The sequence below is a fragment of the Cupressus sempervirens genome, chromosome 11 (assembly GCF_028749045.1).
Source record: "Cupressus sempervirens isolate cs-2001-9-10 chromosome 11, ASM2874904v1, whole genome shotgun sequence".
NCBI lineage: Eukaryota > Viridiplantae > Streptophyta > Pinopsida > Cupressales > Cupressaceae > Cupressus > Cupressus sempervirens.
Genome location: NC_143128.1, coordinates 99,335,615 through 99,407,703, shown reverse-complemented (window position 1 = coordinate 99,407,703; position 72,089 = coordinate 99,335,615).

The following is a 72,089-nucleotide window of genomic DNA, read 5'->3' as shown; positions in this document are numbered from 1 at the left end:
CTTAACTCAATGGGTACTAAAAAATTGGGTTATTATCAAGTTTTCTTCAAATTATAATCCACAAGGGAATGATGTAGCTAAATCTATGAATAAGAATCTGATCACGGTAATAAGACATTTGTTGAAGGAGAATCCTAGAGATTAGCATACACAACTCAAATATGCTCTATGGACAAACCAAGTAAGGGTTAAAAATGCTTTGGGGACATCGTCATATTTTCTTGTCTACGAACAAGAGCCAGTATTTCCACTTTACCTCAGGATTCTTATTTTGAAATTCATGAGTGGGTATGTTGAAGATGCTAATAGAGTACAAATCAGGTTGATGAATCTTTTAGAGATGGATGAAAAATAGACAATTGCTTTGGAACATATGGAAAAACATCAAGCTAGGTGGTTTAACAAGAGGGTCATGATAAAATATTTTAGAATATTCAACCTTGTTCTACTTTGGGACAAGCTGAAAGAAAAGTCAAGAAGCCACACAAAGTTTCAATGCTTTTAGATTGGTCATTACCAAATCATAAAAATTATGGGAGAAAACACTTTTAGGTTGAGTTCCTTACAGGGGAATTAGTTTTGTTGCCAATCAATGGGAAATTTATGAAACATTCCTTTGAGGCCTAAAAGATCTCAAAAAAAAAAAAAAGAGATGGGTGTTTTCTTTTCTACAAGTGTGTTTCTTTTAAGTTGTGTGTTTGCTTTTAGTCATGTGTTTGTTTTCAAAGTTGTGTCAGTCTAGGGGATAAGTGCATTTAAGATTTTTATCTTGACGTATCTCACTAACCATTCTTTTGGTTCCAATTTTTGGGAAGAGGTATTTCTTGGTCAGAACATTTTTATGATTTTGTTTCTTATACCAACTGAGGAATGGATGTTACTTGTAGTAATAGAGGACTTTCAATCTTGAATTTAGAATTGCAAATCAACAAGTTCTCAACACTTTGAAAATTTAAAGATCGATTATCTTAGGTGTTTTCAAACCAAGGTTGAAGGTAGTGTTGTGGTTCCACAACACACGCCCCATTCCCTACTAGGAATGTGAACCCCCTACTTCTTTTTCGAGTCCTCAAAATCATAGTTTGAGATCTAGAAAATGTTAGAGAGTCAAAAAGTAAAAATCATAAAAATTAAAAAAAATTTAAAAAATTAGAAAATTGAAAAAAATCAAAAGATTCATAAAAATATAAAAATTACAAAAAGAGTCAAAAAAAAAAATATATATATATATATATATATATATAATAATGCTCCTGCATAGCACACATATGTGCGGGGCACGCACCACCCACGGTGGTGCATCGCGCTCACTTGTGCACTTGCACAGAGGCACATCTAGCTAGAAAGCCCGCCCACCTACCAAAATTTTCATTTTTTTCAACACTTTGCAAAATACAAGCATTCTCTAAACTAAGGTACAAGACCAAATGACATCTACGCATTTGTTTCGCACCGCGTTCACTTGCGCTTATGGACGCCCATTGTGTCACTCATGCCCATGCAACATGCATGCTTCATACCCATCACTCCTCATGCCAAAACCTTGCTCTGCATGCCATTGTGCACACTTAGCACTACACATTTCTTCAAACCCCACCCCCCCTGTGGGCACACTATCATCATCGCATTGTTGCGCGCATTTGGCATTGCGCGCCTTAGGACCACACACACGCTACCAAGCCTTGCCACACATAAACTTTATATATATTTAATAAATAAAATTATATATATATATATATATATATATATATATATATAAATATATAAAAAATCAAAAATCAAAAAATAAAATAAAATATATATATTAATAAAATGAAAAAATAATAGATTTAAAAATAAATAAAAGAACCCAAATTGAGCGTCTCATTTTTATTTTTAATGTTTATTTTTCATTAATAAAATTTGAGTGCTTTTGTGTTATTTTAATTTTTAGGTTCTTAGTATTTTTGAATGAATAAATGTCATTCCCCTATCATGTAGATATTATGGCATCCACATCTAGAGAGAAGATGGCTCCTAAACCTATTGTGTTCAAATTCCAAAGCATACCATCAAAGTCAAGGTTCCATGATGATCATGTGAAATCAAAGATACTGATTTAGGAAATATAGATTTGGGAGAGTTCCTCAAAATCTATAACAAACCTATGGAGAGATCTACTCTAGTATCTACCTTGATCCATTCTAAGTTGGTAAGCACAACTTCACATCTAGTATTAGTGCAATCAGTAGAGTTGATTATGACACTAGCACAACACTTTGTCCCTAATGAGAGGGTGGTTAAGAGCATGACAGGAGAAGTGGTCCTTGACCTCTGACCTAACAATATTGAGAGGGTCTTCCACCTCTCAAGGGAATTCATCAGACTTTCCTATGAAGTAGCAAAGAGATGGTACAGGGAGCACCTGAAAGAAACATATGAAATCATCCAATTATTATATCTCATTGAGAATACTCCTTTGGGTAAGGTCACAGGAAAATTGGACATGACTAGGGATACATGAAGGAAGATATTGGCTATTCCATCATCCTTTTGAACAAAGTCAGGGGTTTACCGGCAGCTGGCCACCTCAGCACTTTCATGGTTAATTTCATTAAAGCAATCAAGATGGCAAGGATGCTATCGGACTGGGCGACCACCCTGATTGAGAACTTGTGTGAGCAATTAGGGGTAGTTAAGGACAAGAAGAAGTTCTATATGACTTCTTACATAGTTTATCTTCTTGCAGCAAGGGTGAAAAACTACCCTAGTTTGTACAAAAGAGGCAGTATGCAAGATCCTAATGCCTAGCCCTATATTGTCTACCCTTAGTTGGTGAGGAAGAAGCTCTCAGTGTAAAGCAAGGAATACAAAATCATGCATGATGCATTCATTTTTGTGATCATTAGATTCATAGAGGGTGATTACACAAAGAGGTTATCCAATGAGGAAAAAGTATAGATAATAGCACTTAGGGCCTACTTCATCCAATTTAAGACATTCACATATCTATGGGTAGCTAGTGCATATGTCAACCCTAAGAAGCTCCGTAGATATCCAAGAGATAAACTAGTGTTATTGGAGATTGCTCGGTAGATTGAATCTGTGTATGAGAGGGTGAAGAGACAAAGGAGACCCTGTTGGACATGACCCCTAGTCATTGGACCATACCAAGTCAAAATAAAGCAAGATATTCTATCTTTTGAATGGGAATGGGAGAATTATCCCCTCAAAGAGTACAATTCCCCTATGCTCTATTTTGATAATATCGGGAGAGTGGAGAGTCTGGCTGGTAAGGAGTTTCAACATGAAAATGCTATTGAAGATCATTGGATGAATGCAATAAATGACTACAATGTCTGCATAAGGGAATATTGTAGGATGACTTTATATCTAGTAGAGAACGCTCTCAAGCTGAATGTCCCAGAGGAAATAAGGCAATAGGATTCATGGGAGCTACTGGACCCCCTGTTTAACTTGGACAAAATAGGAGAGATGCCCATCATGAATGTCGAGGTTGACAAGGAGGAGGGTGATGATATTAATCATTGGGCAAGAAAAGTAGTCAAAATGACTAATGTTTGGATCAAGAAGCCTTTTCAACTTGATCCAATACTTGATACTATGGTCTTCCATGCTCAAGCCTGCCCCGAGGAAGGTAGAGGGAAGAAAGTTACAATTCCTACCTTTGTGGTCTAGTCTCCCATCAGACCAGAGATAGTATACCAACTTGACCACCCATTTGGATACTATCATCCTCTAAAGAGGAAGGGAAAGAACAAATGGAAGAGGACCTCCCCTCAAAGGATTCAAACCAAATAAGGTGGAGCAAAAACACCTTTCCAGCAATGGGAAGATAGTGTACAAGGGTCTGAGGATACTAGTGCTTCCCAAGTCTAAGATTACCCTCAATTGCATCCTTTTGTGCCTAGCCAATTAGAAGAGTGAAAGAGTTGATAGGTTTCTATTCCTCCTTCACAAGAAGAGCCAGCATCCCCTTCTGCCTCCACAAAAAAAAAGAGGATTAAAATCTAAATGAAGAAAAGGAAAAGGGTGACCAAGAAAATGGTACCTTTTTCATCTATTACTGAGACTATTCCAGAAGAAGAAGAGGAAAAACAAGAGGAGATAGATGAAGAAGAGTAGCTACCCCTATAGAGAAGAACTAGGCTAGCTAGAGCCATAGAGAAAGAAAGGAGAAGAAGTGCCATGGGTGTGTCCCCATCCACCCTAGTAGAACCCTTGGAAGTCTCTTCTTCAAAAGATGAAGTATAGTAGTGGGTGGATGAGTAGAGTTAAGAAGGTGATGACATTTTCAAAATGTTAGATTTTTATTTTATGCCTATGGGAATGGAGTTTGTTGGGGATAAGATTAGGGATACCCCTACAAGTGAACCTCAATAAAAATATTGGACGCAGATGCCACTAGATTCACAAGGTCCCAATCTTATTCCCCCATCCCCACCACAAATCATAGTGGTAGATAAAGGCTCTGTCACTCCTCTACCTTAGAGTTTAGAAGAGGAATAGGTCCATAAGGAACTAGCACAAGGGGAGGAACCAGAATAGATGGAAACTAATGAAATGTCAAAGGAAGGAAAAATGGTGGAATATTCTCAACCACCTTCCCAAGACACTGAGGTGCAAGTTGCGAGGTCCACTAAAATAGAGACTATAGAAGAAGAGCCTACATAAAGGGGAAGTACTTAAAGGAGGAGTGATAAGGGGAAGGAGGTAGTAGAACATACTCCTTTGTCCTCAAGGGGCAAGTCTTCAACTGAGCACATTCCAAGATGGCTTTGAAAGGAAATAATGAGGAGTATCAAACCTCAATTTTGCATCGATGAGGAGGAAATTTTTGAAATTGTGGAGATTTTGAATAAACTTGAGTCCCCATTGCATGAGGCAAGACTATTGGCATTTGTCACCAATACATGGGACTAGGAATTATTTTCACAAGTGGTTGTCTCCCTTGAAGACATAGATATAGAAATCCTTGGTCCCCAAGATCATCAACTCAAAGAGGTGATGCTAGGAAGACCCACATGGTATACAACCTAGTTGATAGTGACCATGGGACTCAAAGAGGTCTTTAGGAGTATGGAACGGGAAGAGGTTGAACTCTGAACATTTTGAAGGTAGAACAAGATCCTAATGGGATATTTAGCTAAAGTGATTGGTCCTTTTGATCCTAAGCAGCCCAAGGACACATTGAATACCATTCGTAGAGAAGGGGTAGTTGAACATGTAGATCCATTTTTGAGAGCCTGTCAACAATGGTGGGAAAGTTTTGAGAATAAAGGAATTTTGATAATTCAGGGGAACTTAAAGTTGTTATAAGCTACATAGGAGAACGTGAATAAAATGGTAGTGATTTTGAAGCAGGACTTTAGTATCATGGATGAAGTAAGGGCCTGGAGCAAGGACTTACAAATTTTGTAGACAATAAAGGGACAGAGGTATAGGATTTTGGTAGATGTTTATACTGCTAAAGAATTAGACTTGACCGATGATTGGATAGAGAAAATTGTGGATAGTAATAAAGTAATGGAGAAATTATACGTGGAGATTCATAGGCTCAAGGATCAAGCCCAAGAGAAAATTTTGGAAGCAAAGAAGCATTACAACAATGTTGGTTTAAGGATTTTTGAGGATGAAGAATGGGAGAAGTTATTACCTGTAGAGGCGGTGGTGGAAAGCTTTAAGAAGATTTTTGTGGAAGCTATTAATGATGAGGATATCCGACAAGCCTTCAGGACTAAAGAAGCTTTATTAGAATTTGATACCATACTTGGGGATTTTGCTAATACCTAAATTGAGGTAGACAATTATAGGAAAAAGGTCAAGGTCAAGTATAAGGCTTTGGATTTATCAGATGTGGCAAGAATTACTGAGATTATAGAGAAATTCAAGGGCAAACATCCAAACATAACTTTGGGATGCAGAAGAACAAAACCAAATGCCAAAATTTCAATTTTGACACTCAATAAAATATTGAGATTTTGGACCATTTTGAGGTGTGCAACTCCACAAGTTCATAGGTGTGCAAGTTTGCAACTCTACAAGTTTGTAGGTGCACATTTTTAGAAGTTTCGTTGATAGTTAATTGCCAGTTCCAAGAATAGAGCTTTCCATACATTGGAAGCATATTTTGACGATAGTTTAACTCTGACAAATGCTTAGTAAAGGATTAGCTTCTAGTTTTGGCACTTCCAAACACTTCCACTTCAACTCAGAGCTTTATCATTCTATCTTCTCTCATAATTCTTTGTTTTCTTAACATATAATGACTTATTCATCCAATTAAAGAATAAAATATGTATGGAGTCCTACTTAACACCAATTAGATTGTAGTTTGTATATAATTAGTTTATTTTGTTAATTAAAAGATTTTTTATTGCATGAAGAATATATCTCACTCTCAACACAGATTGAGGAGATGATTTCTTATAAATACCCCATTCTAATATGTAATGAGGGTCACCATTATTTTGCAATAAAATTATGCTTTTGGTGCTTGCATTTGGAGTGTAGTAATTCTTGTGTGAATATGTCATTATTTTGTGGATTTATTTTCATGGAATTGTGGTTGAGCCAAAGGTTTATTGCTTTGTTTTTGGTTGTGCAGTTCATTAGTTCTAGTGTTTTTTTACGGTATTGATGAATTCCACTGTGTAACAAGCTTGAGAAGAAAACATCTAATTGTGCTTACATAACTTTTCATCTCGCATGAGCACACTTTCTGTGGCCTCACAATTTGATGAAGGGTGAAATATCATATTCTCATTAAGTTTCTCACCAACAATTGCATCAATGGAATCAAGGAAGCGTTGCTCTTTCTTTCATTTGTTATTCATCAATTTCTTTGAAAGCTTAATTTTGGAAGTGTCATTTTCCATAACTTATGTCCATTAGGAATTTTCAATTTCATGTTATTTTCTTTCAAGTTTCATTATTTGCTTTGCTAACACCCTCTTTAGAGTAGGAATTCATACTAGTTACATTGTTAGATTGCATTCATCAAAAAACATAAAAAAATACAAAAACATAGTTCTTTTTTGTGTGTTATTTTGAAGCAACATGCAAATTTTTCATCTCATCTGAAATCAAAATGAACTATCAAAGGCCTCCTTTTGAACAATCACATTTATCTTCAACTAAATAGATTCTAGTAGGTCACAAGAACAACTCAAAACCTTGGAGTTGATTTACAAAATCAGATTTTCAAGAGAGGATTTCGCAAGAATTCCTACCATTTAACATCATGCATAACAACAACTCAATAGGTAGCAAGGGATAGTCAAACCCCACTGGTTCAAATAGAAGGGTCTTCTCAAAAGAATTGCTAAGATCATTGTTTGGTGTGAGAGTTTCTAAGTTCTCAAAATAGGAATGCAAGGGATGTTTGCAAGAGATCGAATCCAAGAAATGACACTAGTGTCCTTTTGACACAGTCTAAGCATGGTCAAGGTATAGAAAGAAAATAAAAAAGAAAGAAGGTGTTAAGTATGAAGGATTCTACAAAGTCTAAGAATGGTAATCTGATTAAAGGGATACACACTCCAAATAAGCTATCTAGTATCAAAACCATTACTTTATTAGAGAGTCAAATGGCAAAATTATGAGCTATGTGAAGCAAGTATTCAAAAGGTTACCTAGGACTTCAAATGAAAAGTGACAACCTACTAAGGGCCCTCAAAACTGATTCTCTTATATGGTTAGATAAAAGATTGATAAACAACTTTCATGAAGATTCCCAATAGATGGATCAAATAGGGTGGAAGAATGTTTCCAAGTTGTTGGAAATTTTTGATAGACTACATTTTGAGATGTCGAAGGAAATGAATATACTAAACATGCAGTAAACTTGGAGTTTGAGATTTTAAGGTTTTGACTGCAAAGTGACCAAAAATACACTTGGAATGTTCGGGATTTAGTTGATGTTTGATACATATCAGAGGAATGTTTGCTGATGAAGAAATTCCTTTATCATTTCTTCCCTTTTGTCAGGGTTATTTGTTGTGGTTTCATAATGCACACCCCATTTCCTCTAGAAATGGGAGCCCCCTACTTTTTTTTTGGCTTTTTAGAACCCTAGTCTAGTGTCTAAGCCTTTTTAGGGTTTCATTTAGTGTTTCTGGTCAAATCCAAGTTCTGGTTCAAAAACCCAAAGTTTGGATTTCATTAATTAGAGGGTATAAGTCCTTTTTTGCAAAGAAAAAAGGCACACCAGTACACCTAATGAGGTGCGCTAGTGCACCAAAGAACTTAAAAGAGGTAGCACCCCCCTTTTGGTGATGTGCAGTAGTGTAGTTGCGCACTTGTAGAACACCAACGGTGCATGGGGGTCCATGTTTCTATAAAACTTGGGGGGCACCCTCCCCTTCTCACTTTATTTTTTCCTTCTAAAGATTTCAAGGTGCAGCTCCACACCTAAATTGGTGTGCTCTTCCTTTGGTCCTCACTCCGCCTTTACCTACCATCACACTCAAACAAACAAAATAACCTCAAACAAAAAGATGCACAATAGCACACCTAATTAGGTGCACTACTATGCACCTTGTTTGCAAAGAATCTAAGAAAATTTTAAAAACTTAATGCAAAACATGTATTTGGGGTGCATAATAGCACACCTAATTAGGTGTGTTGTTGTGCACCCTTAAAGGTATAAACCTTTTTTTGCAAAGTGAATATAGGGTGTGCATCAATGCACCCCATGAGGTGCGCTACTACACACCCATATATTATAGGCTTTTCAAAGTTAAAAGGCACACCAGACACACCTATCAGGTGCACCAAGTGTGCCTTTTTTTTGTAAATAAGAGTCATAAAGCTAATTTTATGATTTTTTCAAACAAATTAAGGTTTAGGGTTTTGTTTGTGTCAGTCTGTGGGTTTGAATTTGTCAATTTTTCTTTGAATCTAGACTAATAGGCATCATTTTTGTGCAAATTCAATGGCTTCTTCATCATCCTCCCTTGTAGCAAAGATGGTTCTAAATCTAGTAGTATTCAAGTTTCAAGGTGTTCTAACCAAGTCATGTTTTCAAGATGACTACTCAAAGATCTGGGACACTGAGCTAGGCCACAAGATTTGGGTGCATTCCTAACACTATGTAACAAACTAGCATAAAGATCTCCAATGATTTTTGCATTGATCTGATCAGGGCTTGTTAGTGCAACATCACATTCGGTGTCAGTGTAGTCCTTAGAGCTAATTATGACACTCATAGAGAATTATGTTCCTGAAGAAAGAGTTGTCAAGAGCATTACTAGAGAGATCATCTTGGATCTTCAACCCAAGAACATTGAGAAGGTGTTCCATATCTTTTAGGTGGATCAATTCATTAGATTAACCTATCAACAAGCAAAGATATGGTACAGGGAACATATTGATGAAGCTATCGAGATCATCTAGTCTTCATACCTCATTGAGAAAACTCCTCTAGGGTGAAAACTAGGAAAAGTGGATGTGACAAGAGGCTATATTAAGGAGGATATTGGATATTCAATCATACTCTTGAGTAGAGTTCTGGGTTTTCCAGCAGTTAGACACCTGAAAATTTTTATGGTGCATTTTATTTAGATAATCAAAATAGCAGAGATGCCAATTGATTAGTCTTCTATTCTCAGCAAGAACTTGGGTGAGTAGCTGGTGGTAGCCAAGAATAACAAAAAAATTTACATGACATCATACTTGGTGTACTTATTAGCCACAAGGGAGATGGACTATCCAGGGCTCTATAAGAAGGGTAGCATGCAGGTTGCAAATGCATGGCCCTACATTATATATCCTCAGCTAGTAAAGAAGAGGCTTTCAAAGAAAGGAATATAGGATTGTAAATGATGCTTTCATATTCACAATAATCTAGTTCATCAAAAATATTATGTGAATAGGATATCACAAGAGGTAGCTGCAAAGATTTCAGGGGTTGGAGTCTATTACATCCAATATCGAACATTCACATATTTGATGGTAGTAGGCACAACTATCAATCCTAAGAAGCTCCCAAGATATCCAAGTGACAGGCTTATACTCTTGGAGATCACTTGAAAACTCTTGTATACATATGACAAAGTAAGGAGACAACACAAAGTAACATGGGTATGGCCTATTGCAATAGGACCATTTAGTGTGGATCAAAGACAAAATATTTTGTCTTTTGAGTGTGAATGGGATCAATGTCCCTTAGTAGAATATAATTCTCCATGGCCCTATTTTGATAACATTGGAAATATGCAACATATAGCTGGTAAGACATTTCAACATGAGGATGTGATTGATGATCACTAGATGAATGTAGTGGATGACTATGATATTTGCATAAGGGATTATTGTCAGATGACTCTATATTTGGTAGAAAGGGCTTTAAAGATGAAGATCCTATTAAAGATTTTGCAACAAGATACAGATGATCTATTTGATCCATTGTTCAACAAGGACAAGATTGGTGATAGACTTATTATGAATGTTGAGATTGACAAAGAAGAGAACTCAGACATTAATCATAGGACGAGGCATGTCATCAAATTGACAATGGATTGGACCAAGACACCTTTCAAACTTGATCTAATTCCTCAAATAGTATTCTTTCATGCTCAAGTCCACCTAGCTAAAGGCTGAGGAGCTAAGGTCACAATGCCTACATTTATAGCCCAATTGCTAGTGAGACCCAAGACAATACACCAACTTGATAGACTAGTTGGGTATTAAAGGGCTCAAAAAGGTAAAGGTAAAAGAAAGAAGAAGAAGACTTCTCTTCAACAAACTAAGCCAAAAGAAGAAGTGAGTCATGCACCTCCATAGCAAGGAGAAGAAAATGGACAAGGGTCAGAGAATGTGGAAGTCACACAAGCTCATGATGATCCTCAAGTGTTGCCAATTGAACAAGGCAAAGGAGAAGCTAAGATTGAAATACAAGAAGTGCCTTCATAAGAAGTACAAGCTTCCCCCTCTGTGCTTAAGAAGAGAAAAATCAAGACTAGGATAAAGAGGAGACAAAGGGTCATTAGGAAAGTGATTCCTTTCCCATCAATCCCTAACCCTATTTTGAAAGAAGTGGAAGAATAAGATGATTAGGATGAAGAGGACAATATACCTTTGAACTAGAGGACGTGTCTTGCAAGAGCTACAAAGTCAAAAAGGAGAAAAAGATCCATAATTAGACCACCATCTATCCCTAAACAACCCATTCAAACTACAATTTTAGAAAATGAAATGCAACAATGGATAGATGAGTAGGATGTGGAGGGCATTGATGTCTTTTACATGTTAGATTTTGATTTCATGCCCATAGGTATTGAATTAATCAAGGATAAGATAAGAGATACTCCAACCAATCAACCTCAATAGGAGGAATGGAGTTAATTGCCACCTAAGCCACAAGGACCTAAGGTAGCTCCATCATCCCTAAGGTAAGTCACATTTTGTGTAGACAAGGGATTAGCTACCCCTCTACCTGAAAGTACCAAAAAAGAATAGGTTTGAGTAGGACAAGAGGAAGAGCCATAACAAGCATCTACTGAGGAAGTGTCAGAAGAAGGGTAGATAAGTGAACAACCTCAACAAACTTCTAAAGATACCAAGTTAAGGACTGTGGACTATGGACTATATGGACATAGAGACTCTTAGTACAGATCTCATACAAAAGGAGAGGACTCTAGAAAGGAGATATAAGGGAAAGGGCATAGCAGAGTAGAATCCTTTGTCCTCAAAAGTCAAATCTCTATTGGAGCATATCTCAAGGTGGCTAAGGAAGGAAGTAATAAGAAACAAGAAGCAAAAATTCACCACAGAGGAGGAGGATAGGATGGAATTCATCGAAGTCCTAAGGAAGCCTGAATCACCTCCAAAGGATGCACGGGCATAAGCCTTTTTCATGAGTGATTAGAACCAAGACCTATTTGCTCATGTAACTACCCTTCCTCTACATTCAAATGTTGAAGAATTGACTTTATGGGATTATCAAATCAGGGAGGTTATGCTTGGGAAACCTACCTTGGATACTGCTAAACTTATGGTTACAATAGGAATAAAAGAGGTATTTAGGAGCTTAGAATAGGATGGGGTGGAGTTGATGACACTTCAACAAAAAAATGAAATCCTAAAAGGATATCTAAGTGAATTTTTTGGTCCCCTAGATCCTACAAACCTCGAGTAAACCTTGAATGCAACACTCAAGAGAAGAGATAGGGATACAAGCCAATTGGATTCATTTTTGAGTGTTTGTCAGTAGTGGAGAGAAAGTTTCAAAGAAAAAGGTGTACATATCATTCAGGGAAATTTGAACATGTCACATGGCATGCAAGAGAATGTGGATAGGCTAGTAGCCATTTTGAATCAAGATTTTAGTCTAATGGATGAGATACACACCTAGGGGAAGGATTTGTAGGAATTACGAGCAATTAAAGGCCAAAGGTATCAGATACTAATGGATGTATATATAGATAAGGAATTAGAAAATATTGATGATTGGATTAAAAAGATTGTAGATGGCAATAAAGTAATGGAGGCATTACATGCTAAGATTCATAGGCTCAAGGATCAAACCAAAGAGAAAATTTTAGAAGCTGAGAAGCATGATAGTGATGCATGTTTAGACATTTTTGAGGTCGATGCATGAGAGAAGTTAATACCAGTAGAGGTAGTAGTTGAGAAATTTTGGAAAACTATTGAGGAAGCTATTAGTGATGATGACATTAGGCAAGCATTTAGAACAGAGGAGGCATTGTTAGATCTAGATGTGAAATTAGGAGATTTTGTGAAGACTCGTATTGAGGTTGGCAACTACAAGTAGAAGGTGAAAGATAAATATGAAGCCTTAGATTTTCTAGATGCAGCTCAAGTCACTTAGATCATTGAGAAATTCAAGGGAAAATACCCAAACATAGCTCTAGTATAAAGGGGAACAAAACTTAGAAGCTAGAATTTCAATTTTGACACTTAATGAAATTTTTCAATTTTTAGAAGTTTCTTCTGAGGTGTGTTGTTGCACTACTACGTCAAGTGTGCAAGTGCACCATTTCCAGTAGTGTCCCAAAATATTTTGAGGAATTTAGAAGTGCATCGACAATTAATGGTCAATTCTAAAATTAGAGCTTTACATGCATCAAAAACACATTTTGATAGTAGGTTAACTCCTACAGACACCTAGTGAAGAAGGAGCTCCTATTTTTGGCACTTCCAGACACTTCTACATCAACTAAAGTCTTTCTCTTTCATATTTTCTCATGCTTTTTTTTTTATGACATGTGAAGGCTCATGCATCCAAATAATGATATAAATATGGATGAAGTCCTACTTAGCACTAGTTAGATAGTTAGTTTGTACATGAATATATTTGTTTTATTAGTTTAGAAGCATATGATTGCATAAAGATATCTCTCATTCTCAACACAAATTGAGGAGAACATTTCTTATAAATTCTAGAATGTAATATGTATTCATGGCTGTCATTATTTTGATGCAATAATCAATGTTGTTGGTGCTCATATTTGGAGTGTAGTGATTCTTGCTTGAACGTGTTATATTTTTGTGAATGTGTGTTCATGTGATGTAATTGAGCCAATAGTTTTATTGCATTGTTTGATTGTGCAATCTTTTAATTCTTGTGTTTGCTATGGGTCTACAAATTCTATTGATGTACTTAGTTCAAGAAGAGATCATCACATTGTTCCTACGTAGCTTTTCATTTGACATGAGTGCACTTTCCATGGCCTTTTGATTTGATGAAAAGTGAAACATCTTATGGTTACTGAATTCCCATCGATGATTTTATCAATGGAATTAAGGAAGTGCTACTCCTATTTTCATTGGTTACCTACTGATCTTTTCAAAAGCTCAACTCACAGACGCATTATTTGTGTAGCTTATGTTTGTTAGGAGTTACTTTTCATGTTATTTGCTTAAAATTCTTGTTTCCCTACCTTTTTTATTTGCTTTACTAACCCCTTGGTTAATTTAGGAATTCATATAGTTGCATTGTTAGATTGCATTCATCATAAAAATAGAAAAATACAAAAAATATATTTCCTTTTTGTGTGGTTATTCTTTTGAGATAGAAAGCATATTCAAATATTATTCAAATTGTTTAGAACCAACAAAGGCCTCCTTAGGAAAATTCACATTTATCTTCACCTAAGTGAATTCCAGTAGGTCACAAGATCACCTGGAACCTTGGAGTTGATCCTCAAATAAGATTTTCAAGAGAGGAGTTTGAAATGATTCCTATTATTAAGCATCATGCAAAATGATAGCTCAACAAGACTTTGTGATAACGGTGTATATAAGGAAGAATATAGAATTGCACAAAAGAATGGGCTAAAAGGAGCCCTAAATTTCCCAAATGTGTTCAAAAGAGAATGGATTTGGATAGTACTAAGCAGATTTCATGACAACTCACTTTGGTTAGATAAAGGCCCCATCAAGATAACCAAAAGGATAATACATAGGGTTACAAGGTATCCAACCCTAGATCAGCCTAAGACTCTAAGGAATGACTCAAAAGAAGTTATTGAGAAAAAAATTAGAGTTGTATAGAACAAGAGATGAATGACCATTGATACCATTACAGATCCTTTGATAGAGTTTGCAAAAAGTGTTATTTCACATAAATTTTATCAATCCAATAGATTGAATAGCGTGTCATGTATTGCAGTAGATGTTGGATACAAAATTGTCAAGAAAGATCACACATATGATCTAGCAAAGCTATAACTACAACAATTGGCTAAAAACCTAAGAGAAATAAGGAAGACAAAGAGTGCACAATGTAAATTTGGTTCTATTCTGATATGAATTTTCTTTTATGTACAAAACACTTTTTCTACATTTAGTACAATTACATGGAAAACCAACAAGTTAGTGGCAGCAAAAAAGGGTGAATTAATTGAACAAATGGGAGAGAACTTTGAATTAGTTATGATCAACTATTTTGAGGATTTCAAGAAATCAATTAAAAAGAGATTGAGAATTTTAGTGTCACTAGTAGAAAAGCATTATGATGATATACATTTTCTAGTGGACACTAACTATACATTTGTCCAAGTAGCAACACCAAGGGTGAGATGGCTAAGGCCACTTGGATATGAGATCAATGTAGATAAAGCCTCTATAACTATAATAGCTTTACTAGTAGAAAATGTTGACAAAAGTGCAAAAAGCATTTGGTAACTATGAAATAGCCAAATCCAAAATCACCATGGAACTAAAGATTACTTTTGTTATCAAGAAGAAAGAGAAGTTGGTGAAGAAATTAAAGCTAAATTTGGAGAAGGTGACGATCAAGAAGAAGATGAAGAAGAAGAGGGTGAAGAGGAAGAAGACAACCAAGCACAAACATCTCTAGTGAACCGCCTCACAATAGGTGTTCCATAGTCATGCGCTAGGCTTGGCTTAGGAATAATCTATTCAAGCTAAGGACTACTTTTCCCCTATCATGAGGTGCATTTAGATTGTCAACCCAAGGACGTATACTTGAAATGGTCAGCACAGTATGTGCACTAGGTACCTTGATGAGTCATTATGCTTGTGCTGCAAGAAAGTAAAGATGCAAAGGAAGGAAACTACACTACTGTTGTGGAAAGGAAACTACTGAATCTATGAATGTTGAAAACACAATGACAAGATAACAAAGATTCCATCTTGACTCATCCACTAGACTGTTCTCACAGATGCTACAAGAACATTCATGAAGTGTGATGCTACAGGAAGGAATTAACTAGCTATGTCTTACTTAAAATACTGCTAATGCTAGTAAAATGAATCTATTCTATCCTAATCTAATTCACCTTCCAAGTGGGCCCCCTGGGTTGGCTTCTCTAATCTACCAACATAGGATAGAAGTTAAAGAGAACTAATTCATTTTATTAATCAGTCATTACATGATTCAGAATTGTAAAACACAACTGTAACAAACTTTGAATCAGTGTTCTCTCTTACTCGATAAAACTTATCAAAAACCAAAAACTAAAACTTAAAACACAAGAGTCAATCCTGACATATATAGGGAATCTACTCTTTATTACATAACAGAAAAGTAACTATCCTAAGTTAAGTCCACAGGAGAGAATATAGGAGAACAACTGAAAGCGAAAAGGAAGGATAATGGAATTGAGGAGGGAGCAATGAAGTCTCAGCATCCGCTTGTTACAATGTAAATGCAGAGAAGGTAATGGCTTGTAAAAGCTCCTCCTTATTTTCTTTCATGTTTCCTGGAGTGGTTGTAACTTCCTTTTCGTGGTTGTTCCTTGATGCTTGTTTCTCCTTGAATGTTGTTGGCAACCAATTTTTGGATTCTTCCGCTCATCCTTTAATCCTTATCATCAGGTTAGTTATTATATAAGACATATTTGCAAATACACATCCATCAAACTAAATTCAAGCATGAGAACGCACATTTGGATATTTATATGAAATATTGCATATTAGATATAATTTAGGCAAAAGATGACATAGTTTTTCTACCCCATAAATCATCAAAGGTTTATCAAACATAGGCTTATAAGTGTTAAAACAAGGATAAAAGGAGTATCACAAAGTATCTTAAACATAAAAAAATAAAGGCATTTTTTAGACTCATCATCTAGCTTTAACACAAGGAATGGGTGAAGACTAGCTAGAGAAGGAGACGTAATGTGCCAAGGGAGAAGAAGCCAAGGAAGCACCTACTCCCATAGACCAAAAGAAGAGGAAGGCTAAGGCCCAACCAGTGACAAAAGAAAAGAAGGTAGCTAAGATGAGTTAGCCCAAACCTTCCACACCTAATATAAAGGCTAGTGCATGTGTTATTGAACAAAAGGCAAAAGAAAAGACAAAACCGGTAGAGTAGGGTGGTGACATATAGAAAAGACCAAGAAAAAACTACATTGCACAAGTAGAATTTGATGAGGAGAAAATAGAATTAGATGAAAATAGCCAATTCAAAGTGGTGAGTCACAATCCTCTATTAGACTTAGAAAATCTATGTGAGAATATTAAAAATAAGGAAAATTTATCAAGATTTTCTGATGTGAATTTTGATAATCTTTGCAAAGTTGAGAAAAATCAGGTAGAAGAAGCTATATACGCCATAATGGAAAATTTTAAGAAAGCCCCATTAGAAATTTCCAACTCAATGCCTAAGATCCTATATGAGAGAGTTGAGCAGAAATGACACTATTACTTAAACTTTGAAAGACAAATAAGAGAGACTTCACTTGCATAAGTAATGGCTAAACTCAACAAGGAACAAATTGTTAAGGCTATGAAGAAATATGCAATTAGGCTTGTACTTGAATATAGAGCCTTTAGCATTCTGTAAAATAATATTGAAGACATAGTTAAGAAGTCCACACAGATGTGGAAGGTAACTTATGGACTTGCTATAGTAAATAAAGGTGAATAATAGCCTATTGAGGTGAAGGATGAAGATGAAGATGATGATAATAAAGATATTGTTGAGGTTGAAATAGAAATGAAAGAAGATGACAAGGGAACAACTAAGGCAGAGTAGAAAAGGAATAGAGTGTACAAGATATACAAGTGCCTAATGTCAACACCCAACATGAAATAAGTGCAGTAGTTGAAACAATTACTATTAAGGATGTATTTGATGTCATAGCTCAGAACATAAATCCCCTTACAAAAGAAGATCTCAAAAAGATACTTGATCAATCCACACTACAGGATAAACTATGTGATAATCCAATTTTGGTGAGTGTGGACAAGATATAGAAAATAGTGACTGAAACAAAAAGGGAAGAGGTGAATACAAAAGAACCACCTACTATTACTCCTCAAGTAACTAATGTACAACCTTTGGATAAGGTACCTAAAGTTACATCTGAGAAGGTTGATAGAACTGAAAAGGATACAGTGGAAACCCAAGCCACTATTGAAGAACAGAGTCAAACAAGTCAGCTAGACTTATCTACACCCATAGCACAAGTACAAGGTGCATCACAAGACATCATAGAAGTCAAGGATAAAGCTGAAGAGATAGAATTGACACCTAAGGTGAAGGAGTAATTTGTTAATCAAGCATTAGTAACACTACTAGAATTTGGCACTCCTTCTACTCAAACTCTTTAGAAGTCGAACATAGACGCAACACCATTGAAAATCTCAATGTCGAGCCCAAGCTCATCGAAGGCTAAAGAAATCATATAATATAGAGATGTGTGTAGAACAAGATTTTAGTGTGCAAAGAACATTAGCAATAAGAGAAAAATTCACAAACTAAAACTAAATTCTCATATAAGCTTAGACAAAGAAAGCAAACAAGAAATGCAAACCTCAAAAGAGAAAACACTCCATGCTTCCTTGATTTTGTAGATGTGTCCTTTGATGAAGATGTATGCTCAATTGCTCAAAGTTGCTTCAATGGTGGAGATGGATAATAGAAAATTGGTAGCTTTGTGAGCTCTCAATTTGGCATTATAAGGTTAAGATTGATGACTTTGGTTCTCAAAATAGCATGGTAACTTTAGCTCAAAGATTTTTGATGAAATGGCTTGGGATGGGATTCAATTTATAGGCCAAGGGGTAGAGGGATGGAGGGCTTAGATGCAAGTATGGGGAGATGGTTAAGGAGGGCTAAGATGCACTCAAAGGGGAGCACATGGATTGTGCTTGTTTAGCACCAATGGAAAGGTGACACTTGTCACAAGGAGGATGAGTGTGAGAGGGTAGGGTAAAGGGTTGGTTAAAGGCATGATGAGTGGGGTTGAGTATGTAAGAGAGATGTAAGATGAATGAGTGTGGAAGAGGGAAGAGTGTGGAAGATGGATGTAAGAGTCATGAGTGGGCTTGTAAGAGCACTCATGACTTGGTGGTTGGGATTTTTGAGGGGAGACTTTGGTTTGGATTAGGAAAGTCTTAAACTTGTTTAAGGAATGTAACAACAGTAGGGGGTGGATTAGGCTTGGGTTTAGGATTAGATTAGAGATGTTAGAGATGTGCAAGTGGATGACATTAATGAGGGTGGGTGAGTTAGTGGCTAAGCTTGGTTAGTATGGGTGGATGGGGTGGATTAGGGTAAATGGAGGATTAGGGATAAGTTAGGGGTTTTTAGATTTGAGGATTTTTATTTATCAAATAGATTTATTTAATAAATGGGGATTTTTGAAATTAGATAGAAGAACAGGATTTAATTGATAAATGATAGGTTATTTGATTTATCAATTAGGACTATAGATGATTAATTAAATTAATTAGCTAGGGGATGGAAAAGGATTAATTAAATAAGAATTTAATTAATGATGCCTTTAGAGATAACTAAATAGGATTACTAAAGTGGTGTAATCAAATTTAGGTGTCTACATTTTGCCCCTCTTTAACATAGTGTTGAGACAACACTATTTCAAAGAAGTTCGAATGAAGACGACACGAGGAAGATGTTTTAGCAACGAGGTTGCCCCAGTCTCAAATAAGAAGAGGAGAGACTAGACTTAGATGATTCCCCCTCAAGAAGGTGGCGGGGAGAGAAATGAGGCTCGACAACTTCTTGAAAAGTACAAGAAATTGAGATGAGCTAAGACACAGGTTGGCAAAGAGAAGGGGCTGAATTAGTTCAAACTCTCACTATGGGAGAATGATAAAGGGAAATCAGAGGCACAATAGTAAAGCAAGCTTAAGACTTTCCAAGATTGGTGGGGGGGGGGATGGAGGAGCGGAGTGCTATAAAAGGAATCCATAGTAGGGAGATGGATGATGGGATGGCAAAAGCTGATGCAATAGGATTCCAAAGAGTCAGATTGGCGGAAGATAGGTTTCGGAGATCCCGAGGACTAGGATTGTGGATCTTGAAGAATGAGGCTTGGGGGATTGATTTAATTGGTGGATCCCTAATACTAGGATTGTGGATCCCTAAAGCTAAGCGTGAGGAGTGATTCAAAGAGATACTGATGCATAAGCTGGGGTAGGAGCGAGAGATGCAGGATATGGATGGGGGATAATGGAGATGAAGGGAATCCATTGAAGCTTTTTGAGTGGGGGGGATACTTCAAAGAGAAGTACCACCATGTAGTTGAGCACTAGATTTGCTATAGGACTGTTGGTTAATTGCCAAGGTTACCAAGAACATCAAGGCCTTTTCACCAACCGTCCAGAGGACTGACAAACTGACTCGAAACAAACACGCAAGGATTGCCCTAGTATCACACATGAATCCTAGAGGAAGTAGCATGGAAACGACGCTAGGTAACCCACAAGCAGAAAAAAAAAAACAAGCAAAAAACCTAATCAAGACCTTATGCTCTAATTACCCCATTCGCAGCATACCATGATATGGAAGATCGTGGCAACCTTGAGGAGGGAACAAGGAGATTTCTTGGAAAAGATATTTCAAGACCCAAAACAAAAGATTTCAAATCAAAAGAAAGTGAAAATCCAAAAGAGAACCATTTTCCAACAAGATGGGTAGGACGAGGTACTAACGGACCAAGATCAGACATGAGGAAAGCTATATCCTACAAGGATCTCTCGGAGAGCACCTAAGCTGGTGGATTTGGATGAGTGATGCGTCTGGCAAGCTGAACTAAGAAGGATAACACTTTGGTGATAGGAAATCTAGCTAAAGGATGCATTGGAATAGCTAACCAAGGGTTGTGCGATGTGTGCAAGATGTTGATCAAGGAGGAACCGACACGAAAGTTGGATAGATACAATGGTACTAAGCTAAAAAGGATGTACAAGCTGACAGACCAAGATATGTTACAAATGTACAAGTTTGTTCATGTTTTGGTTTTTGTGAGATGGAAATATTTGTAAAGGATGGGATGTCTATAATAGTTGATAGGTGGATAGGTAGATGGTTTGCGAAAAGCTTAAGTGAAAATGGGGTTCTTTGTGTGCATGTGATAGGATACAAGCTAGGATACAAGATTATTTACAAGCTAGAATATGGTACAAACTTTGGAAAAGATTCGGATATACAAGGTATAGTACAAGATTTACAAGGTATAATACAAGCTTTGGTACAAGAATTATAAGCTGAGGTTCAAGATTTACAAGCTGTACATGAGGTATTTACAAGCTCCATCAGATTTTGGATATTTGGTTGGAACACCAAGGGAACAAGCAGGTATTTTATGGGATGGTGAATGGATGGATGAGGGATAGGATAGTGATAGATAATGGATGAGTCTTAGTACACAAGGTGCCTGAATTACCAGGTTTTCACCAAAGTACCTATCCAAGGCGCCTGAATTGCCAAGTTTTCACCATTGGACGCTTATTTCTCTTTACTATTTTTTTGTATTTTTCAAAAGCTGGGTATACCAAGGATCTTCAAGCATAGAACTTCTTGAGATGAATGATGTTAGTAGGATCATTCAAGAGTTCTCCTTCTGGTGTAGATAGCTGATAGGCTCTAGAGCCAAAGGAAGCAGTGACAACATAAGGACCAAGCCATGTAGGTTCAAACTTGCCTTTCTTTTCTCGATCTGCTTGGACTTTCATGTTTTCTTTGAGGACCATGTCACCTGGCTGAAAGTGTCATGGAAGCACCTTCTTGTTGAAATTCGTTTTGAGACAAGTTTGATAGACTGTGAGATGATCATAGGCTTGTTGTCACTTCTCATCTAAGAGATCTAGCTGGGTGAGTCGAGCTACTCTGTATTCTTCATCTAATATTTGCCCTCGCAAAGATATGCATAGTGAGGGAAGTTCAACTTCTATAGGTAATACCACTTCGGCACCATAGACTAGGGAGTATGGAGTTGTGCCTGTGGATGTACGAAAGGAAGTCTGATAGGCCCATAGAGCTGGATTTATGTGTAGGTACCAATCGCGGCCAGAATCATTGACAACTTTCTTTAGGATTTTGAGGAGGGTTTTGTTAGTTGCCTCTACTTGGCCGTTACCTTGTGGGAAATATGGACTAGAAAAGCGGTGATGGATGCGGAGGGAAGTGCATAATTCTTCCATGTTGAGATTTTCAAAGTTACCTTCGTGGTCAGTAAAGATGGTGGATGGGATGCCAAAGTGGCAAACAATGTGGTACAAGATGAACTTGGAGACCTGAACTCCTGTAGCTGAGACTAGGGGGACTGCTTCCACCCACTTAGTGAAATAGTCTGTAGCTGTTATTATCCATTTATGTCCATAAGATGAGAGGGGTGTGATAGTTCCAACTAGATCAAGGCCCCAACAAGCGAGAGGCCAAGGTGGTGCAATAGGCTATAGATCTTGTGCTGGAGTGTGCACAAGATTTACATGATGCTGACATGGGAGACACTTTCTGACAAAGTCACAGGAGTCTTCTTCAATGGTAGGCCAATAGTAACCTGCTCTAAGGATTTGTCGTGCTAGGACAATACCACTCGTGTGGGCACCGTAAAGTTTGAAGTGTACTACTTTTAACATCATTGCGGCCTCATTTTCATCTAAACATTGAGAGAGAGTTTCGTGATAACCCCGACGATATAGGGTATTGGCTATGATAACATAGCGGGATGATTTTTGGATAAGGTTCTGGCATTGGGTGTGTGTAAGGTGAGGGGATATGATACCATCTTGTAAGTAAGCGTGAATTTCATGGTACCAAGGGGATTGGGGACCAACCAAGATACAAACACGATTTGAATCCTCATTCGCATAAGAGGATGTGAGGAGCTGCTCAACTAAAAACTCATACTGTGTAGCTTCTTGGGGAATTTCCAAGAGTGAGTTGATAGTGACCATGGCGTCTGCTGCCTTGTTCTGCATTAGAGGGACTTGTGTAAACTGAAGCTTTGTAAAATGCTGGGTCAACTGATCAACTAGCTCTTTGTAGGGTAATAGCTTTTCATCTTTGGTTTGATATTCATTTAGGACTTGCTTGATGATGAGTTGAGAATCACCAAAGACTTGTAACTCAGTGATATTCCATTATGTAGCTATCTTTAATCCTGCTACAAGAGCTTCATATTCTACTATATTGTTGGTGCTAGGGAATTGTAGCTTGAAGGCTTTTGGAATGTAATCTCCTTGAGGTGTAACCAACAATATTCCTGCCCCTGATCCATGAGAGGTGTATGAGCCATCAAAATAAATTTTCCATGGGGGTTGTTCTTCAATTAGACAGATATGCTTATCTGGAAATTCTGTGATCAAAGGACATGCATCTATTAGAGGTGCATCAGCTAGGTGATCTACTATAGCTTGCCCTTTGATTGCCTTTCTATCCACATACTGGATGTCAAACTCACTTAGTAGCATAACCCATTTTGCTAACTATCCTGTGAATGCTATTCTAGAGAGCATATACTTGAGAGGATCAATTTTGGAGACTAGTTGGATGGTATGACTTAGCATGTAGTGGCGAAGCTTTTGAGTTGAGAAAACAACTGCCAAACAAGCTTTCTCCATAGGAGTATAATTGAGTTCATAACCAACTAGGGTTCTACTAATATAGTAGATGGCTCTTTCTCTGTCGTAGTCATCAAGCTGTGCTAGAAGTGCCCTTAGAGCAGTAGGTGTTGCTGATATGTATAAGATCAAGGGACAACCAAGAACTGGTGGAACCAAGATAGGGGGATTGGTGAGATACTGTTTGAGCTAATCGAAGTTGCGCTGACATAAAGGATCCCACTTGAAGTTCTCATCCTTCTTTAGTAAATGTGAAAATGGTGTACACTTATTTGCAAGCTGGGAGATGAAGCACCGAACGGATTGGAGTTTTCCTTGAACAGAGAAAAGTTGTCATAGTGTCTGGGGAGGAGGCATGTCTAATATAGCCTTGACCTTCTTGGGGTCGATCTCTATACCTCATTTAGAGACTATGAAGCCTAGAAGCTTGCCAGATGTGACCCCAAAGACACACTTCTTGGGATTCAGCATGAGATGATATTGGGCTAACCTATCAAAGACTTTCTCCAGGTCAGTGAGATGATCCATGAAGGTGTGAGATTTGACTAGGATATCGTCCACATAATCTTCCAAAATGCTATGGATAAGATCATGGAAAATGGCTATCATTGATCTTTGATAGGTAGCCCCAGCATTCTTTAGGCCAGAAGGCATCATGGTGTAGCAAAAGGTTCCCCAGGGGGTAGTGAATGTTATCTTATGTTGATCCTCTTCTGAAATCTTGATCTGATTATACTCAGAAAATCTATCCATAAGGGATAGAATTTCATGTCTAGCTATAAGATCTACAATCATATCTATGTTGGGCAAGGGAAAATCATCCTTTAGACAAGCTTTGTTTAGATCTCTAAAATCAGTGCAGATTCTGATGTCACCGGAAGGCTTAGTGACAGGGACCATGTTGGAGATCCACTCTGAGTAGTCGATAGGTCAAATAACCTTAGCAGCTAACATTCTTTCTAATTCAGCTTTGACCAGTAATGCCACCTTGGGGTGCATTTTTCTAAGCTTTTGTCTGACGGGCTTGATCTTTGGATCGACTGCAAGATGGTGAACTACAAGCTTTGGATCCAACCCTGGCATGTCCTGATATGACCATGCAAATTGGCCAATGTTCTCTCTTAAGACCTCAAAGAGGAGATCAGCTTGGTCTTGTGATAGGGATGCAGCAATATGAACAAGTTTGGGGATCTCTGAAGAACCGATATTGACTTCTCTAGTATCTTCTATTAGAATAGATGACACCTCTAGTTGATTATCTTGAGGAGGCAATACTAAATCCTCATGTTCTACTTATGGCTCTGGATTTTCTTTTTGAGGGGTTCTCTTCGCTGCCTTAGCTAGTCTCGAATTCACCTTAGTTCCAGTTTTGCGTGTATCGGAACTAGGTTGGGGATTTTCTCAAAAATACCCCTTGGGATCTAGCTTATAGATATAGGTAGAATCTGGCTTTGTCTGCTTGTGAGGTGTTTCAGCTCCCATGAATCTTAGAAGTGCTTCCTCTGATGCAAACTCATCAATGTGTATGACGCTTGGTTGGTCCCAATCCATGAGTTGTGGATGAGCAAGTGGTAGGTCAATGAGATGGATGGATAGTTCTCAGAGAACAGAGTCTCCTAGGAAGATTTGGTCTGGGATATCATCGTAGGCTCTCTTTCAACTTCCTCAGGAATATCTTCAATTTTGACAAGGTTTCAGTGGATGTTCGAAAAAGCATGACCATTCTCATTGGTGCCCCCAATTGTGGGTATGCCAAAGCCAAGACCTAACTTCATTTCCCACTTATGTGCTTCAATGGGACATTGCATGCCCCTTTCTTCTGGTTCTAGTCCACCACCTTGATAGTTCCATTTTTCAGTGATGAGCTTATGTTCTTGGGGATACTTCTGGCTGAAGCGATCAAGGCGTGCTTGATTTCTTGGAGGTGCATCCTTATGTAACCAATTGTTGATATCTAGAGTGAGCTCCTCATGAAGAGGCATTTTTGAGGATACAAAGGTTGTTGGGACAAACTATTTGTATCGAGGAGATGGAATCTCCTTAGCTTTGTGATATGTTGGTTGTCCATGGTTATGTGGATCAAGCGGGATTGTTCTGACAGCAAATGCATCTGACGACTATATTCTCCACAACCTTTGTTTTTGATCTTTACGGTAGATAGGATGGAGGTGAGGATGGTTTCTGCATCATTACAAGTGTGGGATGAGCTGGCGATGGCTGTGCCGATGTCTATTCCAGGGAAATGGTTTGTATATGAGGCTTTAACTGCATTGCAGTAAGCAAAGGGTTTTGGATCAGCGTGGATGGTTACCTCAGTGCCCTAATGCAAAAATTTGATGCACTGATGGTAGGTGGATGGAACGGCCTTCATAGCGTGAATCCATGGGCGACCAAGGAGGATGTTAAATGGTAGGTTAAGATCAACGACATGGAAAACTGTCTCTTGGATGACTGGCCCAACCTTGATTGGTAGCAAAATAGTCCCTTCTGTGGTTCTTTCCAAGTTGTCATAAGCTTTGATGGTGATAACCTCACTGATCGTATCTGCCTTGATATACCCAGCTCATTTTATGAATTTTAGGGTGCAAATATTCAAGGCTGATCCATTATCTATCATTACTCTTTTCACAGCAAAATTGGATACCATGATGGCTATGCAAAGTGAAAGGGTGTGATATGGCTCGACTGCGAGTATGTCGGTGGGTTTCAAAGATAGGGCACATGAGGATGAAAGGTGTCCAACAAGATTACGAAAATTAGTAGCATTGATATTAGAATGGACATGGGATTCTATGAGAGCACTGTCAAGAATGTCTTTGTACACAGGACTAGTGCGGAGAAGGTCTAAAATGGAGATTTGGGCTGGCATGTTCCCAAGGTGTTCCAAGATATTGTACCGGCTTTTTGATGGAGCTGAGGAAATTGGTGGGCCTGCGATGTTAAATCACGCTCTTCGAGTGGTAACTGCACACTCATTGTCTAGTCCTCAGATATTGATAACATTGACAGAAGGCTCTTTCTCAGATATACAACCTATAAGGCTACCATAGTCTATATAGGATGAAGTGTGGTCATTGTTCTTCCCATGCTGTTGGTTTAGCTGGCGGTTGTTGGTGTTGTTTTGGATAGGTTATTTTCCAAAATTTTGGTTATTGTGTGGAGGAAAAGCATTTTGATAAATCTGTAAGCCTACATTGGGAGAGATTTGGGCACCAACAGTGATTTCTTTCCGATCAATGAGCTCCTACACATAATCTTTCAGTTTCATGCATCTGAGGGTGGTGTGACCGTTTACCATATGGAACTTGCAATACTCATTGTCCTTGTACCATGCAGCTTTGGATTGGCTTGGATCAATTTGTTGGGTAGGAGGAAATTTGATGAGGTTTTCCTTAGCCAATTTCTCAAAAATGACATCCAATGGCTCACCAAGGGGTGTATAGTTTCTAGGTGCAGGTTGGAATCTAGGTTTTTGCCCTGCAGCTACATTGATGGCATTAGCTTGGTTGTTAGACCCTTGAAAGTTGGGTCTTGTATTGTGGTTTTGATAGCTTTGGTTATTCCTTTGTTGGTAATTGATAGCTTGTCAGTTGTTTGGTTGATATGGTGGGTTAGACTAGTTTTGAGAAGGACCAACAATATTCACATGTCTGGTGTCAGTAACCCCATCTGTTGCAACATGCTTGTTTTTGTTCCAATACATAGACTTGTCATTGGAATGTGATTGCTTTTGGTTGGCCTCTTTGTAAATCTTGACCACACCATCTTTGATGAGTCCTTGCTCAAGGATCATTCCTTTCTCTTTGATATCCTTATAGGTCTGCAAACAGTTCATGGTTATCTAGTGAGCCAAGCTGGGATGTGCATTATCAATAAACATTTTCACCACATGGCATTCTGGCAAGGTGCAGGATATGTGGGTGGTAAGGGTTTGCCATCTTTGCAAGTATTCGGCAAGGCTTTCTCCACCCTTTTGCTTGGTGTGGATAAGATCAACTATTGATAGCTCTATTTCAACAAGATGGGCATATTGGGCTACAAATGCCTTAGATAATTCAGCAAAGTTTTTAATTGTGCCATAGGGGATTCTGTAAAACCATTCAAGAGCTGGTCTAGCCAAGCTTTTGGGAAAAAGGCACAAGAGGAAGACATCATTGTATGCCACGTCTTGGCAATGCATGTAAAATTCTTTGATATGTGTGACAGGGTCTCCTTTTCCTTTGAATTTGTCAAATTTGGGTACCTCAAAGTGTTTGGGAAATGGTGTCATGGTAATGGCTCTATCAAATGGGTAAGGACACACATTCTCAAACTTGAATGTCTTCGGATCATTCCCTTCTTGGATGGCTTTTAGAGCTATCTTCATTTGCTCCCATTTTGAATTGATAGGTGATGACTGGGGTGCCCCCAATGTAGGAGTGCCTTGAGGTAGGTATGCGCTAGATGGAGCCACTAAATATGGATGGCTGTGAGGGATTTGCTGATAGGGATTATACATTGTTTGGGCAGTTGCATGGTGGATGACGGGTTACTGAGGGGGAGGTGGCGCATATTGTTGCATGTGCTGCGAGGCTTGCTGTTGATATGGGATTTGAGGTTGGGATTGAGGAACATAAGCTGTCTATGGGATAAATGGATTGCTTTGTGGAGGTAAGGTATAAGATGGTTCTGAAGCTTGGGGAAAGGATCGGGGGGTTAGTGGGGTTTGACCAATATATGTAGGTTGCGCCCCCATTTGGGATGGTATCTGCAAATAATTGGTGGTTGGCTGGGGTGGTGGATTACCTCCTAGAAGTGGCATTGAAAAGTAGTTGGTAATAGGAGGTAATGGATTAGTTGGTGGTGGAGGTGATGGGAATTGAAAGCTTGGGAATGGAATTGATGGGGTTTGATAGCTTGGTGGCTAGATTTGGAAGCTTGGTAGAGTGGTGGGGGGAGATGGGGTCACTTGGGAGCTTGGTAGAAAATTGGCAGTAGCTTGTGGAATTTGATAGCTTTGTGGATTGAAGGTAGTAGCTTGTGGATTAGTGGCTGACGGTATTGAGCTCCCAAGACCTAATGGAAATGATGGGATTGTGCTTTGGGCTATGGTGAACAAGCTGGGGGTGATGAAAGGTTGATTACTTGGCCCCATGGGCAGCATCCCTGTTGTATATTGCTGAGGTTGGCCAAAGATACTAGCACTAATTTGGGAGATGGGTGGATTTGGAAGGCTGGGTTGGGGAGCAGCAGCAGCAATAGTGAAGGGGGTGAACGGTAAGGTGTTTTGGGTAAAGGGGGTTTGGAGTGGAAAGGTATGAACCAAGGATGGAGTGGTGGTGGCTGGGTTGGCTTGCGGCATGGAGATTTCAACTTGGGTGGATGATGGTATGTTTGGGTCTATTGGATCATATGGATTGGCTGGAGGCTCTTCTCTTGGCATATATTGAGGATAATTTGGATCATAAGAGCCTATGGGTGGTGGCAGCTACCCAAACAACAGGTGAGATGGATCTGATAATGGAGGGGGTCTTCCAAATTCAAAGGTTCCTACATTGTCCCTTCGAAAATTAGCCATGATTGTCTCTTTGTTCTTGTCTATAATGGCATTTACCAATACTGCATTTCCTGGTTGGTTCATGAAAGCTTCAATGTCAGTAGGTGATGGCATAGCTTTCTCTGGGCTAAAGGATGGTTGAATGCTCAAGGGGGGTGAGGCTATTCAATCCAAATGATAGGGCTTCATTGTTTCTTTCTTCTTGACTAAGCGAGTGACGGGTGGCATGAAAAATGCTCCTAGGGAGGAGATGCAATAATGCTGATGGATGCAAAAGGGGGAAGGCTTCTCTATGCAAATGATTTTCTAGATTGAGGAAAAGTTATATGACAAAACCTAAGGAGGATTGGGTTGGGGATTCTAACTTCAAAGATATGTTGTCAAAGCACAAAAGGTCTGCTTTCCTATGTGCAAGCTTGGTGGTGATTGTGTTAACTTAAGGATAGACTGATGATCCTTTAGGAAGAACACGAGATTGACTACTTGCGAATCCCAACCTTTAGCTCAAGGTGATGAGGGATAACAAGTGACAAAGCTAGATTACCCTAGACAAAGCTCTGTCAAAGGGATAACCTTGGTGAGATTGGTGGATTTGGAAGATTTTAGGAATGGCAAACTTTTAGCAAGGTGACAACAATTTTGAAAGCTTAGATGTGCAGATTTTCGATTACTGGCTAGATGGTATGATTCTAAATGAGATGGATGAGCTAATAATGCTTAAGGGGATAACCTAAGATGGCTGGCTTTTCTACAAAGATGACTCTAAAGTGAAGCTTATCCAAGAAGATGTGGAGAAACAAGGGTGTCTAATCATAGAAATCATGCCTAGTTGGTATGGCATAAGCAGGATTAACTCCTGGATGTTGGCTAAATTTGATGGTGCGCTCTAACCAAGCCTCTTGAAGTGCTTCATCGGTAGCTTTTTCCTTTGCTTTGTGGAGTTTTGCAATTTGTGGGCTTGGTGTTATTTCTTTTCTCTTGGCTGAAAGTTCTTGGTATGCCAGAGATGGCTTGATTTTGACTTTGTGAAACTTCTATTTGGGTTTGGGTTGTTCCGACATAAATTCTTAAATTTGCTTGGCTTTGAGAGGTCTCAGTTGTTTTGCTTCAACTTGTTCAACTTCTAAAATAGGTAGTGACTATGCTAAGTGTGTCCTAAGCTAGGATTGACCAAGTTTGGCAAACATTCATTCAACAAGTAAAATAAAATCAAGCAATAGATAGGAACACCCAGATAGAAGTTTGTGGTTCTCAGAATGTGATACTTGCGCAGAGGAGTGTGTATGTTCTACAAATGTTTCGATCAGTCACTCCAAACACATTAACACCCTAAATGGTTTTCTGCAAGGCTAACAGTTGGTTTAGCTAGGGAGTCCTCGATATATGCAAGGTACGTGAGGCCCAAATCTGTAGATGAGACCAAAAAGATGTCAGACAACCGAGAGGAGCAGTAACCCACTTCTCCTCTTTCACTTCTCAAAGGTATAAAGTTTCTTGAGGCTTAGCCCGAATGACAAAATCTTGATCCCAAGAGAGGTGTCTTTCGATTCACCTCCCGATTCTTATACTCCGTCAAAACACTGGAGTTGAGGTCGTCCAAGGGGTGATGAAATCCCCAAGCAGGCCTCCTAAAAAGAAATAAGGTTTTGGATCCTAATCTTATGCACCCAAGATGGCCTCGAAAGACGGCAAGGGGAGAGAAGACTTGGATGACCTTGGGCTAAAAAACACGCTTGTTCTTTTACCAACTGACTCTTATGTGTGCTAATCTAGACTTTGCAAGCACTCATGTTTAAGAGACAATGTTCAATTCCAACTTGAAGTGCCAACAAAAGTAAATCGATCGAAGAATGCAAACAATAAGAAGAGTTAGGGTCAACAAAAGCAAACTCGCGCACCCGGAGGCCCTCCACATCAAGTATCGATTAATTTTCTTTAAGGCATTCAAGACTGAGTGTGAGTTTATTTTAAGCCCAAAACAAAAGTGTGTGAGATTCGATTTCAAGCGCGTGCCCGGAGGCTCTCCACGTCAGTTGTTGTTCAATTTTAGTGCCCAAACTTGAAGTGTGGTCAATTTAATCTAGAGTTTTGGTCATTTAAGAATTTTGATAAAGTTAAAGCAAACGTTCAAAGACCAAGTGAGTTAGTTAGATTGTGGAACATTTAACACCTTTTTCAAGTAGACCCATCCCCATAAATGGTGTTGAGATTGCAACCAATGGTTGAATTGATGGGTGATTAGAAAAGAGGTGAGTCCAAGGAACTACTCAAATTGATTTTTTGCAAATTTGCATTTAACTTAACAAAGTTTCTTAATTGTCCAAAAATCAAACTTTGCCCAAATTGCATGCAAAAGAGAAATTTGTTTATTCTTTTTAATGCACCAAATGAAGTGTTTGATATTGCAATGGTTAATTGATCCTTGGCATTCAAGATTGGATTTGTTGTTTTAAGCATGCGTTGCAAGGAAAGTTGATTTTAATCCATGGCATTCAAGAGTGTGTTTTTGAGCAACATTTATTCAATGGAAAATGTGTTTAATCATTCAAGTTTATTTTAGCAACATGCATTCAAAGACAAATGGTTAAACATTCAAGTTCATTTTTTTAGCAACATGAGAACCTGCAAGAAACATGGTTAGTGGTTCCATATGTGCTCCAACCTGCAATGAGAAAAAAAAAAAAGCAATTTAATTAGTTACCCAAAATCTTCAAAAATGAGAGATTAACTATGGGAAAAAAAATTTTAACTTTTTTTGCTGTTTTTCCTATGCGTAAAAATACTTAAAATGGTCTAAATCCTACGGAACTACTAAAAGTCAAATTTTGATTTATACTCTTTTCTTTCTTTTTTTTTCTTTTTTTTTTTTGAAAAACTATAGATTCATTTGTTAGAGTTTTGAAAGCATGCAAAGACAATGACTTGAACAAGATAGCCAAAAACTAGGTGATAAATCCTAGCAAACAATACAACAGGCAGAGACGCCAATCTACGCAGATGCTGATCTACGCAGAAGCTGATCTGCACAGATGACAGTCTGATGAACAAGGTAGCTGGCGGCGGCGGAGACGGCAGTTTGATAGCTGGTGATAGCAAAGATGATAGTTTTCAAGCGGAGACGACAGAATCCAGGCAGAGACACCAAAATTCGTAGACGATAGTTTTGGCTTTCGGAGATGGCGGTTGAGCTCGCGCAGATGATGGTTGTGCAAGCACAAACGATAGTTGTGCAGGCGCAGACGATGGTTTATCTTTCGTAGACAACGATTGAGCTTGCAGAGACGACAATTGAGTTTACGCAGATGACATTTTGTAGAGATGACAGGCGGAGACGCCAAACTACGGAGACGACAAGCGGAGACGACACTGCGCGAAGTGAATCGACGAATGCAAGTTTTTTTCAGAATATTTCATTTTTTTGGTTATTTTTGGATTTTAAAAGGTATGTCCTTCTCTTTAGTGTGTTCCTCAACCTGCAAAAACAAGAAAACACACCTTGCAACAACTCAAACAACAACAAACCATTAGATTGTTAGTTTGTAAAAGCAAATTTTACATTGAAATGGATGAAAAAATAACCCATAGCGGGGTCCCACCGGGCGTGCCAAAATGTAGAACAAGATTTAGTATGCAAAGAACATTAACATTAAAGAAAGCATTCACATACCAAAACTAAGTTCACATATATGCTTAGACAAAGAAAGCAAACAAGAAATGCAAACCTCAAAAGAGAAAACACTCCATGCTTTTCTTGATTTTGTAGATGGGTCCTTTGATGAAGATGTATGCTCAATTGCTCAAAGTTGCTTCAATGGTGGAGATGGATAATAGCAAATTGGTAGCTTTGTGAGCTCTCAATTTGGCATTATAAGGTTAAGATTGATGACTTTGGTTCTCAAAATAGCATGGTAACTTTAGCTCAAAAATTGTTGATGAAATGGCTTGGGATGGGATTCAATTTATAGGCCAAGGGGTAGAGGGATGGAGGGCTTAGATGCAAGGATGAGGAGATGGTTAAGGAGGGCTAAGATGCACTCAAAGGGGAGCACATGGATTGTGCTTGTTTAGCACCAATGGAAGGGTGACACTTGTCACAAGGAGGATGAGTGTAAGAGGGTAGGGTAAAGGGTTGGTTAAAGGCATGATGAGTGGGGTTGAGTATGTAAGAGAGATGTAAGAGGAATGAGTTTGGAAGAGGGAAGAGTGTGGAAGATGGATGTAAGAGTCATGAGTGGGCTTGTAAGAGCACTCATGACTTGGTGGTTGAGATTTTTGAGGGGAGACTTTGGTTTGGATTAGGAAAGTCTTAAACTTGTTTAATGAATGTGACAACATTAGGGGGTGGATTAGGCTTGGGTTTAGGATTAGATTAGAGATGTTAAAGATGTGCAAGTGGATGGCATTAATGAGGGTGGGTGAGTTAGTGGATAAGCTTGGTTAGTATGGGTGGATGGGGTGGATTAGGGTAAATGGAGGATTAGGGATAAGTTAGGGGTTTTTAGATTTGAGGATTTTTATTTATCAAACAGATTTATTTAATAAATGGGGATTTTTGGAATTAGATAGAAGAACAGGATTTAATTGATAAATGATAGGTTATTTGATTTATCAATTAGGACTATAGATGATTAATTAAATTAATCAGCTAGGGGATGGCAAAGGATTAATTAAATAAGAATTTAATTAATGATGCCTTTAGAGATAACTAAATAGGATTACTAAAGCGGTGTAATCAAATTTAGGTGTCTACAATGTGAGCCTTGATGAAGAAATTATTTTACAAAAATATGATTATGATACAATTACAATTGAGCAGATGTGCATATTGCAAGAAGCCCTAGCAAGAAAGAGAAGACAAGAACTACTTAGAAAGGAGCACAGGTAGAAGAAAGCATTATAGGATATCAAAGACATATTTTTAGATGCATTTAGTCTGCCAACTCTAGATGAGACCAAGCCACTAATTGAACAACTCATAAACATAGTGGAGAAGGTTAGTGATGCTAACCTAGACACAAATGCAAAATTGCTAGAATGGTTAGAAAAGAAATTCCAAAGCAAATTTAATGATAAAATATTAGGTGTTATAACACTAACACAAGTTGCATTGGCAACTAAAGTAGAAAGTGTGAAAAAGGTACTTGAGAACATTTTCTCACTGTACACCAAATTTTGCAATCCAACATTCTTCACACAAGAGACTAGAATTCACATCTTGAGTCTAGAAAGTTAGATTAGTGCATCAGGTGCAAAATTTCCTACAACACCAACTCAAAGTGAAAAACACTTCAGAACATTGCTACAAACCTAAAGTCAGTTAGTTGTACTGTCAGTAGAAGAAGCCAATATAAGGGCTAAACTAACTAGCATCCAAACAACATTGGCCCCACATATGGAGATCTTGCATAAGGAATTAGGCTATGCCAAAGCTCTTATGAAGAAAGATCCAAATCTTTCAACATTGGATGGCCTAGTCCACCTTGCTACCGAGCTAGCTATTTAATCAAATCCTTGGATGTAGCATGTGAAAACTAGGATGAAGCTCTCAATATTATATTAGATGTCAATAAATCCTTTTTGGAAAAACACAATATAAGTGTATGGCCCATTTGACATAAGTGTCAAAAAGGGGGAGATATAACATTTTGGGGAGATGAGCAATGGGGAGAAATAAAAACAAGAAGATATAGAGCAAAGAGTAAGAGAAGGGCTAGAGAAAAGATAGAATAAGCTAAGGGGGAGCAAACACAAATAGCATGAAGTCAAAGAGCATCGGTAGAGACACATTTACTCAACAGGAGTATAAAATTTTGAATATAGAATAGACCTATCCACTTAGGGGGAGTTATCAGATTTTGAGGTACAAGTTGTCATAAAATTTTGAAGTTTTGTATATAAGTCAAACAAGAGATATGTTATGCTCGTAAGGATAAGGATATTAATGCATGACAAATTTTTTTGACACTCATGTCAAAGGGGGAGATTTCTAGTCTTAGATTGGTTTTGACAAGTGAGTGTCCACACACTTCAATCATTTACTTAGTACATGTTGAATAAGTAGTACATACCAAGCACAACATGTATATAATATTTCATGCTGAGTCCATAGTGAGTGTCGTGCCACTCATGTGCCAAGTCACTCAAATTCTGAGTAGATAGTGTATGCTAAGTGATTCAAGGGACAAGTAGATAGTTGATGTTGAGTGATATAGATGCCAAACTAGAGTATAAAGAATAGTATATGTTGAGCATCAGATGCCAAGTAAGATAGTTTTGTCATAATTGTTTGTAATGGCACAAACAACTATGTAAACCATTTTTTAGTCAACTTAAACATTGAATTATGATATTTGAAGATAAGGATGAATCTTAATTTGAATTCCCAATGTATTCCATGTAGCCAATCAGAAAAAGGGAAGGTTTAAGTGGCAAAATGGATGAATCATAGCTGTTGATTTATACCTAACCCTAAGTCACCAAAGTCTTCTGAAGGAGGAAAAACCCTAAACTATCCATGTTGTGAAGAAAGAATCTTGCATGTGCAAATAGAGCATTCATGGTGGATAAGGAGTTATGAATAGAAACTAAATTATAGAATTAGTTAAAGGAGAACAAAGGAAAGAAAAGGATACATTAGTGAGAGATTTAATTAGAAGGATCAAGAATACATCTGTATAGAGGTGATCTATCATCAAGCAATCAAGTGCTAACCACATGATCATTGTTGAATCATATTAGCAAGTGAATCAGTTAAATCTCTTGACAGAGTAGTCCTAACAAGTTGTATTGAAATCCTTTAACAAGGTACTTACTTAATTGTGAGTTAAGGTCCTCTAACCAGGCACACTTCTAACAGGGTGTCAAAATCCTTTAACAGGGTAAGACCTAACAATCTTTGTAAGCCTTTAATAGGGCAGACCTTTCACAGGGTAGATCATGTCTCATGATCAAACATTGTAACCTTAATTGGATACACTTTATTATTATAGTAGTGAAGATTTGTGGGTGTCATCCCCACCCCAATTTTACCTTCTCATTGGAGGGTTTCCAGGTAATCATATTCGGTGTCATGCATGTGTGAATGTTTAATTGCTTTCATGTTTTAGATGTACATGCTTTACATGATACTTTAGTTTACTTAGTGAATGTATGAGATGGATGTGTGGTGAATGTTTTATGGGACAAATTTTAAACTACTGATTCACCCCCCCACCACCACACACCCCCCCCCCCCCCCCCCCCCCCCAAGAAGTTTACTTTATTAATCTAAATATGTATGTTTAAGATTTAATTGAAGAAAGTTTATTTGAACGTGTTTCTTTGAAATATTTGATTGATTCTTATCCTTGTTAATTAATAATTATTTAATTTGAATATCTTTTTTATCTTCAGAGAAATCTATGAATGTTCAAACACAAGAAGAACTTTATATTTTCTTGATCAATTATCATTTCTTATAATCATTTTTCAATAATTGTTCATCTAAGAATGAGTTGTGTTGCCTTTAATTGTTTTCTAGTTAAAAACTAGATTGTATGTTTAGTTTAAGGATTTGTTGCATATCCAACAAGGGGGAGTTGTACCTCATAAGAATTCAAAGGGGAGGTAGTTATTGAACTGTCTGATTGTTGTGAACTTTGTTCTCTTCAATATAAAGAGGGAGATAGAGTCAATAAATAATCACTCGTATGAAGAAAAATCTGTTCACTGATGTATTTTTTGGTCACTCTATGGGTGAGTTGATTGAGTGATGACCTAGTTTGCATATAAATTTTGATGATTACCAAGCATGGTTTTACCACATTATGATGTGTTCCCTATGTTGCAACCTTATTTAGGATTTCATGATATGCAAGAAAATTTTATTTCTAATTTAAATCTACTAGCTTGAAATTTAAGAACAAGTAATAGGCATTATCAAAAAGTGTTAAGATTCCTTGAAAGAGAGGAATAAATTGTCAAAAGATTGAGAGGTGTCCCTATTGTTCAAGAACAAGTAGTAGTAGAGAGGGTTGCTCAGGGCCATAGAAAGAATTAATTTTTTCTCTTATTGGTCTGATAAATTGGTCAAATCAAAATATACTAGCACCAAGAGGTATGGAGTCATAGACCAAGACTTTGAAGTAATAAGAAATTTAATTTTTTCTCTTGATCACACTCAAAGGAGAAGGAAAGTAAGATCTATCAGGAGGCCCTCCTCACCACCTCATGTATCTCAACCCTCACTCATGGTACAAGCACTCTATCACCTCGGGCACTACAACACCTCTTTATATAAATATTCAACCCTTGAACTTTGTGTTACCAAATATGGAAGTAAATTCTTAGGGAAAAATGAGAGGCCCTTTGAACCTAGGACTAAGCCCTAGAGCTCTACCTAAAGGGGCTTCAAATGTGTTACTAGTCTTTAGAGGTGACTAAATATCACATTAGTACTTTTCATTCTGCATGTGGAATTATAGGCATTCCTACTGAGGATGTGGTCGTCCATCTTTTTGTCAGAACTCTTAACGATGTGATGGCTAAGTGGTTTCATCATCTTCCTCATACTTCTATAACCACTTGGGATGAAATGGTAGAAGCATTTGAAACATAGTTTAAAACTCTAAAGGATGAGCATACCTTGCTTCTTCAGTTAGCCCAATTGAAGAAAGAGATACAAGAACCTATGAGGGGTTTTGTAGAAAATTTCAACAAGATTGTGCAAAAAATACCTGTCACATCTAGGAAAGTGTCATGGAATAGAAAAGATTCTTTCTTAATGCTATGCCTCCTAACATTAGTTTTTATCTACAAAATGATGTTGTTCAAGATTCAATAGCAACTCAAACATCAATTATTGAATTAGAAGATGTACTCATTACGACTAGAAAATGGAAAAGAGATGTCCAAACTTTTGGAGCTTCATTATCAGTTGCTACAGAGCCTATTGTACACATATTAGTGAGTGACATAATCACCCTAAACAAGTAGAGGAAAACTATTCCCCCATATCAATAGCCATATCAATATACAAGATGAAAGCAATACAATTCACCCCAAGGGAAGAACATATCATACCAACAATCCTACCTCCAAGTTGAAGTTTCCCTAGGAAAAGAAACTAAGTGTTCCTTTCACTTAACCACTAAACATGATGGAGCCACTTATCTAGATTGGTTGTGGTGCTTGCAAACACACATTAGAAAAGATGAACGTGGAGATGCACATGTGGGAGAGGTGAATCCAGAAGGGTCAGGAAGTCATGTCACTTTTTATTTGGAATATGAGTCTAATGGTGATGTAAGAAGAGATATCCTAGAAACTTTGAATGATCCTTCTTCTGTGGTATTGACTAGAAACCAAAGAAATCCAAAATTTTGACCAAGGAGCACCTCCTAAAGTGCAACATGCAAAGGAAAAAAACAAACTAAAAGCATTCCATCCCCTAATATGAAATTGGGTACTAGCATTAAAATCTAGCAAAAAGATCCAATAAGCCCTACTCATTTTTCATCTTTTGACATTACTAAATTCGCAAGACCTCTAAGGTAATCATTTCCAGTATTGAGTACTTGAAGTTGAATCTAGGAGAATTGGACAAACTGGTCAAATATATAAAAGGGGAAAGTAGTTCAACATCCTATACCAACCATTATGAAGAAACATCACCCCCTACTTGAACTCTCCTTTTTACATATATAAAGAACCTACTGAGTCATCTCAAATTCCTAAAACATCACAAGTTCTAGGGGTTGACACAATGGATAGTTAGCCAAATCTCTTTCATGTGTCCCTATTACTTAATGGTAGAAAATTGAGTAATTGCATTATAGATTCTAAGGCCTTGAATAACATTATTCTAGCACTAGTCACAGAATCTTTAGATCTCTCACACTCACAAAGACCTTTGGTAGGTGTTATTCAATGGATGGGAAACAAGTGCCTTTAATGGGCCAAGTGAAAGATGCACAAGCAGTTCTTGTTGCTTTTCCAAATAAGAGGTTGAAGCTAACTATTTTGTTTGATGATATTCGAGCAAGCTATGCCATGTTTCTTAGTAGAACCTTTTGTAAATATATGGGAGGTGAAATAAAGATGGACTGGTCAAAGGTTGTTATACTTGTGGGAAGAACAAGATAAAACTACAACTTTAACCTAAAAACAAATATACTATCTTCCCTTCTAAATACCCTAAAGCTCAAACTTTGTATCATGAATGTCAACTTGGAAATTATGTAGTTTTTTTTAGGAGAGGAAATTGAACCCTTAATGAGTTCAAACATATAGATTTTGAAGTTACTAACAATGGAATTTGATGGGAGTTCTTCAAGTACTAGATCAAGTGTTGGTGTAGTATTAATATCTCCATTGGGTGAGTTCTTCCCTTTCTCTTTTAAAATTGATTTCAAAAATACTAATAATACTACAAAGTACAAAGATTTATTTCTTGGTCTCTAGTAGAAAAACTTAGAGGAATCAAGTGTTTGGTAGCAAGAGGATACACTAAGCTTATAGTGAATCAAGGCAAGAACTTCTATGTAGTAAAGAATATGAGGCTAAAGCATTACATAAATTTGGTATGGGATGAGCTAGAATCCTTTGAGGCATTTTCAATTACCATTATTTCTAGAAGTAATAATACTCATGCTGACTCTCTTGCAATTTCAACATCACTTCTTTTACCTTATCCTAATTTCAAAATAGATGCCTATAGAATTGAAATTATAGATCGATCAAGCATTCCAAACAATTCAGATCACTGGAAAGTTTTCAATAATGATGATCAAATTGAAGAGTTTCTAGCCTATGTCAGGTGGTTTGTTTACTTCTATTTTGAAGGTTCCAATAATTTTTGTAAAGAAGCAACAACTGATTTGAATGTTGAAGATGATGTAGTTCAATTAAAGGGAAATAAGATCCAAAAGGACCTAGTTTCTTTAGAACATTTTTTCTAATAGGGGTGATATTCCAACAAATAAAAGGCCAAAAAATTCTAAAACTACTAAAGAATATGAAAAAGTTAATGTTGGTACTGATCTTGAACCAAAATGGATCTCAGTAGGTAAATCATGTTCTCCCTTTGAGAGGAGAAAGTTAAGGGATTTTCTGCTTGAGTACAAAGATGTATTTTATTGGGGGTATGAAGATCTCAAGAACTTAAGAGATGAACATATTAGAAATCATATTCCCTTGCAACTAGATGCAATACCCTTTTAATAGAAATTATAGAATTATAATCCCAAAGTATCAGATGCCATAATGAAAGAGGTAGATAAAATTTTGAAGGAAATGATAATTTATCTGATTTATGAGTCTACCTAGAAAGCCAATATTTTTCTAGTGAGAAATAAAAATGGAGAGATAAGAATATGTGTGGATTTTCATAATCTTAACCAATCTAGTATCAAAAATAATTATGCTCCTCCCACAATAGAACATATTCTTAAGACTGTAGCTAGTTCCAAAATGATGTCTATTTTAAGACAATTTTTTTGACTATAATCAAATAAGCATGTTTGAAGAAAACCAACATAAACAACCTATGTAACTCCTTGGAGAACCTATGCTTATAATAAGATTCATTTCAATCTAATTAATGTAGACGCAGCATTCTATAGGGTTATGAATTCCTCTTTCTGGGATTTTAGGAATAAGATCATAGTGGTGTACCTTGATGATCTCATTGTGTTCTCAAGACAAAGAAAAACTTATCTTTGAGATTTATGTGTAGTGTTTCAAAGTTGTAGATAATATAATATATCTTTCAATTTTAAGAAATCATTTCTTTTATTCAAAAAGGAAAAATCCTTGGCCACATTGCTTCAAAGGAAGGCATAAGAATAGATCTAGAAAGAGTGAGAGTTATCCAACAATTGAAGCTTCCTACAAATAGAAATGGAGAAAAATATTTTTTTGGCTAGGTAAACATTTTAAAGGATTTTATTTCTAAATTTTCAGAGATTACTAAACATATACTTGATATGATGAGTAAAAGAATCATTTTAAATGGAATGAAGAAGGGAAAAAGGAATTTGATGAGATCAAAGTCACTTTAGCTAAAGCACCCATGCTAGTTAGTTAAGACTATAATAAATATTTTATCATATATTACTGTGCATTAGAATGTACTCTCTTAGGCATCTTGACTCAAAAGAATAATCAAGGAGAAGAGGCACCTATAGCATTCATGAATAGCCCATTATAAAAGTGTGAAATTAAGTACTAACTTATAGAAAAATAGGTGTATGTTGTGGTAAATTTTGTTAGACATTTTAGATACCATATCCTAAATCCCATTCAAAAATATACATTCCTGACCTAGTAATCAAAACTATTCTCACTCAGCAAGAAATTAAGGTGAATAAAAGAGGATCTTGGGTGGTAAAAATTTAGGAGTAAGATCTCACCTTGAAACTAACTAAGTTAGTAAGAGGTCAAGGACTTTATAAGTTAATGGAAAAAAATGAAAATTCACTCAAAAGAAGTGTAAATATTAAACCCATAGCCCTTCTAGTAAGCATTACTAACCCCTTATTCTCTAATGTTGCACATTATTTGACTTATGGGGAATACCCTGAATATTTGACACCTCACAAAAAAAGTAACTTGACACTTAAAGAAAGTAAATATTTTATTGCTCAAGGCATTCTATATAAAAAGGGCATGGATGGAACATTTTTTATATGTGTCAAAAGGGTTCAATAGAAAGAACTTCTAAAGACTTTTCATGATGACTCTTGTGGAGGATATTTCTCATCTATTATCACAACATTTAAAATCTTAAGAAATTATTTTTATTTTCCTAGAATTTTTTAAGATAATTATGCATATGTGAAGAACTATGAGAGATGTAAATGTTTCATGGGAAAACCTCAATTGGTCGTACTTCCATTGAAACTAGTTGTGATTGATGAACTTTTTTAAAATTGTGGTTTGGGTTTTGTAGGCTCAGCTCATCTAGCCTCAAGTGCAACCCATTCATACATATTGACAATGATGATAATTTTAGTAAATGGGTCAAGGTAAATCCCATCAAAAGAAGTAGTTCATAAATAGTATGTGATTTTCTAAAGGAATATATATCAGTTTGCTTCAGGATTGTTAGAAACAATAGTCCACCAAGATAACTAAGTGGGGAGGCGTGAATCAATTATCAACAATTAATAAATTTATCTTCTTTAAAAAAACTTAACCATTTAACTAAAGTAAAAAACAACTATAATAAGATGCACATAGACAATTACACCAGATATGTTGGCTAGGGAAACCCTTAAACAGAGGGAAAACCCCAGTGGGAATGATGCCCACAAGATGATGTACTAATATAAATATTCCTTGTTAGAGGATGGACCCTTTTAGGAGTCTATTATAGCATTTAGTACATGAGTCCCTAGTAGGAGACTATGAATCCCTATTAGGAGTTGTGTTGACCTTGTTAGGAGTTGTGGTACAATGTATGCAAGAAGAGCTCACTACCCAAATATGCAATTTCAACTACAAGAAAAGCTCACTGCTGAACATGTAGTTTACTGTTATGTTCTTTCCTTTGTTCTTTCAGTCAAACCAATCACTATCAAACCTTGTAGACTAGGTCACAAACCTTGGATCCAAATATCAAACCTTAGATCACTCAACAAAATCTCAGCAATGACGTTTCCTTCACTTCCATATTGCTCTGCTCAACTTCGTATTCCACTCTTATTGTTGCTTATCATCAATCATCAACCATGATATATGGTAAAGGAAAATGTCCTTCCTTTATACCGAGTCCATAAAAAAATTCCTTGAGTCAGCTATTAGACCTTCTCAATTAATCATTATAGGACCACATTAAGAACACGTTACACTTAGGGATAACATTAATCTTCCATCTTGCAACTTGAATATCTTTCTACACATGTAATATTACGATGAGTGATCTTAGCCACATCATCACCAACATGTCTTCTTCAAATCCTCAACCTCAATTCTCAAGATAACAACTCTACTAAGAGATATAACAAGTTTACCAAAACATGCCTCTATAAACTCTATCTCAGAACATACATCACCAAAACCTACATAACTTCTTCTAGACTTATCATTTCTTCTTTAGATGTTAACTACATATCCTAGATACTTAGAAGCATATCCCATAACCTCAAATAGTTAGAATACTCAACTAGCTATTCATATCAACTTGATTTTTTCACAGTTCTTTTATTAGATACCACATAAAATTGCTATGTTGATATACATGACAAACTCAGTCATGAATGTAACATACCATCATAGTAACATATCTACAATACCCCTCCATAGGAATATCATTAACATGTATGCTCTCAACAATCTCCCCCTTTGGCATTGATGACAACATATATGAAAAACATCTAGTTCCAAGAATACCAACCAAAAGATTGTACATCTTACTTTTCAAATCCTCTTCATCAATCATTCTCCCCCATTGATATACCTTAATGTTCTTTCTATCAAACTATCATTCCATGTTGTGATTCTTTCAAACTTACTATACTCATGCTAAACTTCTCCAACTGTCATGTTGTACATGTTGTTTTTCATGTCAAACATCTCCTCCATTAACATCAATGTCCAAGGTTTTAGCAACCAACTTTACTGCATCAAACTCTACAACAATTGATTCTTACTTAGATCAAGTGTCAAAAGACACTATTCACAACACTATCCAACAAGAATCCTAGATGACTCTATCCATCATAGATACTCCCCCATACAAGAAGCATGCACATTTAGTCTAGACAACAATAGTGTTATGTTACACTAGGCTAATGCACTTTATCATCTTCTACTCTGATGTAGGAAGGTGCATAACCCAAAGCATACCTCACAAATACTCAAAAGTCTCTTTGGGAAGAGGCTTAGTGAATATATTTGTAATCTACTCTTTAGTGCTCACATACTCCATTCTGATTTCCTTTTCTGCAACTTTCACTCTCAACATGTGATACTTAGAAATATGCTTGGTCCTTGAATGAAACACTAGATTCTTAGACATATTTAATGTGCTTGTGTTGTCAAAATGTATGACAACAAGTTCACTGATTTATATCCTTATATCCTTTAGTATTTGCTTCATCCAAACAATTTGATTACAATTATTTTCTATTGCAACATATTCTACTTCTATTGTACTTTTTGATGTATAATCTTGCTTCTTTCTTAACCAAGAAACCAATCTTCCTCCATGAAAGAAGGCTCCACCATTGGTGCTCTTCCTATCATCCATACTACCTCCCCAATCAGCATCAGTATAAGCACTTAAAGTAAAATTATTAGATCTTTCATACCACAATCCAAACTTAGATATTCCCTTTAGATATCTAAAAATCCTTTTAATTATTATATAATGTGCTTCTCTAGGATCAACTTGAAATCTTGCAACAATTCCAACTACATTTTCTATATCAAGTCTTGTGTGAGTCAGATATTGCAATTCTCCAATCATATATATGTACTTCTTCTACTCAATAGTAGGTGTATCATCCTTGTTAGATAACTTATGTCTAGCTACCATAGGTGTTCTAATGGATTTGCATGTTTCCAAGCCAAACCTTTTCAGTAAATCCTTAAAGTACTTAGTCTAAGAAATAAAGATTCCTTCTTTACTCTATACAATTTGTAATCCTAAAAAGTATTTCATTTCGCCTATTATACTCATTTCAAATTATTTCTTCATCTCTTCTAAAAAATTCTTAATTTCTTCATCATTTCCTCCAGATATGATATCATCAACAAATAGTACCAAAATCACCAAACCATCATCAATTTCTTTCCAATAGAATTATTGTCTGCCATACCTTTTCTATATCTAAGCTTTTTCAAATGCTTGTCCAACCTTGCATACCAGGTTCTGGGTGCTTGTTCTAGGCCATACAATGCTTTTGTCAATCTACATACTATGTCCTTGTCATTTTTCAAAGGACAACCTTTAGGCTACTCAATGTACACTTCTTCTTCAAATTCTCCATTCAAAAATGTTGACTTGACATCCATTTGATACACTTTGAATTTCTTTTGTGTTGCATAAGCTAAGAATAATCTTACTACTTCTATTCTAGCCATTGGAGCATAGGTCTCCTCATAATCTATTCCTTTTTGTTGTGTGTAACCTTTACATACCAATCTTGCTTTGTTCCTTACAACTTCACCTTGTTCATTCATCTTGTTCTTGAATACCCATTTAGTTCCTATCACATTCTTGTCTATTGGTCTGGGGACCAATTCCCATGTCTCATTCTTTACTATCTAGTAAGATGATTTTGACTTTGCTTCTTGTCATCACACCTTTTTCTTTTCTTTCAATGGTTTTCTTATATGGGTGATTCTTTATCATATTCTTTCATAAAGTAGGAGTTTCTATCTCAACTATTGTCTCTACTAAAGGTTCCAAGCTTTGTTCCCACCTTGGCTCTCCTTCATTATGCAAATCATTATTAGTCTCAAGAAATAATTCATAATTCTTTGGCTTAGTAACAACATTATCATCTGAATTGTAATCAGCTATTCTCTCTTGTATTTTTTATTTCTCATCAATTCTTACATTTGCACTTTTCGTAATAGTCTTAGTTCTCTAACTATAACATATATAACCCTTGCTTTTCAATGAATAACCAAGAAACATACCCTCATCACTTCTAGCATCTAAATTACCAATATCATCATCTCTTTTGATATAGCACTTACCCCCAAAATTTTGAAATACTTAATTGTAGGTGAGTGACCAAACCATAGTTCATAAGGTGTCTTGTTTGTGTCTTTCCTGACTTGCATTATGTTTGTAGTGTAGACTATTCATATATTCTCTCCAAAATGTCTTGGATACCTCATTCTTAGCTAACATAGCTCTTACAGCTTTTACAACTAACGTGTTCCTTCTTTTTGTAATGCCATTCTATTCAAGGGTTCTTGAAGCTGATAACTATCTTTTGATTTTATTTTGTTCACAAAACATGTTAAACTCATTTGAAGTAAATTCTCCTCCTCTATGATCTTAAACATTTAATCTTCATACCATATTCATTCTCAACTCTATTCTTGAATATCTTGAACTTATCAAATGCCTTAGATTTCTCTTTAAGAAATGCAACCCACATCATTCTAGAAAAATTATCAACTAGAATCATAAAATACCTTTCACCATAGAATCCTTTAGTCTTTGTAGGATCACTGATATCTATGTGTACAATCTCCAATTTTACTATAGTAGTAAACTTCTTGCAAGGAAAAGAAGTTCTTTTATGCTTTTCCAACACACATTCCCTGCAAATTGTGTTAATAGGCTTTACAATCTTAGAAAAATCTCTAACTGAAAACATACTACTAGTCTTCACATACTGTCAAAGTTTATATGACAAAATCTCTTATGCCATAACTAACTAGCATCTACCTTTGCAACCAAATATTTTATTTTAGTAGGATTCAACTAAAATACATTACCTCTAGATCTAGTTCCTATTCCAATTACCTTTCCATCTTTATCTCTGATCATGCATGTCTTCTTTGTGAACTATAACTGATAACCTTTGTCCACTAGTTGTCCAAAACTCAAAAGATTTTACTTTAAACCATTAACAAAATATATATCCTCAATGTTAGTTTTACCATCAAGAGTTATAGATCCAATACCTTTAACTTGGCATGTTTCATTGTTGCACATAAAAAGATCTCTTTCATCCTTGGTATAATTTTCCAAATCCTTTTTAGTAATGATTGTCTTCACTAATTTTATCAAAGATCCAATATCCCAGACCCATACACAATAGATGTTTCTTCATCTTTTCCTTCCAGCTGTCATAATTTGTTCCATCAAACTTTGGACTATCTTTCCTGAACATGCTTTCCATGGATCTCCCAAAGTTGTTAAACTTTATCTTCAAGGACCTGACACTCATACCAATTGTTAGAAACAATAGTCCAAAAAGATAACTAGAGGGAGGGGTGAGGTGAATCAATTATCCAAAATTTAATACATTTATCTTCCTTAAAAAAACTTAACCATTCAGCCAAAGTAAAAACAACCATAATAAGATGTCCATAGACAATTACACCAAATATGTTGACTAAGGAAACCCTTGATCAAAAGGAAAACCCTAGTGGGAATTATGTCCACAAGATGATGTAATAATATAAATATTCCTTGTTAGAGGATGGACCCTATTAGGAGTTTATTACAACATCTAGTACATAGATTCCCTATTAGGAGACTATGAATCCCTGTTAGGAGATTCCAACCCTATTAGGAGTTGTGGTACAATGTATGCAAGATGAGCCCACTGCCCAAACATGCAATTTCAACTACAAGAAAAACTCATTTCTTTAACATGCAGTTTACTATTATGTTCTTCTTTCCTTTGTTCAGTCAATCAAACCAATCACTATCAAACCTTGTAAACTAGGTCACGAACCTCAAATCCAAATATCAAACCTCAGATCACTCAGCAAAAACTCAAAAATGAAGTTTCCTTCTCTTTCACATTGCTCTGGTCAACTTCGCATTCCATTCTTACTATTTCTTATCATTTTCCTTTATGCTGAGTTAATAAAACAATTCCCTGAGTTATTTGTTAGACCTTCTCAATTAATCATTATAGGACCACATTAAGAACACGTTACACTTAGTGATAACATAAATCTTCCTCCTTGCAACTTGAGTATCTTTTTGTACACACAATATTATGACAAGAAATCTTAGCCACATCAACACCAATGTGTCTTCTTCAAATCCTCAACCTTGATTCTCAAAATAACATCTCTACTAAGAGATATAACAAGTTTACTAGAGCATGCCTCTGTAAACTCTATCTTAGAATAGACATCACCAAAACTTACATAACTTCTTCCAAACTTACCATTTCTTCTTTTGACATTAACTACATATACTAGATACTTAGAAGTATCTCCCATAACCTTAGATAGTTAGAATACTCAACTAGCCATTTGTACCAACTTGATCTTTTAATTGTTCTTCTATCAGATACCATACAAAACTGCTACATTGACATCAATGACATACTCAGTCATGAATGTAAAATACCATCATAGTAACATATCTACAATACTCCCCCATAAGAATATCATCAACATTCATTCTCTCAACAATCTTGCAACAAGAATACCTTAGAAGTTAGTCAGTGATAATGCCACATACTTCTCATCTTAAGAACTAACCACATTCTTTCATGATCATGGAATATTTTTAGCCCACTCTTTAGACTATTTTCCTCAAGGGAATGGATAGATAGAATTGAGAAACAAAAACTTAGTGTTCATTATGAAGAAGTGGTAAGTGACAATGCTAAGAACTAACATAAGAAACTCTATGAAGGACTTTGGGCAGATCAAAGCACTCCAAAAAGGGAGATTGGTATGGCTCCATTTGAGATAGAATACAACATGGGTGCTTAGGTTTCATTACCTTTAGAGGTTACATCAGCAAAATTGCAGTCAATTGTGGAAGATGGGAATTTCAAAGCTCTTTGGAAAAGATAATTATGTACCCAACCAAGTGGGAAGAAGAAAGGAAAAAATAATAATCAATCATATCACAACACACCAACTGAAGGTCAAAAGGATATTTGATAGCAAAGAGAAAACCAAGGAATTTCATGAAAGATGATGAAGTCCTATTATGGGATAAACACAAAGAACCTAAAGGAGATCATGGTAAATTTGAGGTAGTCTAGGAAGGGTTCTTTGTGATACAAGAAGAAGTTGGTTCAAATTCTTTCAAGTAGGCATACCCTAATGGAGAGATCTTACCATTTACTTATAATGGAGAAGATCTAAATATTTATAAGTTTCGATTTGAAGTTTAGTTCTATTTATACATATTTTCCCCTTTCTATTTTCTTGTTTTCTATTTGTTATTTTTCTTCATTTTTTCATGTTTTAGTTTTCCTTTCTTTCCCTTGGTCTCCCTTAGTGTTAACTAGGGTCCTGAGTTTTTTGTGTTTCATTAAAACCTAGTCCCCAATTAGAGCCAATGTTAGTTCATGTATTTTTCACAAAGTCCCCTTTATTTTGGTTTCCATTTTCTTTGGAACCATTGGCTTTGATTTTTCTAGTAGCCCAAAATTACCTATTTTCCCTTTAACCCAAAATTTCCTAACTACATAGCATGAAAAGTTGTCCTAAAGCTAAATCTTCCTTTTTGTTTACTTTTTATCAAAATGTAATAATTTAATTAAGTTATCAAATTTTGAACTTCCCAAACTATCAAACTTCTTTGAACTTTTGAACCCATTTAAACCTATTGAACCACTTTGAACCTAGTTCAAACTAGTTCAAAATGGTTTGGCACTTTAAGAGATTTATTTTGAAAAGTGAGTAGGTGGGACCTAGTACAAGTAAGTGTCAAAGTTGAAAGAGGTTGAACTTTGTGAATATGAAAGTGGACCCCACATACAACCTAATGATGTAAGTAAAAGAAAAGATGGTGCATGGATTGACAATAAAAATGGCAATTATGATGGAGTTCAATTTATCTAAAATCATTAAATGGAAAGCTTCCACAAAACAAGGCTCAAGAAATTGAGGAGGTTTAACACATGTTAAGCTAATTATGATGAGGTAAAAGGAAAGAAGGGTGAAGGGATGTTTATTTATGGCAATTACTCTAAAGATCCTTATCATACTGAGTTGCCAAACAAGTAAATATTTCCAAAATCTCATCCTCTATGTAAATTAGGTGTTCACATCCTTTAAATAAACTCACCTTTAAGGGTAAGTCCATTTTCATTTTGAATACTAGTTGTAAAGATGTGCAAGATTGAGGGTTCAAGAGGTTCAAAAGAGTTACTTTTGTAGGTTCAAGGTAACTTCCTAACATTTCTTCACTTGAAGTTTCTAGTTCTCAACAAACTTCTCTTTGGACTTAGTTGACCATTGTGATTTTTCTTCAAGAATTGGGAAAAAAAAATCATCTCTATATTTTTTCAGTAACAATATTAGTATGGCTTGAAATATTCCCTTATTAACTGATACAAATTTAAGGGGGATCAATATAGATGAGGTTTATAATAAAATTAAGTCAAAAGTGGAAGTTGAATTCATGGGGGAAATCATGGATATTGGGACATTACAAGCAACGACTTTTACTCAAGTCATTATTAGCCCTAAACTAGTTTAGGAATGCACTAACCACTATGACATAAGGTCTTAATGAATTAGGAGAAATGATGGAAGCATTTTTATTTTAGTTCACCGAGGCAACGTCACCCCTATGTTCAAGATACCACAATACAATTTTACTTATTTTACCCCTACCCAATCCCATGCCAAGTTCAGTGAGGATTCTTAAAAGAATTGTTGTCATAGCTCACCATTGGGCTAAGAAATTATATAAGGGAGGTTCATGACTTTCAAAAGGTTTAAGTAAAGATCATATGAAGCCTCACATTCATGAAGTAGTGGTTGTGTTACTCAAAATCAATGGTTCACCTGAAGATTACCTTTTTGAAGACTATATGTATAATATTATTGATATAATTATGGATGAAAACAATATCTGGATTGGTCTAAAATTAGAGCAGGTTATATGAGGGTTCAATTGAAGCTAATACAAACCATAAAGGAAAAAAAAATTATGTCTTCATTCTTGATCTATTGCTTAGCCTATACTCAAAATCTAACACCCTTGCCAGATGAACCTTAGAATGATGAGGTCTTTATATATAATTATTGTCCTTACCTATAGAAGAAATAGGTGTTAACTAATTACAAAAAGGTTCATGATATTTTCCTTGGTAAATTGTGTTTTGATCTAGCAAGAAAAGGGGAAGATAAGGTCTCTCTAGAAGCTTTGCAATTCATACAAGTATGTGGTAGTTTGTTCATCTAGTTTCCTAGGTTCACATATTTTAGGGTGGGAAGATTTGATGAAGAACCTTTAAAATTGCCTAGATTTTCTCTAGATTTTTTTATTCTACCCAAGGTTTTTCCTTAGCTAATAGTGGCAAAAATAATTTTTTTACCTGAAGACAAAATGGACAGTTTGTTTCTAATGAGAATTGACAATCTTTCATGTAAAAACCTAGAGGATGCTATAAATATTGGAACTAATTTGGGTGCTTTTGATTTCAAATTGTATCAAGCTAGACAAGGGTTTGACAATAAAGGATTTTATGGGAGAGTCCTAGAAGTAGGAGATCATTTATCACCTCTACCTTGCTTAGAGGATTATTGGGAAGATTTCCTAAATGAAAGAGAATTTCAAATGAGGAACCATTCTAGGATGGTGTTATCACAAGTTTTGGCCTTCAAGTTGAAACTAAATCTAAAGGGAGTTTAGGAGGATGGTTTAGGAGTCATTGAATCTAAATACCTCAAACAACAAGATCATCCTATACCTCCTATTTGATTGATCTAAACCCAAAATGAATGACATAATGCAAAGAGCCAATGGTGTTATTGAATACACCAAAGTATGGATTCAACATAAGAGGAAAGAAGAAACATTTTAGTCTCAAAGTCAAGATACGATCCAATAATATCCTAGTTCCTCTAGTGCTAATACAATTGTTTCTATTCATTCTATGGGTAGCAAAAATGGTTCAAAGGTTGTGATCACTGAACCAGTTCAAAACCAACCTATGGTAGAAAGGACAAGGTCCAAGTCAAGGTTCAAGAAACAAGCCCACATAACAGCATAGGGGAAAACTAAAATATATCTTGACATTGATCAAGAACAAGGTGAAGTTTCAATGGATAATGAACAACAAGTTCAAGCCACTTTGGATAGCATTTTACAAGTTTTGGATTAATTGAGAACACCCATTAAAAATTTAGAAAGGGCTAAACTTTCCTCAATGGTACGAAATTGATTGACTAATTCTGTTAGCAAAAAATGAAGCTTAGTTTCGATATTTTTACCTACAAGGGATATGGAAAATAAATATATTGCTAAGGCCCCAAAGCCTAAAAGAATGAAAAACTCTTCTCCCTTAATAAATAGATGCCAAAACAAGGGAAGTAACGACATAAGTTGTCATATATAAGTCCAAAGGTACTTCCACATATTTGAATATTGAATATTTTGAGATCACAAGGGTAGACCTAGGAGTATTAAACAAGGAAACCAAAGAGAATTGGTTGAGTGAATCCACTCAATATATGTTGATTCAATCCTAGAAAGATGAAAAGGAAAAGAAAGAACTGAAGAAAGTAATTAATATGATGGTTGAGTATATTGATTCCATATATGGTTATGGTGTTTTACCCCTGGCTCAAGTACCAAAACACTTTGATCCAACATCACAAGAAAACAAAAGGTTGTTGAACCAAATATAATGAGGCAAAGTCATGGTAGAAACTATAGATGAATAGATGCATGGTGCAATCCAAAAAGGTAAATAATTTCTCCACCAATATGTAATAGTCTTTAATGAGGTTGATACTTTTCTAAATGATGTATGAGCACAAACACTCACTTGGGAAATATAGGAAGGTAAATGTTTAGTCGTGTTTATACAGATCTTTGAGGTAGAACAATATGGTCTAGAGAAGTTCTTAGTTGAGAAGCATTTCAAAATAGTAGATTGTGATACATTGTATGTGATAAAAGGAAACATGACTTGAAGATACTCAATCTATAGGTCTACTATTACCAATGCTTAAAGTATTGAAACAAAAATCAAGTGCATGTATAACAATTTTACTAAAGATATGTAGATAATAAGCCCCAACAGTGTGATCCAATTCGATGCAGGGAAATCTGATATTGAACTTTTTTTCAAATCTTTTGAGGCTGATTTAAAGGTGACCAAAGAAATCATATATTTTATAAAGGTAGCACATATTAGTCTATGTTTACTCTTTACATGGATTGCTTTCCATAGTATATAGGAAAACATAGCATAATGAAATGAGATTGAGACATGTGGAAAGTGTGACTATTGAACCTAAGGACTATGAATTCAAGTGTGCCTCACAAGTTGGTGGGTGTCTATTATGGGTGGAAGATGGTATGAGATGAAAATGGCAATAAAGAACAAGTTAGGAACAAAATCCATGGTTGACCAGCTTAATGGGTTTTCTTTATGATGTGTTTAAAGTAATTTTCAACTCAAGTGGTGTGTGTCCCATGTTAAACTTTTTTATTTTGATAACTCATTTTATTTACTTTTAAGGGGTTAAGTTTTTAGGGAGACCTCCTCTAACATAATCTATTTAAGGTAGATCTGAAAAACTGCTTAGGGGTTAGAAGATAAAGGAAAGAAAACATAATGGTTTTTTTTCTCTTTGTTGGTATATAGCCAAATCTTATCTTTTTAATATTGATAATAGAACAAAATAGTATTTTATATGTGGTAGATCTCTTGCAATTGAACTAAGAATCATTGCAAAATGAATGAATCCTAAGGTTAATCTAAATCTATATATTTAAGATTTAACTAAAGAAGGTTTCTTTGAAAGTATTTCTTTGAAATCTTTGATTGATTTTGATCCTTGTTAATTAATAATTATTTGATTCAAATATCATTGTTATTTTCTTAAAAACTATGAATATGCAAACATAAGAAGAACTCTGTATTTTCTTGATCAATTATCATTTCTTATAATTATTTGTCAATAACTACTCATGTAAGAATGAACTGAATTGCCTTTAATTATTTTCTGGTTAAAAACAACATTGTGTGTTTAGTAAAAGGATTCATTGCATATCCAATGGGGTAGTTGTACCTCATAATAATTGATAGGGGAGGTAGTTATTGAACCTACCCAACTGATGTGAACTTTGTTATCTTCAAAATAAAGAGGGAAATAAAGTCAATAAAGAATCATTACTATGAAGAAATATGTGTTCACCAACACTATATAGGTGTCCTCTTTCTAAAGAGACCCTCTTTGTTGATATAGCTCAGGAACTCACTATTGTTCCTTTTGGCCTCCTTCAATCTTAAATTCAAAAAAAGAATGCAATAAAAGATCCAACAATAAAACTATGGTTTTCACATTGTTGACAAACTATGGGTTGAAAATTATTTTTTTAGTGACTCTTAGTTGTAATAAGTCTAGCTTGTGAAAACGGGTCTCTAGCACAAACCAGTGGTATTAAGCTAATAACCAAATTTTTAGTAGCCTTATGTCGTTATTAAAATCAAAGGAAAAGAAAAAAAAACTTCTTCATATTCTAATCACATCTTTATATACCTTTATTTTTCTATGTTTTTGAAAGCTCTATGAATACACTCACTAAGGCATCCTTACACTCATTTGGTTTTCTTACTATCATGCTAATGATAGAAAGGGTGCCTATACCTTGGCTCTTACCATGATTCCCATTTTGTTCATGATGTGTTTCCACATGGATTGCTTGCTACCATATAGTCCTATGTTTTTGGCATTGTCATCTCTCTTGCCATGGTACCTTTCCACATTACTTTTGTAGTCATGACATTAATGATATCTACTATATAACATATCATTATTCTAGTCACTTTGTGAGATATCCTCTCCAACCTCCACTTTTGTCCCAATCGTCACATCCTCCATACTTAGTGATTTTTTTTATCTATTGTCATTGATTGCCTTGGTTTTAGTAACTCAAAATTTTTTTTTTTCTTTCCTTTTTGTATTTATTTTGTTTTTTATTTTCTCTATGACCTATGGTAACTTTCCCCATGGATAGGTCCAATTCTTAGTTGGGGAGGAAGTGTACATGATTTGATGATGTGTGTTGCCTCAACTTTCCATTATTATTCCACAAATTTCTACCTAATGTCATGTCAATATTATCATTATACATGTATGCTTACAACCCTTTACCATACATGGTAATTAACCTACTAGATAATCTTGATTTGTTTCCTTCCTTTTCAATTAGAATAATGGTTTTTGAAAGTGGGTTGTGACAAAGCCTTCTACAATGGAATAAGAGTGTTTTTGTTTTTGGTGAATATCTCTACTATAGTCATGATGCATGAGAGAAAACCTCACTATGATCCCATGACCATGGATGAAATAAGGAAACCCATGTATGGGGATGCATAAAAAGTGTTTAAAAGACATCATTGGGATGTGTATTTCAAAAGATTGTGAGGTTATAATAGAAAAGTGTCTCAAAATTTTGCAAAGAATATGTCTCTTTCTAAACATTGGGCCATGGTTTGAGGAGTAATATTTATGTCACATTGGAGGCCATTGTAGAAGTTTCTAGGTTACCCATCACTGGCAAAAAGTATTTTTCTTAAAGCTCAACAAAGGTAATGGATTTAAAACCACTTCATGAAAAATTTATCAGATGAATGAGGTTATTGCCATTTTCAAAGGTCGAGGCACTAAGTTGGATTCTCTTCCTAACTATTGGAAGTAGGTAACTTAATTTATGATTTAGTATATGTTGTGTAAAGTAGGTATGTGTATGTATATGCTCGTCATTTTTAGTTGTTGATACATTTACAAAAGAAGAACCATGTCAATATTCCATATTATCTCCATTATTCTTTGCATCATATGAGTCAGAGTGTTCAAGGGGGATGTAGTCATAAACTTTCACTTCATGTGCTTATTACATTATTGGTTATTAGGGAATTGCAAAAAATCAAACCCCTGGGTAATTGGGATTCCTTCACTAGTTATGATATAGAAGAGGAATCTTCTAATAAGGTAAACTCAGAAGAAATAGAAATGGTTGGTTCTAAGAATGAGGATTAGGGTAGCTCTACTAAGGAAGAGGATGTTCCTGAGGCATCCTTTGAAGAAAATGTCCCTAAGGAATCTTTTGAAGATAATGTCCTTAACAAACATGATGATAAGTAGTATTAAGTGTCCAAAACAAACTCTAGTACTCCTTTGACTTCATCTAGGAAACAGACCCTAAGAAACATCATAAAATAGAAAAAGAAACCTTATAAGATACATGTTCATACTTCTTACCAGACTAGCAGTTTGATTGCAAAAGAAAAGGTAAGCTCTAGGAAATATTTTGGCTCAGGGAGAAAAAGAAAAATTTCTCCTAGTGAAAAAGGTGATAGACTCAAAGAGTTAGCCACTATAGCCACAACCCAATTTGATAAAGAAGCCCATGAAAATGAAGAAATTATTGAAGATGTACAAGTTCTATCAACCATCTTTAAAAAAGATTGGTAAAATGAAAGGGAATTGAGACATGATATGGAGGAAGAAGAAATAAAAACAACAAAAAAAGTCTAAATCTATCAGTCCTATTAAGAACTTCCTTTTCATCATTATAGTAAAGATGTAGCAACTAAAAACTTATATGAAGAGATTGTATCTCCTAAATAGATTGAGATGGTTTAGGACAATATTGGAAGTATCCTTTGTACAATAGAGGGCAATGGAATACTTCAAGTACACCCTATCAATGTTTTTCATGACACTTTGTTAGAAGACCTTGGTGAAACACTAATGATAAAAATAATTGATAATAATCCTTACTAGAAAATTAAGAACAAGCAAGTTACAAATATAGAGGATCCTCAAGAAGGGACAACTGTAGAACATGAGGCAAATGCACATCAAGTTGTATAGGGGATATTACAAGATATTAGATAGCTACACCAAGACCAAAGGTGTATTGAGATGGAAAATTTGGATAAATCAACCCAATAGATATAGCTAAAAAGTCTCTTATACATCAAAATGAAGAAAATGAGGACACTCTGATGAAACAAAATGAGGAAATTATGAAGAAAAAAGAGGAAATTTGGACCTTATTGGATTCCCTTGTTTAGTTAAAAATTAAAAATCAATCTCTGCAGCAACAACTTAATGAGGCCCAAGTCCTTTCTAAGACATAGGTACAAGAATTGGATCTATTTTAGGTGAAGACTAAATGTACAGTTCCCACTCCTGAACCCTGTCTCACAATCTCAGAACATGAAAGCATTGTTAAAGAAGTTAATCAACAATATTACTAGGAGCTCTTTAGTAATCTATAGAAACTTTTTCTTCACCTTTTTTGTGCCATATTCTTCCTATGTTTGCATGAGGACATGCAAAACCCTAATCTAGGGGGAATGATGAGATTAGGATGCTAATTATATTCTCCCATTTTGCCCTTATTTTCTATATTTTATGTTAAAATAGTTACCATTTTGTAAGAAAGAAATGGGAAATTTAATGAATATAAAAGGAAACTTAGAACTTGAACTAGGAATGAAAATCATGGATAAATTGTTGATTGGACTGCATAATTGCATAACAAGAGATTTGTAGATGGATAAGTGGCTAGGAACGTAAGTGATTAGTGCACAAATGACATGGATGGGAGAGTGACATGTTGACCCTAAAGGTAACCTAGTATTGTTGGTTAGTGAAAAACACTTAGTCATTTACAAGGAAGAGTTATTTGGTCAACATTATGACTAAGTGATTTTATACAGGCTGAGTAATCCTATGTAAAAAAGAAGTATTAAAAATGTTATTGTCAAGTAGTAGTTACTATAAAGAAAACCAAGTGTCTTTGAGTACGCTAGTGATTTCCAATTTGTTCAGGAGGCAAAATATGAGTCAAGTAATATAGAAGTTGAGCATTTTAGTTAAAGAAGAGTATAGTTGAAGCTCAAGGGATAGTAGTGAGAACTAGTATGTGCCATGTATTAGGAAGCTATTAGTACAAAGTAACATATTTTTGTATAAATGTTTGGAATGACACAAACATTGATGTAAGCCATTTTTATTGAGATGAAAGTATGTTTATATGATCAAGGAGCTAATCAAGGAATTAATTACATGTGTAATTAAGGATTATCAATCCCTATGTGAGATGATTAACCAATCAAAAAATTGGGACTAAAAAATAAATAGGTTGAATCTAGATCATTGATCTTGATCTAGAAGATTCACCAAACAACTATTTAAGGATTCTTTTAGACCTAATTCTTTTTGGTTTTGAATTAGAAGTTTGGATGCAAAATTGAAGGTGAATTTAATGGAGATAAGTGTTAAGGATTAGTAAGGCGATCAAGCAATGTAGAGAACAACTATTGAAGACCTATCATGGAGAGGTGATATTAGATTGTAAAGAGAAGATCTATCATTGAAATTCAGAGTTTGTACCAAAATATCAAGGTACTGATACATTTTAATAGGTATTTAAGGGTAAATCTCTTAACAGAGTGGTCCTAACATGCCCAACTGAAATCTCCTAATAGAATGCTCACTTAATTGTGTAGTTAAAATCCTTTAATAATGGTAGACTGAATAAGTTTTGCAAGATATTAATAGGGAAGATGCCTCGTAGGGTATCTCATTAGAAGTTATCAAACTTTGTAGTAGTAACATGCACACTTTATTGCTGCAGTAGTGAATATTTTGTGGGTGTCATCCCCACCATAATTTTACCTACACGTTGGAGGGTTTTTGCATTACCAAATAATTGTGTTATGTGTTGATTTATTTCTTACATTTTTAATCATGTTATTAAATGTTAGATTTGATATTACATGTTGAAATATGATAGCACATGCAAAGTTTTAAGGTTGAGTCAGAGATGTGTGCAGTGAATTAAATGTGGATGTGGTTTATGTTTGAAGTAGTAAAAGTTTTATAGATCTTGATTCGCCCCACCCAACCTCCCTTCCCCTCCCCCCTCCCACCCACCCACACCCCCCCCCACCCCCCACCCCCTCACTCCTCTAAACATCTTACTTTTCCTATTATATTTCAAACAATTGATATTAGACTTGAGTTCTCTAAGGATAAGTCTAACCCCTTGATAGTCAAAGATCTTGGAGATGGAAGTATTTAAGTTGGAAAAGGTTATTAACAATCAAAAGATTGATTTACAACTTAAATTTGAGCAAGAAAATTCCATAAAGGAGGAACTAAAGAAATCCCTAAAGAGAAGGAAGGAGATGGAAATTCAACAAAATGATACCCAATACAAGGAAGAAAGCATTGAGGACTTATGTGATGAAGGTAGAGCTAGTGAAACTAATGCAGCAATAGTAGATCTATTGGAGAAGAACAAAATTTTAAATGAAGATGTAAGGGCATTGAAAAGAGAACATGAAATGCAATTAGTAGGGCTATATGAAGTGATTGAACAAAAGAAAAAGGTTAAAAAAGACAAAAGACAAATGCTTACAAGTCTAGATGAAATGATTAATGAGATATAGAGGCTGCTCACAATCAATATGACATGGTTAATTAGTTATTAAGTGTCAATCATGAGATTTATATGAAGGTGGAAAAGATTAAAAAATATGAGATCTAAGAACAAACAACTAAAAACTAAATTAAGAGCTAAGAAAGAAATCATGGAAAGAATAAATAGTCTGGGAGAGGCTATGAGACAACTTGATGAAAATAAAAGAGCACAAAGAAGACCTCATGACACTATTGGAATAGGTTATCCTAAGTTCATATCATCTAATGAGTAAGGAGAGTCATCAAAGCATAGAGAATAAATGAATGATGATATCAAGAAGCCTACATGTTATCATTATAGAAAACTAGGTCATACAAAAAACATTTGCAAGAGAAAAACTAGTAAGTCAAATCCTAAACCTAAATTTAATGGTAATTATTTTAGTTGTAACAAGTACGGACATCAAGCACATGAATGTAGATAAAAGGCTAGCAAGACACAAGCTACATCTAGATTTGAAGGCTATTGTTACACATGTCAAAAGTATAGTCATAAGGCACAAGAATGTAGATTTAAAGAAAAGAATATTTGCATACCTAAAGGTCAAGGAAAAACACCTAAGAAAGATAATATAATAAATTTAGGATTACAATACATGGGTCAAATGTCAATTTTGTGGAAAGTATGGACACATAGCAGAAAATTGTGCATGGATACATCTTAGATGAAGATAAGGAAATAAGATAAATTTTGGACCAGTATGTTTTAATTGTTAGAAGGTCAGGTGCCTAAGCAAGGACTATATGAACTGAGCACCTAATGATGAAAAGAAAAACCAAAAATCAAAGGTCAATACTAAAGAAGTGAGAACCTAGATGAATCATACTTGGAAAAAGAAAACTGAAGAAGGCAATAGTTCAAATGGTGAAGTTCTGATCACCCAACCCAATGGATTAGGTGATTCCCCCACCTCAAACTAAGAAAACTAGTATATATGGAACTAAATTTCAAATTTCTTGATCATACATTAGTTACTAATATTGTTTGTGTAAGAATTTTGTATAGCTCTAATATCATCTAAGAAGTTTCCTAAGGCAAGAATGAAATGCCAAGATCTAGAAGCTCAAGAGATAGCACAAGAGAGACAAGATATAATCAAATGAGAATGGATTAATTAGATAATTGGATGAATACATCATAGAAGTGTCTTTTATATAAAGACAAAATGATATGTCTAGGAGTCATACAAGAGACAATTATACCAAGTAAGCACATGTCCACCAAGAGTGAATTATCCTCCATTGTGCATGAATGTACGTGCAACAATGTGAGGATAAGAATATAGAGGTGTATCCTATAAAGAGATGTAGTAGACAACATGTGCTCAATTAGAGTGCAAACTATTGTGTTTTCTACATGATAACTCATATGAATATGCATTAAAAGAAGTAAACTTAAGTAAAATGCAAATAGTAAATACTAATTCACACCAACACCCCCCCTTAAGTGCAACTTAGGTAAATGTACTTAATCTCAAAATAGCTAGATAAAAATGCAAGATGGGTCCCAACTAGTAGACCATGTTAGGTGCCCATGAACAAACTGCAAGTGCAAAAGATATGCAATGAAATCTCTCATAAAGTGAAGAAAGAGGGAAAACCACATGGGAAAAACCCTCCTCCATAAATAAAGTTAAGTACAATAAAATAAAATGAGAGAGAAGAAAACCTCATGTGGGGAAAAGATCCCCCCCATAATAGAGAAGAAGAGGAAGATAGACCAAGTAGCCTCCCCTCAATTTAGAATGTACACCAATGGTAGATGCTCCAGATGTAGAAATTGCTTCATGAGTGTAGAACAACATTCCTCCCCTTAGGAAGAAATAGAACCAAAGGTGTATCAATGAAGCCTCTCCCATTTGTAGAAAGAAACCTCAAAATGTATGGAACCTCTTTAACCTACTCAAGTATCCCCATGTCAATACTGAAAAGTGCCTCCTCCAAATTATGTGTACTATGTCATTCTTCTAAAAAAGACAAATCAAGATCAACTAAGGATGAATGTAGAACATGTATCAAAGACTCAAGTGTCTCCTCTAAAGAGAAAGTGACCTCCTCCAACTGTTATATCAAAGTATCCACCATCATGTCAACCTTGAAAGAATGATCAAGTAGAGAATGAAGATGAGGGTCAAAGTGTTCCCTCACAACAATTGAAGAAGGATCATCTTCACCAAAGAGAAGATTAATGTCATCAATAATGTCTCCCAAATCTATAATGTAGAACTCCACAAAAAAACTAGAAATGTATGCCAAGTAGTCATCCCATGGAACTAAGTCTGGAAGACAATGAATATCTTGCTTCACTAAATCACTTGAATCCATGGCTATGTGAATACAAGAATCATCAAGAACAATAGCAAATGAAATATCAATAGGAGAATTAGTAGTTGCAACTGGAGTATTTGGATCATCAAGACTCTCAATATCAAAAAAAAAATCAATCTTCCATGAGGTATGCTCATCATAGGGAATGTTATCTACATCATCAAGTGGAAGGAGATAATTTACAATTAGATCTTCAGGTAATGGAGGAACATGAGGATTCCCAAAGTGTTCCCAAATAATAAGCCAATGTGTGTGTAGGGACTTAATACCTTCTAGCTTGCTATTAACTTTAGAGAAGAAGGATGGACCAAGGCTATAAGTAATCAATCCCCTTATATGCATATTCCTATCACACCAAGATAACTTGTTGAACTTAGATTTGGGCTTAGGAATAAGTCGATAAAGATTAGGCAAGAGTTTTATCCATCTACAATATGTAATGATTCCCTTTTCCCATGATGCATAATTATCCCCAATAAAAAATGCAACTGTAGATTGGACTGTCAATTCCATGACTTTACCCATGATGTAGTTATCTCATGAAAAACAAATTAATACACTCTCCAAAATGCAAAGAAAGAACCTCCCCAAAATAGATTCTTTGGCACTTTATACTTAGTGCATATACAATTGCCACCTGTCAAAATGAACAAAGGGGACTTCTAATTTTGATAGTTACAATAGCAAATATGAAGCTATATATGATGCAACAAGATAAGATGCAAGACCTCTCAAGGATAAAATTAATTACAAGTTCCAAAATAGGCCAAAAATGACCAAATGTTGAAAGTATTATGTCCACTCAAAATTACTCCAAACTGATATCAGATCTAAAAAGTGGACAAAAAATCATGCACTATCAAAAATAATAGCACCCATGTGTCTGTATGAGCTTGAACGAAGCCTTTTAAGTTGCAAACATTGATATTTACAATTTTTAGAAAAAAATAGGAATGGGGACTACAAATAACTTACAACAATGTGTAGATCATGAAATTCTACCCCAAAACAAAAAAAAAGCTCAAAAAAAGGAGTTTGTATGAGGGAGATATCATTGTTTGAAAATCACCTCTATAATTATTTTTTCGGAATCGCCACCATCGCACCTCTAAAAACTCAAATGAATTTATATTTCACCTCTTTTGATGAAATAAAAGTCAATTTAGGGGTGCTTTAACCTTCTGCATGTGATGCCAACATCTAATTTACACCAGAAAACTCTAATCTTGATCTACAAAAAAAAAACTTTCAAATGGTTATGTAATAAAACTCCTATGGCTCTGATACCATGTAAGAATTTTCCTAAGATAAGAATGAAATTCCAAGATCTAGAAGCTCAAGAGATAGCATGAGAGAGACAAGATATGATCAAATGAGAATGGATGAATCAAATAATTGGATGAATACACCATAGAAGTGTCTTGTATATAAAGGCAATTGATATGTCTAGGAGTCATACAAGAGATAATCATACCAACTAAGCACATGTCCACCAAGAGTGGATTATCCTCCATTGTGCATGAATGTGTGTACAACAATATGAGGATAAGAATACAAAAGTGTATCTATAGTAGACAACATGTGCTCAATTGGAGTGCAAACTACTATGTTGTCTACATGACAACTCATAAGAATATGCAAACTCTTAGGTCTCTACATGACAACTAATCTGAATATCTATTAACCTAAGTAAACTTAAGTAAAGTGTAAATACTAAATACTAATTTACACCAACAATTTGGATAAAGGTCCAAATCAACATGATAGTAGAAGCAAAATGACAGTTATGAAATTTGAATTTGGTAATGTATTTTGGTGTCAAGTTGAAAATCTTGTAATGACCAAGTGTTAGTTTTGGAGTCTTGAAGGGACCGAGCCAAATATCAGTTATGACCAAGCTATGGCATTGACCAATTAAATGGAAGTTTGGAAGTGTGATAATCAAGTTTTATAGAGATAGTCGAGACAACCATACTTTTCCCACTATATATACAGAGCATTTATGAGACCCTAGATTTGAATTTTTGAACTATATAATGAATTTTTTGAATCATTTTATGCACCTTGCATTTAATTTTTCACAGAGAAAATTAAGTTGAAGTATTTCTTGATCATTTGAGCAAGTTTGATTTGGATCTTAGTGTGTACATTAGGCTATAAAAGAGAATTGTGTGTAATTGTGTTGTGGCCAAGACACACAAAAGAATTTCGATCAAACCCTAAATCAAAGAAATGGAAACAAGTTCATCCACATCTGAGAAGAAGATGGATTTATAGATTGCTAATGCATAGTTGGTCAGGAATGATGCATGTCCCCCACTCAAATTCAAAGCTTATCCTAAAATTGCAATAAAGGGTGATTCTTTGGGTGCCCTTGTTACAAGCTAGAGTTGTCATTACACCAAAAGATCAAGTTGTCATTACACCAAAAGTTCAAGTTGTTAATGCTTGATACACCCACTAGACTTATAGAACATATGAGGTTGTTAACCCATGTTTCGAATCTCAAAGAGGAATGTTGGTAGTTAGTCTAACAATCCCCCCTTAGTGTTACCTAAGGAGATTCAAACTTGTGACCAAGCTCTGATACCACTTTTTACAAGCTAGATATGCCATTGCACCAAAAGATTGACCTATTAATGCCCAATACAACCACTAGACTTATAGAACACAGGAAGTGGTTAAGCCATGTCACGAATCCCAAAGGGCAATGTTGATGGTTAGTCCAACAACCCTATCATCTATTACACCTAGGGTTATCATGATTCATGATGTGAGATCATGTTGCATGTGCAAGATATTTGAGGTAGGAGATTTTGAGTTGAGATTTGCATATGATAAGTTGTGTGAGAATGAACAGTTGAAGGAATTGCATAAGATTGATGTTGAGAAAGGTTTAACTCATGCCTTAAATTCCCCAAGGAGTTTCAAGATAGAATGGATTAAGGTTATCCTAAGCCAAGTACATGACATGAAGTTATAGTTGGAAAATGGATCCATGAAAATAATAAAGAAGATTATTCACTATGTTACAAGCTACCCTATTATGGATAGGGTTGAGATCATTCATTGCCAACAAAGAGATCTGATTGAAGCTAACACACTAGTTAGGTGGAAAAAGAGATGAATGAAGATATCCACCATTGAAGATGCAGACATAGAATTCATTGTCTGAGTCATTGCTCACATATTTTATTAGTCAGTCAGACCTAATATTGTGCCATGTGTTGTAGTGGATTTAGTATGGAATTTTTTAAAGAAGGATCACAGTTACAACCTAGCTGAGCTCCAACTTACCCAGCTTACAAAGAATATAGAAAGTATAAGGAAAGTGAAGAATGGTCTATGTAATTTGGATCTCTGATAGTTTATGTTTTATTTTATGTGAAAAACATGTTTCCCACCATTTTTATGGGATAAGACAAGACCTGTCACCCAATAGATTAACAAGTTCATTGGTGAAGATAACTTTCAAATCAATGCACCTAAGTTGAACAAGAAAAGGAAAGCCATGATTGAGAACTTGGAAAGAGTTTTGGGAGAAGGAGTCAAGAAAGAGATGCCTTTGTAGATTACTAAAGGCAAAGGAGAGGATAGGACAAGTAGTGATGATCATGAAGAAGAAGATGTAAACATAAAAGGAAAGGAGATAGTGGTTGCTAAGACATTGGCTAAAAGAGGTAAGAAAATTTTCAGTGATGAACCTAGTGTGAAGAAGAGTCTTAAGAAGGTTGCAACAAAACCTACATCTACACCACCAAGGGTCACAAGATAGAGAACAAGGGAAACTACTGTAGTTGCCAAGCCTCACAAGAAAGGTATTGTAAAGATAATCAAGCCTTCTCCAGTCAAGATCTCAACAAAGAGAAAGTCTACCACTGAGGAAGTTAAGTCAAGAAAACATGAGAAGAAAGCAAGGAGAAAGATCATTGTGCTGGAGGATAATGAGGAAGATGAAGAAAAAAGGACCTAGTAAGAGGACTTAAATAAATTCAAGGTGGTAGTGCATAAAAAGCCCTAGGACATTGATGAGGTATATAAGAATCTTAGGAGAACTATAGGATTATTTAATTTTCAATTTATACAATATGATAAATTGAATAATGAAGATGAGATTAAAGTAGAAGAGGTTGGGATTAATATAATGGTGAATTTTAAGTATATACCTATAGAGTTGGGAAAAATGATTCATGAAGAGATGTATAATAAGACTGGTGGGAAGAGGAAATTTGCATTATGTACTAAAGGAAAATAAGAGAAACAACATTAGCTTAGGTTATGCCAAGATTAGACAAAAGTTAGATTCATTTAGCTTTAAGAGATTACACTAATAGATTTGTACCTAAGAGGAGAGAATTTTTTATTCTAAAAAATAATATAGAAAATTTTGTTGAAGAGACTAAGGTAAAATGGAAAAGTAATTATGGCCTAATGCATGATGATGATTAAAAGGATGAGGAAGAAAAAGATGAACATGCAAATATGGAACTAGATAACACTGATTATTTTGATGATGGGAAAGATAGTCTTGTTGATACTTTCAACAATTTGGTACATATAAGTGAAGGATAGATAGTGAATGTAGTGATCAATAATGAGCCAAAAACTAGTCCTAATAAGAATCTCATGACTAGGCTAATGTAGGAAAGTGAAGGTCTAGTTCAGACCAAGTATGTATAGTTGCCAATTCATGTAAAGTTGATGGACCCTAATTGGTGCAGGAGCAACTAGGCTTATTCCTCAAACTTGTTCAATTTTGGCTTCTACTGACCTTAGTTAAGTCAGTGATGTTTTTTTTCCTTAGAATATATTTCTTGTGTATTCCTAGGTGGATTAGACTAAGATCAATCAAACCTGGTTGAGTGTTGCTTTAAATGTTGTTTGTGCTAGATTAGGCCTAAAGTGGAAAATGTAGGTCTAATATCCTTTATGGCTTGGAAAAGGGTAGAAATATGCCTAACATGGTTCCTAGGATGTTTTTACATCATTATAGGTTTATTTGAGACCCTTAGCATGAGTATAGAAAAAATATGTAAAAGTTGTTACAATGTTGCTTGACAACATTTTGCAATTTTTGAAAATTGCATGACAACAAACAACAAGATTGGATTATCTTCGAGACATCATTATGGGTAGTTTTCATAATGGCCTAAAATCAAGGGTAGGTCTTATTTAATCTCTCAGGATCCCATTTCCCAAGGGAGTGTGTGCGGTAGTGGATTTTTGAAAGTGGAATAGAGCTATAAAAATTATTTTTAGAGTGATAGTCATCTTGTATTGAGAGTAAATGTGTTATTATGGATTGATTTGTGTGAGTTACTGTTGGATTTGTGTCGAGTAGATATACTCAAATTTTTTTTTTCAGTAACCAAGTTGATTGGAGTTCATTAGAGTAGGTTTAGAAATTTCTTTTGTAAATAGATAGTTTGTTGGGGCAGTCTTTGATAGTTTTTGGTTTTATGGCTCCCTCATAGCTCTCTACTATACAAATTATTATGGATCAAAGGAATATGTTAGGGAATACATTGGAGGTTATTTGTGTGAAAGGAGGAGCTCTAAAATAAAGGTTAACTATTTTTAACATCATGCCCTAGGTGAGATTAGTAAGCCCAGCTAGGTACATGACAATGCAAAATTGGTGTGTATGTGTAGGGGAAAGAGTGAGGGCATTGAACCAAGTATGTTTTTGGAATGCTATAGGTCATATAGATACTTAGGAGTGAGATTGGGACTTGGAAAATCCCTTGAGTTATATTTCCAAGTAGAAATTAGGAATCAACACAATTTTAGCCCTAATAACCTTACTATAAGCCCTATATTTTAGGAACCCACTGTACAGATGACTTAGGAACCTAAGAACACAAAAAAATTCAAGGTCTCTAAAAAGGGTATCTAAATATCTAGTTTTTTTTGGGGAGTTTCTTAGAAGTTTTGGGAAATATTTTGGAAAAACCCACTGACTAGGGCTAATTGACCAATTACGCCTATTAGGCCAAAACCATAGTGAATCTAGAACTTGATACAAAAACCCTAAATTCCTAGTTCAAATAGAGTTACTTGAAGTCAAGTAAGTGGTTTAGTAATCATTACACCCCCTACAACACTAGAGAAGATAATGTGGTGAAGTTCTCCTTGGAGACCTCCAAGGAAGAGTGAAGAGTTGAGACACTCTAATGATAATTATCCTTCAAGGTGAAGTGCAAAGGAACTCACTCATATATTGGAGTTAGGAAAGTATTAGGTTAGTATTTAAAAGACTTGTAAGGCCCTATAAAGGATCTTAGGGTCTATAGAAGACTAGGTCAAGTATAGCCTAGATAACAATTGTCCAAGCACACCTTGGAGAATATCTATCAAATTGGTATCAAAACCTAGTTAAGATTAGGCTTGTGGTGAATTTTTTTAGGAGAAGAAGAATTAGTTGGTGAGTCCACAATGGTGACCAATCTAGATCTTTCAAAGAAGGTAGATGAGCAAGAAGGGGAGAATAGGTTTCTCAAAGCTAGACTAGCTCGATTGGAGCAAAAAGTGGATGAGAAGACTAAAGAAGTCAAGGATAAGGTTGAAAAACAAATTAAAGAAGAATAAAATAAGGAGGTTGAAATTGAGGACGAGTTTACTAAACTAGACCCTTTACTCATAGAAGAACCATTCTTAAAGGATTGTGGACCTTAAGCGACAAGACTCTAGAAGGCATTCTAATCTTTAGTGGTAAGATAGAACCTGAGGTAGTCCTAGATTGGATAGAAGGACTAGAAAACCACTTTGAATGTTATGGCATAAATGAAGCTCAGAAGGTTAATTTTTCTAAGGCCAAACTAAGAGTGTCTACACTCACTTTGTGGAAGTTTATCTAAGATGAGAGAGAGAAGGAAGGAAAGAAACTCATTGCCACATGGAAGGCTATGGTAGAAAATATTAGATATGCTTATATACCTAAAGATTATGAAATCCAATTACACAAAATAAGACAAATTCTAAAGTATAAAGACTTGGATTTGAACTCTTATACTAAGGAGTTTCAAATATTGTACATGAGGTCAAGAAATGTAGAAGATGAGAAAGTGAAAGGAGCAAGGTATCTTAATGGTCTCAAGTGGACCATACAAGATGAGATGAGTCTCTTGACTCCTAATACAATTTAGAAGTGCCATCAAATAGTAGTAAAGGTTGAAGAGAAGCTAAGGAAAAATCAAGATTCAAGTAGTACTAGAGGTAGAGGTAAAGAAAGAGATAATAGAGGGCAAAGAGGTGGATAGTGGTAGAAGTTTCGAGACTAAGGCTCTAAATTACTAAGTAGTAAGAAGAAAGTTCAAATAGAGTAAATTCTAATAGAGGAAGTAACTCTAGTAGTAGTTAGAGGGGTAGAAATAGTGGTCAAGGGAGAGGTTCTTACTTTGTAACTATGAAGTATTACCATTGCAACCAAATGGGACACCTTGCATATAGATGTCCAAAGAAAGTATCTACTTCACAAGGAAGTGATAAGAGAGTAAACTATGTTTAAGAAAAGGCTAGTGGTGGATGAAAACATCTTGAGGTACCCCTAGTATCAGAAGATAGAGAGAACTTGGTGATGACAAGAACATTAATCAATGAGCTAGTGAAATAAGAACCTAGTAAAGAAGGCCATTGTTTAGAATGAAATGTAAAATTATGGGCAAGTTTGTAGATTCATCATAGATGCAAGGTCTACTGACAATATAACAATGAAATGTAAAATTATGGGCAAATTTTGTAGATTCATCATAGATGCAAGGTCTACTAACAATATAGTGTTAGAGAAGGTAGTCAACAAGTTTAAATTGAAAAGGATACTCCATAGCAACCCATATAAGGTCACTTGGCTAAACAAATGACAACATATCTTAGTCAATGAACAAGCATGGGAAAATTTTTCCATTGGGAAGTACAAAGAGAAAGTATTATGTGACATATTACCTATGGATGCATGTCACCTACTACTTGGTAGAACATGGGAATTTGATAGATAGGCCATGCATGATGGAGCAAAGAATTCTTATTCTTTCAAGAAAGGCAATGTGACTTTCAAGATATAATCACTTCTAGAGGATAGAGAGATGAAATCACCATGTCCAAATGTCCTTATGGTCAGTGAAAAAGAGTTCATACAAACCTTGGAGGAAGGTGAGGGAGTAGGATTTGTGTTGGAAATATAAGAGGAGTAACTAAGAGGGGAGGGGTCAATTAGTTACTACTAAAATAAATCCTAGATCCCTTAGATGTCAGTACAAAATGTAGCTAGGTATCTGATTACTACTAAAGCTTGGTAAACACATAGAATGTTGTAACTCAGTAATAACTGGATTAGCTTGATAAATGATTAACATATAACCTTTAGATGTTATCTGTGATTATCATTACTTTAACTTAGTTGCAATCACATAAAAGAAAATAGCATGAACACATTTGGCAACAAGATTTAATGTGGAAACCCAATTTATGAAAAACCACCAATAGCAACTAGTTACTGATTTTTACTCTTCTAAAATGAGCCCTATTAGGAGCTAGCCCTATTAAAGGTTACAAAACACATTGTTAGGTGTGACCCCATTAGAGGATTTAATCACCCTATTAGGAGTGGCCTTGTTAGAGGTCTTGAGAATAATTCAATAGAATTTCTACCTTGTTAGAGGATTTGCAAATAGTTGTTAAGCCAACTCTGTTAGGAGATTTAGATCAAAACTACAATGGTTAGAGAGTAACAATGAGATGACCTAATTTGAATGCAATTGAATTGTTGACTTTAGATCTCTAATTTGGTATGTACTTTATCCTTCTTGATCAAATATAGCTTTGTTGCACCACTAGGATATTCTACTTATCCTTAAAATTCACTTCCTCTTCTCATCATCAAATCTTCAATAACATATTCATAACTTGCACACTCACTTTTGAAATCACAACTTGATATCTTCCAATTTGTTAAGTCATCTCAAATACAACTTAGAATAATCAATATTCATCACCTTAGTCGACTAGAATCAATAGATAAATGAATTAAGCTTAGTACAAAAAAATAAGAAAATACTTCATTAGTTGACCCAGCTTGGTAGAAACTAACTCAGAAATGACTTCCTTTATTAACCAACTAAAGCTCGGTTAACATTGTAAACTTGCAAAAATCCTTTGGCAACCTAGTGAGCTCGGTTAGCACTAGTTCCATCCAACTTTCCTTTGTTATCTGAGTGAGCTTAACACTCACTTTCTGCAACTTTTCTTTTGACACTCGGTAGACACTACCTTCTAAACTAGGCAAACATAGGAATTCTTAGTAGACACTAAGAATTGTCTTCACTACTCAAGTGAGTTTGGCATATATTGACTACTAATGATATAAAATTTTTGTAACATCAAAGGTAACACACAATTAACCAATTGTATCCAACAATTTGTACTTATGTTGAAGCCAAAAGAAGAAAGGATGGACAAGGTTGACAAGAGGAAAGAATTTCTAGAGGAAGTGTAGGAGTTGTTGCAAAGGTATGAAGGCATAGTAAGTAATGGAAAACCATAAACCCTACACCCTAAGAGATTTTTTAGTCATAAATTGATTTTATCCCAAGAGCTACCCTTCCTAACAAGGTAGCTTAGAAGATGAACCCTCAACAAAATGAGGAAATTGCCAAACAAATACAAGAACTCCTAAGCCAAGGACTCATTAGGAAAAGCATTAGCCCTTGTGTTGTTCCCACTACCTTAGCACCCAAAAAGGGAGGAACTTGGGGGCTATGTACTTATTCAAGAGCTATAAATAGGATAACCATTAGGTATAGGTTCACTATCCCTAGGATAGAATACCTAATGGATTGTCTAGGAGAGGCAATACTAAGATTGACCTAAAGAGTGGATACCACCAAATTAGGATCAATGAGGGAGATGAGTGGAAAACAACCTTAAAAATCATAGAAGGTCTATATGAATGGCTTGTAATGCCATTTGGACTATCCAATGCCCTATCTACTTTCATGAGACTTGTGAATGAAGTCTTAAAAGACTACATACGAAAATTCATAGTAGTATATCAAGATGAAATTTTCATCTTTAGAAAGACTAAAGAAAACCATCTCATTCATTTGAAAATTGTTTTCAAGAAGCTACATGATGAGGAACTGATGATAAACTTGCAGAAGTGTGAGTTCATGAAGACAAAGCTGGTATGTCTTAGGTTTATGTTATCTCAAGGCAATCTTAAGATGGATCCAAGCAAAGTGGAACCCATTCTCAACTGGCCTACCCCAAGGACTGCAAAGAGGTAAGAAGTTTTCATGGTTTAGCTCAATATTATAGGAAGTTCATTAAGTAATTCAATGCTATTTGTGTTCCTATGCTTGACACTATAATAGGAGGAATGAAGACTAAATTTGTTTGGAGTGAGAAAGATAACCATGGATTTGAGTTGTTGAAGAAGAAGATTTCCACTCAACCAATCTTACTTTTACAAAACTTTAAGAAGTTGTTTATAGATGAGTGTGATTCTAGAAATGTGGCTATTGGTGTTGTTTTAAGTCAAGAGGGGAGACCAATGGCTTTTCATAGTGAAAAGTTAAGTGATGTTAAGAAGAAGTACTCTTCTTATAAACTAGAGATGTATTCTCTAGTTCAAGAACTAAGGAAATCCAAGCACTACTTGCCTCCAAAAGAATTTGTGGTCTTTTTAGACAATTAGGCATTGAGTTTCTTAAACTCATAAGACAAGCTCAACCATAAACATATGAAATGGGTGGAGTATTTGTAGGCCTACACTTTCATCATTAAATACAAGAAGGGACTGTAGAATAAA